The sequence below is a fragment of the Oryx dammah genome, unplaced genomic scaffold, assembly GCF_014754425.2.
Source record: "Oryx dammah isolate SB20612 unplaced genomic scaffold, SCBI_Odam_1.1 HiC_scaffold_18, whole genome shotgun sequence".
Lineage (NCBI taxonomy): Eukaryota > Metazoa > Chordata > Mammalia > Artiodactyla > Bovidae > Oryx > Oryx dammah.
In genome coordinates, this window is record NW_024070202.1 from 35456837 (window position 1) to 35528925 (window position 72089).

Genomic DNA, 72089 nt, shown 5'->3' on the forward strand with positions numbered 1-72089 from the left:
ATGAAGCAGAAGTAGATGTTTTTCTGGAATTCTCTTGCTTTTTCTATGATCCAGCTGATATTAGCAATTTGATCTCTGGTTCCTCTGCCTTTTCTAAATCCTGCTTCTACATCTGGAAGCCCTCGGTTCATGTTCTGTTGAAGCCTGGCTTGAAGGATTTTGAGCGTTACCCTCCTAGTATGTGAAATGAGTGCATTTATATGATAGTTTGAACATTCTTTGTCATCACCCTTCTTTGGGATTGAAATGAAAACTGATCTTTTCCAGTCCTCTGGCCATGCTAAGTCCAAATTTGCTGGCATATTGAATGCAGCATTTTAACGACATCATTTTTTAAGATTTGAAATAGCTCAGCTGTAATTCCATCACCTCCACTAACTTTGCTTGTGTTAATGCTTCTTAAGGTCCGCTTGACTTCATACTCCAGAATGTCTGGCTCTAGGTGAAAGACCATACCATTGTAATTATCTGGTCATAAGACCTTTTCTGTACAGTTCTTTTGTGTATTCTTGCCAGCTCTTCTTAATCTCTTCTGCTTCTGTTAGGTCCTTGCCTTTTCTGTCCTTTACTGCGTCCATCTTTGCATGAAATGTTTCCTTGATATCTCTAATTTTCTTGAAGAGATCTCTAGTCTTTCCCATTCTATTGTTTTCCTCTATTTCTTTGCATTGTTCATTTAAGAGGGCTTTCTTATCTCTCCTTGCTATTCTTTGGAACTCTACATTCAGTTCCCTTTCTCCTTTGCCTTTCACTTCTCTTATTTTCCCAGCTATTTGTAAGGCCTCCTCCATTTTGCCTTCTTGCATTTCTTTTTCTTTGAACAGTTTTGGTCACTGCCTCCTATACAATGTTACAAACCTCTGTCCATAGTTCTTTAGGAACTCTATCTATCAGATCTAATCCCTTGAATTTATTTGTCACTTCCACTGTATAATCAAAAGGGATTTTATTTAGGTCATACCAGAATGGTTTAGAGGTTTTACCTACTTTATTCAATATTTGCAGTAAGGAGTTCATACTCTGAGCCACAGTAAACTCCAGGTCATGTTTTTGTTGACTGTATGGAGCTTCTGCATCTTCAGCTGCAAAGAACATAATTAATCTAATTTTGGTATTGACCATCTGATGATGTCCATATGAAGAGTTGTCTCTTGTGTTGCTGGAACAAGGTGTTTGCTATAACCAGTGTCTTCTCCTAGCCAAACTCTATTAGCCTTTGTCCTGTTTCATTTTGTACTCCAAGGCCAAACTTGCCTGTTACTCCAGGTATTTTCTTGACTTCCTACTTTTGCATTCCAATTCCCTATGATGAAAAGGACATCCTTTTTTGGTGTTCGCCCTAGGTCTTGGAGGTCTTCATAGAACCATTTGACTTTGGCTTCTTTGGCATTAGTGGTTGGGGCATAGACTTGGGTTACTGAGATGTTGAATGCTTTGCATAGGAAATGAACTGAGGACATTCTATAATTTTTGAGATTGCACCCAAGTACTGCATTTCAGACTCTTTTGTTGACCATGAGGGCTACATCTGATTTAAATTCACCCATAACTGTCAATTTTAGTTCATTGATTTCTCAAATGTTGATGTTTAATCTTGCCATCTCCCATTTGACCACATGTGTTTTACTTTGATTCATGGACCTAACATTCCAGGTTCCTATGCAATATTGTTCTCTATAGCATCAGAATTTACTTTCATCACCAGACACATCTGCAACTGGGAGTTGTTTTCCTTTTGGGTCAGCCTCTTCATTTTTTTTTTTTTTTCCCTGGAGGTTGTCTCTGCTGTTCTCCAGTAGCTTATTGGACACCTACCAACCTGGAAGGGTCCATCTTCCAGTGTCATATCTTTTAGTCTTCTCATACAGTTCATGGGGTTCGCAAGGCAAGAATACTGAACTGATTTGCCATTCCCTTTTCCAGTGGACTACCTCTTGTCAAAACTCTCCACCATGAAGGTACTTAGAAACTCCGTAACTTCAATGATCTTGGGAGTCACTCTGTCCCCTGTCTTTCTCAGCTCTACTATTTTTCCTCTGTGTTGGTCATTTGGTTTTCCCATAGGTAAAATTTCTCCATGTTAGAGGATATAGTAATACTAGGTCCACACAAGGCCCTAGTCTTTTAACAAAGCTTAGTGATCCCAAAGGACTGTATTTCTCCACTCTAGCATCTACATGTTAAATCCCATCACTGGGTCAATGATTGTGATTAAAGTGATGGGCAATGTAAGCCAGACCTAGATCAGCCACTCCTCTGGCTACAGAGAGAAAAGAAAGATAGGAAGGCAGGCGTGACACTGGTCCCACCAGAATGACAAGCAGTAGATAAGACTTGATTCCCCCAAAAGGATGGAGTTGGCTGTTAATACATGAAATGTGGCTAAACAAGGGTATCAAAATTCTGTTCACCTCATTTCAACCTTTAGCTGCTCAGTTAGCGCACCTATAACCAATTCAATGAATGACTTCACCTATAACAGTGTAATTATTTCACTTAAAACATACTTATCCTCTCTCTAAAGGGCACAGCCCATAGAAATATTAAGTCATCCTGTTCCAAAGCTGGTATTTTTGGGTAAAATGCATTTTTCTAAATCAAGTCCAGATGTGAGTCTTCACAGTACCACAACACAATTCTAACTATAAATAGAACCATTTCCATCTTACTCAACAGACAATGTTAGGAAAAAGAGAAACAGTACAAAAAATACTCCTATTGGAAAAGCAAGAAAGGAACAATCACAAGCTCATTCTTGTCTGTTACTGGTGTAAATTAATTGCTTTGACCCTTTGTGGGGCTATCACTTGTCCATGTGTCTCCATTACCGTGCTCCTGAGGGCACAAGGGAACACACCGTGCCTTCATGCAAGGCTCTGCAACATAAACAGTACTTAAGAATGGTATTAGTCTTGGTCCTGCAGGCTTTGAGGGCAATCACAGGTGGCTAATTACAAAGCATGGGTTTTCCTAAGAATACAATTATCTTAAAATCCTAGTCATCGATCAGTTGTCATTCAGGGTAATTCTACTCATTAGTAATCAAAAATAAAATCTTGCCATGTTATGCTTCTTAAATCTGTACTATGCCCTTGCATTTTCTGTCTTTCACCAACACTATGGATTCTAGGCAAGACCCTATATTCAGTTTAATGGCTTTCTTCTTGGCATCCCTCTCAGGTCAGTATTAATCTGTATGCCAGAATGGAGGAGTGGAGACATATTAGTCCATTCACCTCCACACTTCTAGGCTGGAACCCTGGGGATGGTGAATGGGAGGATGGTACGTGCCATTATATAATATATATATATATATATATATTTACATATACACACACATATAATCAGGTAGAGGAGAGAATAACAAGTATTATTTCAGAGGATTCTGGATATTCCTTCAAATTCCTTCAGGGTTTCAAACTTGTTTTTGGATCTGTTTCTCATCGCCGTGATCTGTTCCCTTCTTAAGGGCTGACAAAAATATCCATTAGGTACATGATTGTCCTACTCCCAGTAGCCTTGGTATCAAAACTGAATTGTTTTGCAGATTAAGATTATAAGCTTTAAGACTCTAGGCTTAAAGAGTTTTCTCTTAAAAATTAAAAAAAGAAATTAAAGAAAATAGTGCTTCAAAGAGTTAATAGAGGCATATGGCAAAAAAAAGAAAAAAAAAGTTCAAATAATGCAGTGAGGGGTATTGTTTGTTTCTATTTTCTTGACTCTCAAATTCTAGTTCCTTGACCAGGGACAATCATTACAGTTCTACATATATTTCCAGAAATGGTCTATATAAGTAATAGCACATTCATGTCTGTCACAATGTGATACTGCTGGCTACTCAGCAGAGGAACTATAATGACAATAATTGAAAATTCCAAATGTGACAATAAAGTGAAGAAACAGTTTATTTATACACAAGTAAATGGGATGTAAATTAGTAGAGGTGCCTTGGAAAAATGGCTTGTCAGGATCAGCTAAAGTAAATCGATGTATACTCTTGTTGTTTGGTCACTAAATCATGCCCGACTCTCTTGCAACCCCCTGGACTGTAGCCCACCAGGCTCCTCTGTCCATGGGATTCCCAGGCAAGAATACTGGACTGGATGCCATTTCCTTCTCCAAGGTATCATTCTGACCCAGAGATTGAATGTATATCTCCTGCATTGGCAAGCAAATTCTTCACTATTGAGCCACCAGGGAAGCCCATAGATACTCTGTGAATCAACAATTCCACTTGGAGGTATAGAGAGCCAACAGAAATTTGTATACACAAACACCAAAAGACACAAACGATATTGCTCATAGCATTACTATTTGTAAAAAAAAAAAAAAAAAAAAAAAAAACCTTATAAAAAGTAGAATAAATTGTGTTATATTCTTACAATGTTATGTATGGCAATGAGAATGAAAAAACTGCCACTACTGAAAGAAATTTGGATAAAGATTACAACAGTAACATTGAATGAAAGAAACCAGACACATAAAAAGAATGTCCTCTGTGATTCTATTTACATAAACTACAAAAAGAAGCAAAGCATATCTGTGCTCTTAGAAGTTAGGAAAGTGGTTACTCCTGAGGATTGACTGGGGGCTGATCGGTATTTGTATTAAAACTCAAAATTTGCTAAAATCCATGCTGTTACTGCAAGTATTCTACATAAGCATATATAATCATATATTTAATCCACAAATAAAATTAATGAGGTAGAGTTCTACTTACTGACACAAATATAACACCAAAAATATAACACTTAAAAAGAAAATAGCAGAATAATATATTATCACAAAACATAGCTCTACTTTTATATATACGTATACGTTTGTAAAACTCAACTTGCAGAAAACTAAGATCATGGCATCTGGTCCCATCATTTTATGGCAGATAGATGGGGAAACAGTGGAAACAGTGGCTGACTTTATTTTTTGGTTTTCTAAAATCACTGCAGATGGTGATTGCAGCCATGAAATTAAAAGATGCTTATTTCTTGGAAGGAAAGTTATGACCAACCTAGAGAGCATATTCAAAAGCAGAGACATTACTTTGCCACAAAGGTCTGTCTAGTCAAGGTTATGGTTTTTCCAGTCGTCATGTATGGATGTGAGAGTTGGACTGTGAAGAAAGCTGAGTGCCGAAGAATTGATGCTTTTGAACTGTGGTGTTGGAGAAGACTCTTGAGAGTCCTTTGGACTGCAAGGAGATCCAATCAGTCCATCCTAAAGGTGATCAGTCCTATGTGTTCATTGGAAGGACTGATGCTGAAGCTGAAATTCCAATGCTTTGGCCACCTCATGTGAAGAGTTGCCTCTTTGGAAAGGAAGCTGATGCTGGGAGGGATTGGGGGCAGGAGGAGAAGGGGACGACAGAGGATGAGATGGCTGGATGGCATCACCGGCTCAATGGCCATGACTTTGAGTGAACTCCAGGAGTTGGTGATGGACAGGGAGGCCTGGCGTGCTGTGATTAATGGGGTCACCAAGAATTGGACAGACTGAGAGACTGAAATGAACTGAACTGAACTGATCTGGTGGTAAATTTCATGATAATGTGTTTTCTACCACAATAGAAATTGTAATTAAATAAACTAACAGAAGAAGACAATGGCAAAAATTATACATTAATTCTAAACTTTGCTCTAATCCCTTAACAACATGTTTTAATTCACTTTAATTTATATAGAGTTGCCTCAATTTTTCAAATGGCTGCAACACTTTCCATTGTATAGAAGTATGACTATGTCAACTCTTATACTGATGAACAGACTTACAAGCATGATTAACAGCTGGGTAAATAGGGAAAAAAATGCAATAGAAAACAAGTTTTTACTCTGTATCTAAATTTTTTAGAAATTTTATTTTCTCAGACCCAGTTATTCCATTTCCATGAATGTATGCTACAACACATCTCCACACATGTGTTAAGATGTCCGTTCAAGGAAATTGACTGCAGCTTCTTTATAATAGCAAGTTTTGCTTCCAAGTAAAAGGAGGACCATGAACATTGAATTCAACTGCAGAAACTAGTAACCTGACCGTATTTCTTATTGTAGAATGAATTCCTTAAAGGGTATTATTCCGCTTTACCTTCCAACTCACAATCTTCAGTTTCCTTGATGGGATAGCCATTTTCTACATATTTTTTTTCAGTTAACATTGGTTCTTCCACTCTAAGGACAGAGGACAATGGCTACGTTCTACTTACGGGAACTCTAGGTTGAATATTTGCTTTGTGCTTTGGTACTTGGTGATATAGCATACACCATGGAATCAAGATTGCCGGGAGAAATATCAATAGCCTCAGATATGCAGACACACCACCCTTATGGCAGAAACAAAGAGGGACTAAAGAACCTATCAATGAAAGTAAAAGAGGAGAGTGAAAAAGCTGGCTTAAAACTCAACATTCAAAAGATGAAGATCATGGCATCCGGTCCCATCAATTCATGGCAAATAGATGGGAAAACAATGGAAACAGTGACAGACTTTATTTTCTCAGGCTCCCAAATCACTGCAGATGGTGACTGCAGCCATGAAATTAAAATATGCTTGCTCCTTGGAAGAAAAGCTATGACTAACCTAGACAGCATATTAGAAAGCAGAGACATCACTTTACCAACAAAAGTCCATCTAGTAAAAGCTATGATTTTTCCAGTAGTCACGTATGGATGTGAGAGTTGGATCATAAAGACAAAGTGCCGAAGAATTGATGCTTTTGAACTGTGGTGCTTGAGAAAACTCTTGAGAGTCCCTTGGACTGCAAGGAGATCAAACCAGTCAATTCTAAAGGAAATCAACCCTGAATATTCATTGAAAGGACTGATGCTGAAGCTGAAATTCCAGTACTTTGGCCACCTGACACTAAGAGCCAACTTATTGGAAAAGAGCCTGATGCTGGGAAAGATTGAAGGCAGGAGGAGAAGGGGATGACAGAGGATGAAATGGTTGGGTGGCATCACTGACTCAATGGAGATGAGTGAGCTCTGGGAGATGGTGAAGGACAGGGCAGCCTGGTGTACTGCAGTCCATGGAGTCACAAAGTGTTGGACACAACTGAGTGACTGAACAACAACAAAAAGATTTATACATTTAAATATATATATATCAAGCTATTTCCTACTTCACTTCATTTCCATAGGCCTCAAATGCTCATCTGCAAGATAAAGAAATTACTTTTAACTAATTCAAGAGATCTGCCCACCAGTTCTAGGGCCATAACTTCTGTAGAGGGTCCTAACTAAATTTCTTTTCAATAGCAATGAAAACTGACTTGAAGAAAGAGGCTGGAAGGTTGTATTTATCTTGTATTTTTTATAACTCTGTTGTCAAACAAGTGGATACAGCAGACACTTAATATGTCTTTATTGTTGGGGGTGATGACAGTATTTTTACTGCTGTCTTTGCTATAAGACAAGTGGAAAATGAGTTCAGTATCAGAATAACTATAAAAATACTTTACTAAAAGTACAACAGTATTAGTAAAAATGGCAATAACAATTAAAAAAATTTTTTCTATACCAGAGACAGTTTGGCCTTTTACATAAAAGGTCATATATCTCTAAACATATAAATAGACATCATAGGATAGGGCCCATATACTTAAATAATGAAATTAGGATTCATAGAATTAAAGTGAGTTATCTAAGAACACACAACTATAGAGAGTAGCTGAGATACAAGTCCAGATTCCTCTGGCTTTGGTGTCTCTCACCACTGTGTCATTACATCATGCTGCTTCAGAAGAAGATAAGGCTCTGTACTTTCTAATTATATGTTAAGTAATATCTAATTTTGAAGTAAACTTCTGATGGTTTTGTATGCTAATAAGAGAAAAATCCATCGACATACTGGACAAGTCTTCCTATTAGTCAATGTCCAGCAATTTAATAAGAAAATCTAAAATACTAACTTAAAAATTTAAAACATATTTAGAATTCTTAGTTGAAACTATACATTAGAAACCAAATGACCCAACCTCCGGTCACAGGGATCATGTAAAGTTGAACTTTGAGTCAAGCATGTTTGCTTACCCAATTTGGTATATGTTAAGTGGCATGTAGCATCCATAAATATAGAGAACACCAAAGGTCTTCACCACATCAGAGTGTGGGTAACACTTCATTTCACCAAACACAAATATAATATAACTTCTCTATTCTATATTTATGGGGCAGGTGTTGACCATATAATAGCAAGTTTACTGAAGAATGTCAACTGGCAAAGTATACCCCGTGAATGATATTGGTAAATACAGTAGGTTCATAAGGAAAATGTACTGCTTATTTCTGTTTTCCAACCAAGAGAGAAGGTTACAGCACATAGCAATTACCTTGAGGCTCTTTGCTTCATGAAAGGTGGCTTCCAATTTCATGACCACAAGTCTGGAGAATGCAATCAGTGTGGTCGTGGTCTAAGCAGGACCACCTTTCAACTCAGCATTGCCAATAGGAGCAGAGCACTCTATTTGGGAAGTGTAGTAGATCCCATGCTGCAGCTTTCAGAAAAGGAAAAAACTAGCAATCTCACTGAGGCCACTGTGAAAACATGGCCTTAGCATGGTAGCATTAAGCTGTTATTGATGCCCCTTAGCTGAAAAAAATAAATAAGCTTTATAAAATAGAACTTTTAACTTAAATGGAATTAACTGAGATATTTTTACTCAAAGTACATCAATCTGAACTGAATATTTATTTTGTATAATATGTACAAGCTGCTGCTCTACTGTTTTAGGGTAATGTATAATATCACCATTTAATTTTTGAGTATCTTGTCTTAAAGTCTGCTTAATAAGTTAACAGTAAGCAAACTATTCAATACAATGGAATAAAATTCTGTACTCTGAACTCTATTATTAATGTCTTAATTATATCCTTGCACTCTTCTGCAACATTGTGCTGAATAAAATTTAACACGATTTAGAAGACTGATTGTTGCTCATTTATTTATCTAATTGCTATTAAGCACCAAACAAAGTCCTATGTATGTAATGTGTGACTACTATATTAATTAGATTTCTCCAGAGAGATGGAAGCAATGAGGGATGGATCTGTACATATATCCCAAACATAAAGTTTTATTTCATTCTCTATGATTTCAAAATTATTTCATTTTATCTTTCTTAAAAATATAATAATTTAGTTTATGAAAGTAATGTATAAAAACATCATATATTTTAGAGTATCTTTACAGAAGGACAGTAAATCAACTAAAACTCCAAAACCTACTTTTCTTAACACCTGCACTAAAAGAAAAAAAAAAAACACACAAAACACTTCACTGGACAGGGGTCACATTCCCAGGGGAAAGGAAATTAAATGAAGTCAATAAAGATATCTGATGGTTGTTTTTCCATCTTATGTGTTCATAAGGCTAAACAATTTATGGTAACAGCTGTGAGTAGGCGTTTAAAGAATACTTCTTTCCTGTTCATTTTGGTGACATGAGTCACTTTGACTTTTTCTTTTGGATATTGACACAAAGGAAATTTTTGTTTAATTCAAATACTTCATGCTACCTGAAAAAATGCACTATTTTGCACATAGTTCATTTTTAGAGATAAAACTTTAACAAAAGAAGTCATAAATTTCAAATGTGTATACATTGTGTATCAATGTGTATATATTGGTATAATATTATGATGAATACTTTGGGTCTTGAATCATCTAAGAATGTCCAAAGATCAGTATTAGCTCAGCTCAGTCACTCAGTCGGGTCCAACTCTTTGCGACCCCATGAATCGCTGCATGCCAGCTCTCCCTGTCCATCACCAACTTCCAGAGTTCACTCAAATTCATGTCCATCGAGTCGGTGATGCCATCCAGCCATCTCATTCTCTGTCGTCCCCTTCTCCTCCTGCCCCCAATCCCTCCCAGCATCAGAATCTTTTCCAATGAGTCAATTCTTCACATGAGGTGTCCAAAGTATTAGAGTTTCAGTTTCAGCATCAGTGCTTCCAATGAACACCCAGGACTGATCTCCTTTAGGATGGACTAGTTGGATCTCCTTGCAGTCCAAAGGACTCTCAAGAGTCTTCTCCAACACCACAGTTCAAAAGCATCAATTCTTTGGTGTTCAGCTTTCTACACAGTCCAACTCTCATATCCATACATGACCACAGGAAAAACCATAGCCTTGACTAGACAGACCTTTGTTGACAAAGTAATGTCTCTGCTTTTGAATATGCTATCTAGCTTGGTCATAACTTTTCTTCCAAGAAGTAAGCGTTTTTTAATTTCATGGCTGCAATCACCATCTGCAGTGATTTTGGAGCCCCCCAAAATAAAGTCTGACACTGTTTCCACTGTTTCCCCATCTATTTCCCTTGAAGTGATGGGACCAGATGCCATGATCTTTGTTTTCTGAATGTTGAGCTTTAAGCCAACTTTTTCACTCTCCTCTTTCACTTTCATCAAGAGGCTTTTTAGTTCCTCTTCACTTTCTGCCATAAGGGTGGTGTCATCTGCATATCTGAGGTTATTGATATTTCTCTTGGCAATCTTGATTCCAGCTTGTGCTTCTTCCAGTCCAGCATTTCTCATGATGTATTCTGCATAGAAGTTAAATAAGCAGAGTGACAATATACAGCCTTGATGGACGCCTTTCCCTATTTGGAACAAGTCTGTTGTTCCATGTCCAGTTCTAACTATTGCTTCCTGACCTGCATATAGGTTTCTCAAGACACAAGTCAGGTGGTCTGGTATTCCTATCTCTTTCAGAATTTTCCACAGTTTATTGTGATCCACACAGTCAAAGGCTTTGGCATAGTCAATAAAGCAGAAATAGATGTTTTTCTGGAACTCTCTTGCCTTTTTCATGATGCAGCAGATGTTGGCAACTTGATCTCTGGTTCCTCTGCCTTTTCTAAAACCAGCTTGAACATCTGGAAGTTCACGGTTCACGTATTGCTGAAGCCTGGCTTGGAGAATTTTGAACACTACTTTACTAGCTTGTGAGATAAGTGCAATTGTGTGGTAGTTTGAGCATTCTTTGGCATTGCCTTTCTTTGGGATTCAAATGAAAACTGACCTTTTCCAGTCTTGTAGGCCACTACAGAGTTTTCCAAATTTGCTGGCATACTGAGTGCAGCACTTTCCCAGCATCATCTTTCAGGATTTGAAATAGCTCAACTGGAATTCCATCTAGGTTTCCACTAGCTTTGTCCATAGTGATGCTTTCTTTCTTTTTTTCTTTTCTTTCTTTTTTTTTTTTTTTTGAACTTTACAATACTGTATTGGTTTTGCCATACATCAACATGAATCTGCCACGGGTGTACATAAGTTCCCACTCCTGAACCCCCCTTCCCCTTCCTTCTCCATACCATCCCTCTGGGTTATCCCAGTGCATCAGCCCCAAGCATCCTTTATCCTGCATCAAACCTAGACTGGCGATTCATTTCTTATATGATATTATACATATTTCAATGCCATTCTCCCAAATCATCCCACCCTCTCCCTCTCCCACAGAGTCTAAAAGTCTGTTCTGTACATCTACGTCTCTTTTGCTGTCTCACATACAAGGTTATCGTTACCATCTTTCTAAATTCCATATATATGTGTTAGTATACTGTATTGGTGTTTTTCTTTCTGGCTTACTTCACTCTGTATAATCAGCTCCAGTTTCATCCACCTCATTAGAACTGATGGAAATGTATTCTTTTTGATGGCTGAGTAATACTCCATTGTGTATATGTACCACAGCTTTCTTATCCATTCCTCTGCTGATGGACATCTAGGTTGCTTACTCAGCGGCTCCTTCCACTACAAAGTAATTAAATTACTCTCTTGTAGTGATGCTTTCTAAGGCCCACTTGACTTCACATTCCAGGATGTCTGGCTCTAGGTGAGTGATCACACCATCGTGATTATCTGGGTCATGAAGGTCTTTTTTGTACAATTCTTCTGTCTGTTCTTGCCACCTCTTCTTAATATCTTCTGCTTCTGTTAGGTCCATACCATTTCTGTCCTTTATCGAACCCATGTTTGCATGAAATGTTCCCTTGGTATCTCTAATTTTCTTGAAGAGATCTCTAGTCCTTCCCGTTCGGTTGTTTTCCTCTATTTCTTTGCATTGATCACTGAGGAAGGATTTCTTATCTCCCCTTGCTATTCTTTGGAACTCTGCATTCAGATGCTTACATCTTTCCTTTTCTCCTTTGCTTTTTGCTTCTCTTCTTTTCACAGCTATTTGTAAGGCCTCCCCAGACAGCCATTGTGCTTTTTTGCATTTCTTTTCCATGGGGATGGTCTTGATCCCTGTCTCCTGTATAGTGTCACGAACCTCCATCCATAGTTCATCAGGCGCTCTATCTATCAGATCTAGGCCCTTAAATCTGTTTCTCACTTCCACTGTATAATCATAACGGATTTGATTTAGGTCATACCTGAATGGTCTAGTGGTTTTCCCTACTTTCTTCAATTTAAGTCTGAATTTGGTAATAAGGAGTTCATGATCTGAGCCACAGTCAGTTCCCAGTCTTGTTTTTGCTGACTGTACAGAGCTTCTCCATCTTTGGCTGCAAAGTATATAATCAGTCTGATTTCGATGTTGACCATCTGGTCTTGTCCATGTGTAGAGTCTTCTCTTGTGTTGTTGGAAGAGGATGTTTCCTATGACCAGTGAGTTCTCTTGGCAAAACTCTATTAGCCTTTGCCCTGCTTGATACCATATTCCAAGGCCAAATTTGCCTGTTACTTCAGGTGTTTCTTGACTTCCGACTTTTGCATTCCAGTCCCCTATAATGAAAAGGACATCTTTTTTAGATGTTAGTTCTAAAAGTTCTTGTAGGTCTTCACAGACCCATTCAACTTCAGCTTCTTCAGCGTTACTGGTTGGGGCATAGGCTTGGATCCGTGATATTGAATGGTTTGCCTTGGAAATGAACAGAGATCATTCTGTCGTTTTTGAGATTGCATCCAAGTACTGCATTTCAGACTCTCTTGTTGACCATGATGGCTACTCCTTTTCTTCTAAGGGATTCCTGCCTGCAGTAGTAGATATAATGGTCATCTGGGTTAAATTCAGCCATTCCAGTCCATTTTAGTTTGCTGATTCCTACAATGTCGACGTTCACTCTTGCCATCTCCTGTTTGACCACTTCCAATTTGCCTTGATTAATAGACCTGAGATTCCAGGTTCCTATGCAATACTGCTCTTTACAGCATTAGACCCTGCTTCTATCAACAGTCACATCCACAACTGGGTATTGTTTTTGCTTTGGCTCCATCCCTTCTTTCTTTCTGGAGTTATATCTCCACTGATCTCCAGTAGCATATTGGGCACCTACTGACCTGGGGATTTCCTCTTTCAGTATCCTATCATTTTGCCTTTTCATACTGTTCATGGGGTTCTTATGGCAAGAATACTGAAGTGGTTTTCTTCAACTCCACCTTGACTCCATATTATTCTATGGCCATGGTTTTCAACTTAGCTATGCTAGTTTTCGAGATGATTAGAAAATAAGATTTTTGAATCATTCAGATTTTAAATAGAACTTATTCTACTATTCTATTTAGTAGTTTACAGATAATAAAAAGATAATAAATTTGAAAGTAGTCCAAGGTATCATATAGATGGTGATAGTGATATATGCTCAGTCACTCGTTGCATCCAACTCTTTGCAACCCTATGGACTGCAGTCCACAAGGCTCTTCTTTCTGTCCATGGAATTATCCATAGTGTTATACCTTTTACTAAAACTATGGGCTTCCCTGGTGGCTCAGAGGGTAAAGCATCTGCCTGCAATGTGGGAGACCTGAGTTCGATCCCTGGGTCCAGAAGATCCCCTGGAGTAGGAAATGGCAACCCGCTCCAGTATTCTTGCCTGGAGAATCCCATGGATGGAGAAACCTGGTAGGCTACAGTCCACAGGGTTGCAAAGAATTGGACACTACTGAGTGACTTCACTCACTCACTCATTATTGAAAATATAGGTGAGTTATAGCTATCCTTTGGTTTAACAATGACATTAATAAATCTTGAGACCCTTTCATGGGAGGCACAGTATTTGTGGGAGCTTTTAGGTCTGTTATACGATATAACTTAATGTAAAATAATATAATATAAATGATAGTGTATATCATTTTCCCTCATCTCCTGTAACCACTGAAGCTGATGGGGTGGGTTTTTCATGGGTTATGATATTTAGAAACAGCAGAATGCATAGTCTGTTGTCAAGTTTTCACTTGGACCAAAATCAAAATCTGTGGGAACAGACATTCCTGGTTAGACAAGATGCCGAGTCAGCCAAACCAAATCATGATGACATATCCTTTAATTTTCCACCTATGACATTTCCACTCATGACATTTTTCTAGGAATAAAATAAAATCTATCTAGGCAAGCTATGTTTACAGGTAGAATAATTGTTTCAAGTAAGTTTCTCCCTATAACAAACAGTTTGAATGCATGCTTATAATAAACATTCATTTAGTAGTTTATCTGAACTGTCAGAGGATTCAGTAAAGTCTTATTGAGCATAAGGATTGCGTTTTCCCTTCTCACATATTTAAGAAATGTTTTGAGTTCAAGGAGGGGGAAACAACTCACATAAGATTACTCTAGTAAATTTTTCCAATAGTGTTTATTCTGAGAAGACAGCGGAAGGTACTTGAATAAAGTAAGTCTGGCAAGACTTGAATGCTTCAGTAGTGGGCAATGGGAGTTGTTTTTAGAGCAGTGAAAGCATACAGACAGATGACTCTTTATTTTCTGAGTTAACTCACTTTCAGTGACATGAAAGGAAACTGTGGGATGGTGACTAACACCAGTGGGAAGAGTGGAAAGGCTCTAGAAAACCGAAATAGAGATTGTGTTTAGGGCACTTCCTTAACTGTCGCTTCTTGAGTTAACACCCTCTCTATTTTCCATCACATTTCTTTGCATTGCCTTGAATTTAGCCTTCAAAATATTTGCTACATCAATGATGATTTTATATGTAGCACACACTATTTTGGAAGGTATGGTTTTAGGGGTCTTTAATGTTTTTAATTTAATGTGGATTATTTACTATAACATCAATTGGAACTATTAAAGCAAGGATACATTGGAAACCAAACCTAATAGTGTGTTAGCAGAATATAAAATCAGAAGCATAAATATTTTCAGACCTTTCAAATAAGTGAATATTCACTGAAAGAGTTACTTTTGTGATAGACTTCTGTGACCTACTCAGTTATCTCTTTAGTGCAGCAAGTAAAAAATGATCAGGGAGGCTGAGAAGTTAAGAACACTCCTGATTATCTTCCTTCCCGAGGTTCCCTTGTTATCATATTTTCCTGGACTCCTTTGCTGGTTGCTTATTTTTACTTAATCATTCTTTCACACTTTTTTTCTAACCAATAAATACTGGGCTTCTTCAGATTTTACTTCTTGGCCCTTCTCAATAGTTTTTCTACCAATTATGTCCCACAAAAATTTCTATAATAATGGAAATTTTCTATAAGCTTCACTGTCCATGTGCCAAGCTTGACTAGTGATTAGTCAATTGAAATGTAGCCAAGAGAATATTAAAGAATATAATGGAAATGTTCTCCTCTAATTATGCTACCCAATGTCACCAGCAACTCTTTTATCTATTCCTTTACTCTTTCTCCTTGTCTTTTCCTGTTTTCCTCTTTGATTTATTTTCTGTTCTCTCAATTAACCTCCTTTGAAGGTCTCCTTCATATACAAAGATTGATCTATTATTGCTATTGATCTCCAAGTTTCCAGGTTACCTATACATCTACTGACTTATTCATCATATATTCATCAGGCAATTAGTAGGTTCTAGGCACCATCAGATGTAATTCAAGAGAGAAGACTACCTTTGAAGAAAGAATTACAACTGTGATGAGGTGAATATTGCAGGAGGTGAATATCTATCTAAAGGAAATTTTTGCAATGACATCTTCCAACCTTAGGTAATGTAGCACGTTCATATATGGGAGTCATTTAAGGATTTTAGGTAATGGTAATGTTCCTAAATTTGGAAAATATGATCTCAATTTTTTTAAGGTTCCTTTATTCTGGGGGAAAAAAAAAAAAACCACATGAATGCGCAAAAATAACAGCAACAGAAATAATGAAATTGTCTTACCCTGAAACTAGAATTAAGTATCATGGTGTGTTAATGTAAATTTTGTGAATTGTTTAGCTGGATTTCTTTCTTATAGAGACAGTGTGGGGGAAGTTAGGAACAACGATAAATAGCTCTTGGCCCTCTTAAAGGAGAGGGCAATGTGCAAAACTCATCTGCTTTTAGGGTGCAGTGGTGTGGCTGTTGTTGTCCTAGCTTGATTGCTTAATGAGGGAGTTTTGGTGCAGTTTGTGGCGAACAGGAATATTGCTTGCAGAACATGACTTGAAAAAAGTAAAAATAGAAGAAATTGCTTTACCCACCCCTACCAACTTTGTTTTTTAAAATTTCTATTTTATAGAGAACTGAACAAAAGTACCACAATGAATAACTGTAAACCCTTCACTTAGAGTCACCAAGTGTTTATATCTTCTGTCATTGCTTTATCTCTCTATATATTTATACACGTACTTTAACCATTTGAAAAGTAGACTGAAAGTATAAAGATTCTCCATTAATATGTCAGCATACACTTTCTAAAAATAAAGACATTCTACATAATCAAAATATAATTATCAGATCTAAAATTATTATTTCATGTGTTAGTCGCTCAGTTGAGCCACTCTTTGTGACCCTATGGACTATATATAGCCCACCAGCCTCCTCTTTCCATGAAATTCTCCAGGCAAAAATACTAGAGTAGGTTGCCATTTATTTCCTCCTCCAGGAAATCTTCCTAACCCAAGGACTCAAACCTAGGTCTTCTGCATTGCAGGCAGATTCATTATCTTCTAAGCCACAAATAATTGTAATTGTCTATATATTCCCAATTGTTTCAGAAGTCATAAGTTTCTGGCTCCTTTAAAGAAAAAAAAAGCATTATCTTTTTGCACAAATGAAAGCATATTAACCTATTAAAATGTTTGTGCCTTGCTTTTTTTTTTTAATCCATAAAAATAGGTGCTGGATATCACCTATCAATTTATACAAAATTTTCTCATTCTTTCTAATTACTACTTAGCACTTCTTTTTACAGATATGCTATAGCTTATTTAACCAGTCTCTTATGGATGGCATTTGGGTTCCCAAATTTTGCTCATAACTAGTAACCTTTTGCATATATTGTTTTGTACTTTGGAAGGCCTATCTGCAGGGTGATTTCCCAAAAGTGAGATTTTCAGGTCAAAGGGAAAAATGTATACAAGGATTTTTATTGAATACTGCCAAAATTTCCTCCAAAGAGCTTGATAATTTTGCAAAAAGTCAAAGTGCCCTATTCCCAAAAGCTCCAGGTGCAGAGTATGTTATCAAGTTTTTGAAGTTTTCCAGTCTAAAAAGTGAGAAATGGTAATCTCAGGATAGCTTTAGTTTGCATTTTATTGACTAAAATAATGCATAATTTCAGATGTTTTATGAATATTTCCCTGTGTTAAATTCTATTCATGTGCTTTGCCTGCTTTCTATATGCTTTTTATCTTTTATTTCTTAATATTTAAAGTATATTTCTAAATACTTAAATATGTTAATATTAGAGAGATAAGCCAATATGTACTTCTGTGAAACACCATGTAGAGTTTTTGCTGTTTCTGACCCAAGTGATACAGAAGTTCTTGCTTTTTGCTGGTTCCACTACAGAACAACTAATCACCTTTTCAGATTTAACATGAGATCAGTGTCCTGGATGGAGAAGGCAATAGCAACCCACTCCAGTACTCTTGGAACCCCGAAAAATCCCATGGATGGAATAGCCTGGAAGGCTGCTGTCCGTGGGGTCGCTGAGGGTCGGACACGACTGAGCGACTTCACTTTCACTTTTCACTTTCCTGCATTGGAGAAGGAAATGGCAACCCACTCCAGTGTTCTTGCCTGGAGAATCCCAGGGACGGGGGAGCCTGGTGGGCTGCCGTCTCTGGGGTCGCACAGAGTCGGACACGACTGAAGTGACTTAGCAGCAGCAATGTGCTGGATGAAGTAAGTCTTTCTGAAATTATTCCTCCCTGCTTTTCCCCTGAGACATGAACAGCATTTCCTTCCCTCCATCAGTTGGGAACAAAAGAAGAAAAATTGAGACAGAGTACTGGGGAAGATTTGGAGATGCAGATCTCTCTGATAAAATGTACAATTAGAGTGAAATGTTGTGGAGGAAATGACTGACATATAAGAAAGAGAAAAGTGGATGAAGATTCATCAGCACCATCCTAATCATTTTTCATATGGTTATGGAATCTGGCTAATGGCCTTTGCACCTCCTATACAACTGGAATACATTGCTGAATGGCCTTCAAGACTACATTCTTCGCACCAAAGTCCATTTCTAAACCTGTCTTAAACAAGGTAACAGAGAGGAAATGACAAGTTGAAAAACTGTGTAGAGGTAACAATTTTAGGATATGATGATTGATTGCTTTGGACAAGGATTTGTAAAAATGCAGGAAATTATGTCTCAACCATGGTACACAGCAGAAAACCTCAGAGGGCTTTTTCCATTCCTAATGAATCAGAAGCTTTGTGACTGTGCGTAAGGCTGCTGGCATATATATACACTTGGGGAAAGATGAGGATGTTGAGGATGAGGTGTGAAATGAGACCTCTACATGTTCTGATAATAAGCAACTTTCATATAGGTTTACTGACCATTTAAGCTTACTCATTTTTTCTGTTATATTTTTAAAATTTATTATTGCCTTTTATAAAGGATTTTTTTGGATATCCTGATGATAATCCTTCATCAGCTATACATATGACATAACTTTCTCAGGTTACAGCTTATCTTTGCATTTTGATTAAAGCATCTTTGAACTTAAAGTAGCATTTAAAAAATAATATAGATAATGCATTAATCTTTTTTGTTTATTCTAGATATCTTCTTCAAAACATATTTTCCTGATCTGAAGTCAAAATCTCTACTGTTTTCTAAAAGTTTTTAAAACTTTTAGTTTGCCTTTCACACTTCAGTCTTGAATCCACTTAGAACCATTTATTTAACAGTGTGAAGTGTTAAACAATGTGAAGTAGAAAGTTCATTTTACTATTTTATGTGTGTGAGTGCATATATATGGGGCTTCCCTGATGGCTTAGTGATAAGGAATCTGCCTACAAACTAAGACACAGGAGACATGGGTTCAATTATTGGGTCAGAAAGATTGCCTGGAGGAGGGCATGGCAACCCACTTCAGTATTCTTGCCTGGAGAATCCCATGGACAGAAGAGCCTGGCAAACTACAACCCATAGGGTCACAAAGAGTCAGACACGACTGAAGTGACTCGGTATATACCCACACACATATATATATATACAGAAACACACACATAGTTTTCCCAGGACTATTTGTTAGCAGTCAGACTGCTCTTTCACAAGTCTGTCTAGGAAACAGAGACACTAGTGAACGCAGTGGAGGCAGTTGCGGAGGGACTAAAAACCTTCAGTAGACAGAGGAAAACTTGTATGGATAAGGATGGCTTCGTGTGCTGTACAGCTGCAGAGGCCCATGTCTAGAAGGGCCTGATTTCTTTTTGTAACTTATATTTATATTCAGGTGGCAGTGGTTTATGAGCTTCCCAGGTGGTGCTAGTGGCAAAGAACTTGCCTGCCAATGCAGGAGATATAAGAGACACAGGCTCCCTGGGTCGGGAAGATCCCCTGGAGGAGGGCATGGCAACCCACTCCAGTATTCTTGCCTGGAGAATCCCACGGACAGAGGAGCCTGGCCAGCTACAGTCCACAGGGATACGCAGAGTCAGACACAACTGAAGCGACTTAGTAAGCATGCGCATGTGACATTGGCTTATAATAGTATATAAGGCTCATAACAGTATATAAGGTTCATGGGTACAACATTATGTTTTTATACTGTATACCCTACAATATGTTCACCACTGAAAATTTAGTTTCCATCTGTCACCGTACACGTTGATCCCTTTTACTCATTTCTCCCTCCTCCCCACCCTTTCCTACCTGGTAACCACTCCTCTGTTCTCTGTATCCACATATTCATTTCTGTTTCATTCCACATGTAAGTTTATTTATTTTTGTGTACTTGATTGCTGGTTTTATATTCCACATATAAGAGACATCATACAGTATTTGTTTTTCTCCATCTGATTTATTTCACTTAGCATAATACACTCAAGAGTCATCATATTGTCACAAATGGCAAGCAGTTTCACTAATGGGCATAAGTCTGGAAAAAACAGAAACACTAATTTGACAAGACTCAGGCACCCCAATGTTCATAGCAGCATTATTTACAACTGTCAAGACACAGAAGCAACCAAAGTGTTCATCAACAGACAAATGGATTAAGAAGATGTGGCACACACACACACACACACACACACACACACAATGGAAAGCAATTCAGTCATGAAAAAAAGAATGGAATTCTGTCATTTTCAGTAACATGGATGGATTTAGAGGACATTGTGATAAGTGAACTAAATCAGAGAAAGACAAATACTCTATCACTTTGATGAAAATCTAATAAACAGCAAACTAGTTAATGTTAAAAAAAAGAAGGCTCACAGACACAGGAAAAAAAAAACTGGTAGTTACAAGTAGGGTGAGGAAAGAGGGGAGGGCAAGATAGAGGTAGTAAATTAAAGGTACACACTATTAGATATAAAATAGTTCAGTTCAGTTGCTCAGTCATGTCCAACTCTTTGTGACCCCATGGACTGCAGCATGCCAGGCTACCCTGTCCATCAACAACTCCTGGAGCTTGGTCAAACTCATTTCCATCGAGCCGGTGATGCCATCCAACCATCTCATCCTCTGTCATCCCATTTTTTGCCTACTTTCAATCTTTCCCAGCATCAGGGTCTTTTCCTATGAGTCAGTTCTTTGAATCAGGTGGCCAAGGTAATGGAGTTTCAACTTCAATATCAATCCTTCAGTGAAAATTCAAGACTGATTTCCTTTAGGATAGACTGGTTTGATCTCCTTGCCCTCTAAGGGACTCTCAAGAGTCCTCTCCAACACCACAGTTCAAAAGCATCAGGTCTTCAGTGCTCAGCTTTCTTTATGGTCCAACTCTTACATCCATAAATGACTACTGGAAAAACCATAGCTTTGACTACAAGGACATTTGTCAGCATACAAAATAACATTTGATCTCTCACTCCTCTGCTTTTTCTCTGCTTTTTAACATGCTGTCTAGATTTGTCATAGCCTTTCTTCCAAGGAACAAGTGTCTTTTAATTTCACGGCTGCAGTCACCATCTTCAGTGATTTTGGAGGCCAAGAAAATAAAGTCTATCACTGTTTCCATTGTTTCTCCTCTACCAATCTGGAACCAGTCCATTGTTCCATGTCTGGCTCTTATTGTTGCTTCTTGATCTGCATACAGCTTTCTCAGGAGTCAGGTAAGGTGGTCTGGTATTCCCATCACTTTAAGAATTTTCCACAGTTTGTTGTGATCCACAAACTCGAAGGCTTTAGTGTAGTCAATGAAGAAAAAGTAGATGTTTTTCTGGAACTCTATTGCTTTTTCTATAATGCAATGGATGTTGGTAATTTGATCTCTCACTCCTCTACTTTTTTGAAATCCAGCTTGAACATCTGGAAGTTCTTGGCTCGTGTACTATAGAGGCCTAGCTTGGAGAATTTTGAGCATTACTTTGCTAGCATGTGAGATGAGTGCAATTGTGCGGTAGTTTGAACATTCTTTGGCATTGCCATTTTGGGGATTGGAATGAAAACTGATTTTTTCCAGTCTTGTGGCCACTGCTGAGTTTTCCACATTTGCTGGCATATTGAGTGCAGCACTTTCACAGCATCATCTTTCAGGATTTGAGATAGCTCAACTGGAATTCCATCACCTCCACTAGCTTTGTTCGTAGTGATGTTTCCTAAGGCCCACTTGACTTTGCATTCCAGGATGTCTGGCTCTAGCTGAGTGATCACACCATTGTGGTTATTGGGGTCATTAAGATCTTTTTTGTATTGTTCTATGTATTCTTGCCACCTCTTCTTAATATCTTCTGCTTCTGTTAAGTCCATATCATTTCTGTCAGTTATTATGCCTTTTTGCATGAAATGTTCCCTTTGTTTCTCTAATTACTTTGAAGAGATTCCTAGTCTTTCCCATTGCATTGTTTTCATTTATCCTTTGTATTGATCTCTTAAGAAGGCTTTCTTATCTCTCCTTGCTCTTCTTTGGAACTCTGCATTCAAATGGGTCTATATTTCCTTTTCACCTTTGCCTTTTGTTTCTCTTCTCTTCTAAGTAATTTGTAAGGCCTCAGACAACCATTTATTTTGCCTTTTTGCATTTCTTCTTTTGGGAGATGGTTTTGAACACTGCCTCCTGTACAATTTTACAAACCTCTGTCCATAGTTCTTCAGGCACTTTATCTATCAGATCTAATTCCTTGAATCTGTTTGTCACTTCCACTGTATAATCATAAGGGATTTGATTTAGGTCATAACTGAATGGTCTGGTGGTTTTACCTACTTTCTTCAATTTAAGTCTGAATTTGGCAATAAGGAATTTGCAATCTGCGCCACAGTCAGCTCCCAATCTTGTTTTTGCTGACTGTATAGAGCTTCTATATCTTCAGCTGCAAAGAATATAATCAATCTGATTTCAGTATTGACCATCTGGTGATGTCCATTTGCAGAGTTGTTTTTTGTGTTGTTCGAAGAGGGTGTTTGCTATGACCAGTGCATTCTCTTGGAAAATCTCTGCTAACCTTTGCCCTGCTTCATTTTGTACTCCAAGGCCAAACTTGCCTGTTATTCCAGATATCTCTTGACTTCCTACTTTTGCATCCTTATTCCCTATGATGAAAAGGACATCTTTTTTTTGGTGTTAGTTCTAGAAGGTCTTATATGTCTTCAGAGAGCCATTCAACTTGAGCATCTTTGGCATTAGTGGTTGGGGCATAAACTTGGATTACTGTGATATTGAATGGTTTACCTTGGAAACAGAGGTTATTCTGTTGTTTTTGAGATTGCACCCAAGTACTGCATTTTAGACTCTTTTGTTGACTATGAGGGCTACTCCATTTCTTCTAAGGGGTTCTTGCCAACAGTATTTGATACAACGGTCATCTGAATTAAATTTGCCCATTCTGGTCCATTTTAGTTCACTGATTCCTAAAATGTCTATGTTCACTTTTGCCATCTTCTGTTTGATCACTTCCAATTTACCTTGATTCATGGACCTATCATTCCAGGTTCCTATGCTATATTGTTCTTTACAGCTGTCCATCACCAGTCACATATACAACTGGGTGCTGTATTTGCTTTGGCTCAGCCTTCTTCATTCTTTCCAGAGCTATTTCTCCACTTTGCTCCAGTAACATATCAGGCACCTATCAACCTGGGGAGTTCATCTTTCAGTGTCATATCATTTTGCCTTTTCATACTGTTCATGAGGTTTCCACAAGATGGCAGAGTAGAAAGACATATACTCATCTTCTCCTGTGAGCACTTCAGAATTGCATCTAACTGCTCAATAACCATTGACAGGAAAATGTTGGATCCCACCATAAAAGATATCCTATGTCCAAAGGCAAAGGAGAAGCTCCAACAAGATGGTAGGAGGGGCAAAATCACATTTAGAATCAAATCCCATACCCACCAGAGATCCTTGGAGGGCTCAAACAAAACTTTGTGCATACTAGGACCAGGGACCCCACAAGAGACTGAGCCAGGCCTGCCTTTGAGTTTTTGAGGGTCTTCTGTGAAGGTATCCACAACCATTGCACTAAGCGCAGGTGGCTGCCGTGACTGGTGCACTAAGCACGGCCAAGAGGAGCTATGCCACGTCCGAGGTCAGAGGCGGTGGCTGAGAGGAGCCACCCCACGCCCGAGGCCAGGAGTGGCGATCAGGAGGAGCCACCCCACCTCCAGGGTCACAGTCAGCTGCTGGGAGGAGCCACCTCACATCCGGGGTGAGGGGCAGCAGCCGGGAGGAGCCACCACGCGTCCAGGGTCAGGGACGACGGCCGAGAGGAGCCACCCCATGTCCGAGGCCAGGGGTGATGGCCGAGAGGAGCTACCCTGCGCCCGAGGCCAGGGGCAATGGCCAGGAGGAGCAACCCAATGTCCAAGGAGCTGTGGCTGCGTGGGCGCAGGAGGGCCTAGAGGAGCTATCCCACGGTGAATGTCAGGAAGGGCGGTGGTGAGGAGATACCCCACATCCAAGGTAAGGAGCAGCGGCTGTGCTTTGCTGGAGCAGCTGTGAAGAGATACCCCATGCCCAAGGTAAGAGAAACCCAAGTAAGATGGTAGGTGTTGCAAGAGGGCATCAGAGGGCAGACACACTGAAACCATACTCACAGAAAACTAGTCATTCTAATCACACTAGGACCACAGCCCTGTCTAACTCAATGAAACTAAGCCATGCCTGTGGGGCAACCCAAGACAGGTGGGTCATGGTGGAGAGGTCTGACAGAATGTGGTCCACTGGAGAAGGGAATGGCAAACCACTTCAGTATTCTTGCCTTGAGAACCCCATGAGCAGTATGAAAAGGCAAAATGATAGGATACTGAAAGAGGAACTCCCCAGGTCAGTAGGTGCCCAATATACTACTGGAGATCAGTGGAGAAATAACTCCAGAAAGAATGAAGGGATGGAGCCAAAGCAAAAACAATACCCAGTTGTGGATGTGACTGGTGATAGAAGCAAGGTCTGATGCTGTAAAGAGCAATACTGCATAAGAACACGGAATGTCAGGGCCATGAATCAAGGCAAATTGGAAGTGGTCAAACAGGAGATGGCAAGATTGAATGTTGACATTCTAGGAATCAGCAAACTGGACTGCTACTGCTAAGTCACTTCAGTCGTGTCCGACTCTGTGCGACCCCATAGACGGCATCCCACCAGACTCCCCCATCCCTGGGATTCTCCAGGCAAGAACACTGGAGTAGGTTGCCATTTCCTTCTCCAATGCATGAAAGTGAAAAGTGAAAGTGAAGTCACTGAGTCATGTCCAACTCTCAGGGACCCCATGGACTGCAGCCTTCCAGGCTCCTCTGTCCATGGGATTTTCCAGGCAAGAGTACTGGAGTGGGGTGCCACTGCCTTCTCCAAAATGGACTGGAATGGGTGAGTTTAACTCAGATGACCATTATATACCTACTAGTGCAGGCAGGAATCCCTCAGAAGAAATGGAGTAGCCATCGTGGTCAACAAAAGAGTCCGAAATGCAGTACTTGGATGCAGTCTTAAAAACGACAGAATGATCTCTGTTAATTTCCAAGGCAAACCATTCAATATCACAGTAATCCAAGTCTATGTCCCAACCAGTATCGCTTAAGAAGCTGAAGTTGAATGGTTCTATGAAGACCTACAAGACCTTCTAGAACTAACACCCAAAAAAGCTGTCCTTTTCATTATAGGGGACTGGAATGCAAATGTAGAAAGTCAAGAAACACCTGGAGTAACAGGCAAATTTGGCCTTGGAATGTGGAATGAAGCAGGGCAAAGACTAATAGAGTTTTGCCAGGAAAATGCACTGATTATAGCAAACACCCTCTTCCAACAACACAAGAAAAGACTACACATGGACATCACCAGATGGTCAACTCCAAAATCAGATTGATTATATTCTTTGCAGCCAAAGATGGAGAAGCTCTATACAGTCAACAAAAACAAGACCAGGAGCTGACCGTGGGTCAGATCATGAACTCCTTATTACCAAATTCAGACTTTAAATTGAAGAAAGTAGGGAAAACCGCTAAAACATTCAGGTATGACCTAAATCAAATCCTTTATGATTATACAGTGGAAGTGAGAAATAGATTTAAGGGCCTAGATCTGATAGATAGAGTGCCTGATGAACTATGGAATGAGATTCATTACATTGTACAGGAGATAAGGATCAAGACCATCCCCAAAGAAAAGAAATGCAAAAAAGCACAATGGCTGTCTGGGGAGGCCTCACAAATAGCTGTGAAAAGAAGAGAAGCAAAAAGCAAAGTAGAAAAGGAAAGATATAAGAATGTGAATGCAGAGTTCCAAAGAATAGCAAGAAGAGATAAGAAAGCATTCTTCAGTGATCAATGCAAAGAAATAGAGGAAAAGAACAGAATAGGAAAGACTAGAGATCTCTTCAAGAAAATTAGAGATACCAAGGGAACATTTCAGGCAAAGATGGGCTCGATATAGGACAGAAATGGTATGGACCTAACAGAAGCAGAAGATATTAAGAAGAGGTGGCAAGAATACACAGAAGAACTGTACAAAAAAAGGTCTTCATGACCTGGATAATCACGATGGTGTGATCACTCATCTAGAGCCAGACATCCTGGAATGTGAAGTAAAGTGGGCCTTAGAAAGCATCACTACAAACAAAGCTAGTGGAGGTGATGGAATTCCAATTGAACTATTTCAAATCCTGAAAGATGATGCTGTGAAAGTGCTGCACTCAATTTGCCAGCAAATGTGAAAAACTCAGCAGTGGCCACGGGACCGGAAAAGGTCAGTTTTTATTCCAATCTCAAAGAAAGGCAATGCCAAATAATGCTCAAACTACCGTACAATTGCACTCATCTCACATACTAGTAAAGTAATGCTCAAAATTCTCCAAGCCAGGCTTCAGCAATACATAAACCATGAACTTCCTGATATTCAAGCTGGTTTTAGAAAAGGCAGAGGAACTGGAGATCAAATTGCCAACATCCGCTGGATCATGGGAAAAGCAAGAGAGTTCCAGAAGAACATCTATTTCTGCTTTATTGACTATGCCAAAGCCTTTGACTGTGTGGATCAAAAGAAACTGTGGAAAATTCTGAAGGAGATGGGAAATACAAGACCACCTGACCTACCTCTTGAGAAATCTGTATGCAGGTCAGGAAGCAATAGTTAGAACTGGACATGGAACAACAGACTTGTTCCAAATAGGAAAAGGAGTACATCAAGGCTGTATATTGTCACCCTGCTTATTTAACTAATATGCAGAGTACATCATGAGAAACGCTGGACTGGAAGAAACACAAGCTGCAATCACGATTGCCAGAAATATCAATAAGCTCAGATATGCAGATGACACCACCCTTATGGCAGAAAGTGAAAAGGAACTCAAAAGCCTCTTAATGAAAGTAAAAGAGGAGAGTGAAAAAGTTGGCTTAAAGCTCAACATACAGAAAATGAAGATCATGACATCTGGTGCCATCACTTCATTGCAAATAGATGGGGAAACAGTGGAAACATTGTCAGACTTTATTTTGGGGGGCTCCAAAATCACTGCAGATGGTGACTGTAGCCATGAAATTAAAAGACGCTTACTCCTTGGAAGAAAAGTTATGACCAACCTAGATAGCATATTCAAAAGCAGAGACATTACTTTGCCGACTAAGGTCCATCTAGTCGAAGCTATGGTTTTTCCTGTGGTCATGTATGGATGTGAGAGTTGGACTGTGAAGAAGGCTGAGCGCCGAAGAATTGATGCTTTTGAACTGTGGTGTTGGAGAAGACTCTTGAGAATCTCTTGGACAGCAAGGAGATCCAACCAGTCCATTCTGAAGGAGATCAGCCCTGGTATTTCTTTGGAAGGAATGATGCTAAAGCTGAAACTCCAGTACTTTGACCACCTCATGCGAACAGTTGACTCATTAGGAAAGACTTTGATGCTGGGAGGGATTAGGGGCAGGAGGAGAATGGACGACAGAGGATGAGATGGCTGGATGGCATCACTGACTCGATAGGCATGAGTCTGAGTAACTCCGGGAGATGGTGATGGACAGGGAGGCCTGGCATGCTGCGATTCATGAGGTCACAAAGAGTCGGACACGACTGAGCGACTGAACTGAACTGTGAAGGTATGAGTCAGCACTGGCCTGCAGAGGGCCAGGAGATCCAGTGGGGCCAGGGGCTCTGGCTGAAGCAGACCTGGGAGGCGTGGCATGTGAGTCCCACCATAGAGCCACAAAACAAACAACCACAAATTGGAAAATAATTTTATACCAAATAAGTTCTCACACTGTTGTGAAAGTTCTAGGGCTCACAACATATTTCACACCCTGAGGATCTGACAAAGGGACTGAGAACCCCCAGGGAATTTGACTTTGATGGGCAGTGGGATTTGATTACAGAACTTCCACAGGACTGGGGAAACAGACTCTTGAAGGGCATGAACAAGACCTTGTGTGCACCAGAATGCAGGAGAAAAGAGAAGTGACCCTACAATAGACTGAATCAGACCTGCCTATGAGTATCCAGGAGTCTCTGGCAGAGGTGTTGGTCCACAGTGGCCTGCTGTAGGATCAGGGGCATTGAATAAAGCAGTCCTGGCATAAGTCTTTTTGAAAGAGGTCACCTCAGGCCAAACTACAGGGATGGAACAAAGCCCCATCCATGAACAGAAAATTGGACTAAAGATTTATTGAGCATGGCCCCACCCATCAGCTAAAGATCCAGATTCCCCCACAGCCAGTCCTTTCCATCAGGAAGCTCCCACAAGCCTCTCATCCTTATCCATCCTTATGCAAGAGAGCAGACAGAAAGGAAATCACAACTCCCAGAGTTCAGCCAAACTCATGTGCATCGAGTCGGTGATGGCATCCAGGCATCTCATCCTCCGTCGTCCCCTTCTCCTCCGGTCCCCAATCCCTCCCAGCATCAGGGTCTTTTCCAATGAGTCAACTCTTTCTATGAAGTGGCCAAAGTATTGGAGTTTCAGCTTCAGCATCAGTCCTTCCAATGAACACCCAGGACTGATCTCCTTTAGGATGGACTGGTTGGATCTCCTTGCAGTCCAAGGGACTCTCAAGTCTTCCCTAACACCACATTTCAAAAGCATCAATTCTTCAGCACTCAGCTTTCTTCACAGTCCAACTCTCACATCCATACATGACTACTGGAAAAACCATAGCCTTGACTAGACAGACCTTTGTTGACAAAGTAATGTCTCTGCTTTTGAATATGCTATCTAGCTTGGTCATAACTTTCCTTCCAAGGAGTAAGCATCTTTTATTCCATGGCTGCAGTCACCATCTGCAGTGATTTTGGAGCCCCCCAAAATAAAGTCTGACACTGTTTCCACTGTTTCCCCATCTATTCCTATGAAGTGATGGCACCAGATGCCATGATCTTCGTTTCCTGAATGTTGAGCTTTAAGCCAACTTTTTCACTCTCCTCTTTTACTTTCAAGAGGCTTTTTAGTTCCTCTTCACTTTCTGCCATAAGGGTGGTGTCATCTGCATATCTGAGTTTATTGATACTTCTCCCAGAAATCTTGATTCCAGCTTATGTTTCTTCCAGCGCAGAGTTTCTCATGATGTACTCTGCATAGAAGTTAAATAAGCAGAGTGACAATATACAGCCTTGACGTACTCCTTTTCCTATCTGGATCCAGTTTGTTGTTCCATGTCTAATCTAATTGTTGCTTCCTTACCTGCATACAGGTTTTTCAAGAGGCAGGTCAGGTGGTCTGATATTCCCTTCTCTTTCAGAATTTTCCACAGTTTCTTTTGATCCACACAGTCAAAGGCTTTGGCATAGTCAATAAAGCAGAAATAGATGTTTTTCTGGAACTCTCTTGCTTTTTCCATGATCCAGCAGATGTTGGCAATTTGATCTCTGGTTCCTCTGCCTTTTCTAAAACCAGCTTGAACATCTGGAAGTTCATGGTTCACATATTGCTGAAGCCTGGCTTGGAGAATTTTGAGCATTACTTTACTAGTGTGTGAGATGAGTGCAACTGTGTGGTAGTTTGAGCATTCTTTGGCATTGCCTTTCTTTGGGATTGGAATGAAAACTGACCTTTTCCAGGCCTATGGCCACTGCTGAGTTTTGTGCATTTGCTGGCATATAGAGTCCAGCACTTTCACAGCATCATCATTCAGGATTTGAAATAGTTCAACTGGAATTCCATCACCTCCACTAGCTTTGTTCATGTGATGTTTTCTAATGCCCATTTGACTTCACATTCCAGGATGTCTGGCTGTAGGTGAGTGATCACACCATCGTGATTATCTGGGTCGTGAAGATCTTTTTTGTACAGTTTTTCTGTGTATTCTTGCCACCTCTTCTTAATATCTTCTGCTTCTGTTAGGTCCATACCATTTCTGTCCTTTAACGAACCCATGTTTGCATGAAATGTTCCCTTAGTATCTGTAATTTTCTTGGAATCTCTAGTCTTTCCCATTCTGTTCTTTTCCTCTATTTCTTTGCATTGATCGCTGAGGAAGGCTTTCTTATCTCTCCTTGCTATTCTTTGGAACTCTGCATTCAGATGCTTATATCTTTCCTTTTCTCCTTTGCTTTTCACTTCTCTTCTTTTATAGCTGTTTGTAAGGCCTCCTTAGGCAGCCATTGTGCTTTTTTGCATTTCTTTTCTTTGGGGATGGTCTTGATCCCTGTCTCCTGTACAATGTCATGAACCTCCGTCCATAGTTCATCAGGCACTCTATCTATCAAGTCTCGTCCCTTAAATCTATTTCTGACTTCCACTGTATAATCATATGGGATTTGATTTAGGTCATACATGAATGGTCTAGTGGTTTCCCCCATTTTCTTCAGTTTAAGTCTGAATTTGCCAGTGAAGAGTTCATGATTTGAGCCACAGGGAAATCCTTGTCTTATTTTTGCTGACTGTATAGATCTTCTCCAACTTTGGCTGCAAAGAATATAATCAGTCTGATTTTGGTGTTGACCATACGTAGAGTCTTCTCTTATATAAGACTTATATAGTATTATACATCAATTATACTGCAAATAAAAAAATGGATAAGGGACCAGAATATCACTATATTATATACCTGTAACTGAAACTCCAGTACTTTGCCACCTCATGCGAAGAGTTAACTCATTGGAAAAGACTTTGATTCTGGGTGGGATTGGGGGCAGGAGGAAAGGGGGACGACAGAAGATAAGATGGCTGGATGGCATCACCAACTCAATGAACAAGAGTCTGAGTGAACTCCGGGAGATGATGATGGACCGGGAGGCCTGGCGTGCTGGGATTCATGGGGTCGCAGAGTCGGACATGACTAAGCGACTGAACTGAACTGAACATATATAGTATTATACATCAACTATACTTCAAATAAAACAATGGATATAGGACCAGAATACACATTTTTCAAAGAAGGCAAACAGATGGCCAACAGGCACATGAAAAAAAGTCCAACATCACTAATTATTAGGAAATGTAAGTCAAAACTACAATGAGATATCTCCTCACATCTGTTAGAATGACTGTTATAAAAAAGGCAAGAAATAATGTGTTGGCAAAGATGGGAAAAAAAAGAGGACCCTAGTACACTGTTGACAAGAACGTAATTTGGTGCAGGAAATGGAAAACAGTACAGAAATTCCTGAAAATCTTAAGAGTAGAACTATCAGACAATCTAGTTGTCCCACTTCTGGGTGTTTATCCAAAGACTATGAAAATGTTAATTCAAAGATTTATGCAGTTTATGTTCATAGCAGCATTATTTATGATAGCCAAGGCATAGAAACAATCTAAGTGTTCATCGATAGAAAAATGGACAAGAAAATGTGGGATACATACATTGTTATTGCTTTTAGTTGTTAAGTTGTGCCTGACTCTTTTGTGACCCCATGGACTTCAGACCACCAGGCTCCCCTGTCAATGGGATTTCCCAAGCAAGAATATCAGAGTGGGTTGCCATTTTCTTCTCCAGGGGATCTTCCTGACCCAAGGATCGAACTTGCATCTCCTGCATTGGCAGGTGAAATCTTTATTAGAAGTCTTTCCCTGAGTCACCAGGGAAGCCATATACACACATAGACACACACACACACACACACACATATAAATATATGAATAATAGGGAGAAGGCAATGGCACCCCACTCCAGTACTCTCGCCTGGAAAATCCCATGGATGGAGGAGTCCGGTAGGCTGCAGTCCGTGGGGTTGCTAGGAGTTGGACACAACTGAGCGACTTCACTTTTACTTTTCACTTTCATGCATTGGAGAAGGAAATGGCAACCCACTCCAGTGTTCTTGCCTGGAGAATCCCAGGGATGGGGGAGCCTGGTGGGCTGCCGTCTATGGGGTTGCACAGAGTCGGACACGACTGAAATGACTTAGTAGTAGTAGTAGTAGTAGTATGAATAATAGAAGTGTGTGAACTTAATTTAATGCTCTCCTATTGCCATATTGAAATTTCAAATACTTTGTAAACATGGACCCTCTCTTTAACTTTGCACTGGGTGTACTGGTCCTTACAAATCATGTCTAAAAAACGTTATCTGGCAACATTTCTATTTAGATTGCTTTTGTCATCTTCAATGTCTATTTCCATTGGTTGAGATCTTACAGACTTAAGAATATTCAGTTACTCTTCTATTTAAGAGCAGATTATACTTTCTGCTTCCCCCCCCCACATTAAAATTTTCAGCTAGTTCCCCGGATAAGAAGATTAAAACACACACACACACACACACAAAGACACTCATATATTAGTGAGAAATAACAGATTACCAAGTGATTTATTCTGCTATAAAACAAAGTGATAAGAAAAATCAAAGCTCAATCAGCCAAACAAAATGGTAATATAGAGAGAACATGTGGTGACTATCAAATGTCAAGTAAGATTATTGTCCTTCACACATTTTTCCAGAACAGGTTGGATTCCTTGCCTCCCCATTGAAATACACCAATTAGAAATATAGGTAACTATATACTCCTCTAAGACCTCCAACAGAGATCTTTGACTCTGTACTTTGCTTCCTATGCACACGTAGTTGAGATAAACATACACTGAGCACCTGGAAGTTCAGGCTGTGAGGAGGAAAAGAAAAAGTAATGGGAGATAATTTGGGTTCTCAGAGAAGGACAGAGACAGATCAAATACCCCAGTGATGGCCTTCGTGTAGTATGAATATATCCCTATCTTACAACTAGTTCTGTAAGTCATGGTGGAAAGCACCTGTTCAGTTCAATTCAGTCGCTCAGTCATGTCCGACTCTGTGACTCCATGAATCGCAGCACACCAGGCCTCCTTGTCTATCACCAACTCCGGAGTTCACCCAAACTCATGGGCATCAAGTCGGTGATGCCATCCAGCCATCTCATCTTCTGTCGTCCTCTTCTCCTCCTGCCCCCAGTCAATCCCTCCCAGCACTAGAGTCTTTTCCAATGAGTCAACTCTTCGCTTGAGGTGGCCAAAATATTGGAGTTTCAGCTTCAGCATCTGTCCTTCCAATGAACACCCAGGACTTATCTCTTTTAGGATGGACTGGTTGGATCTCCTTGCAGTCCAAGGGACTCTCAAGAATCTTCTCCAACACCACAGTTCAAAAGCATCAATTCTTCGGTGGTCAGCTTTCTTCACAGTCCAACTCTCACATCCATACATGACCACTGGAAAAACCATAGCCTTGACTAGACAGACCTTTGTTGACAAAGTAATGTCTCTGCTTTTGAATATGCTATCTAGCTTGGTCATAACTTTTCTTCCAAGGAGTAAGCGTCTTTTAATTTCATGGCTGCAGTCACCATCTGCAGTGATTTTGGAGCCCCCCCAAATAAAGTCAGCCACTGTTTCCCCTGTTTCCCCATCTATTTCTCATGAAGTGATGGGACCGGATGCCATGATCTTTGTTTTCTGAATGTTGAGCTTTAAGCCAACTTTTTCACACTCCAGTTTCACTTTCAACAAGATGATTTTTAGTTCCTTTTCACTTTCTGCTGTAAGAGTGGTGTCATCTGCATATCTGAGGTTATTGAGATTTCTCCCGGCAATCTTGATTCCAGCTTGTGCTTCTACCAGTACCCTACTTTAAATTAATGTGTCTGGGAAGGATTGTTAATTTTTGGTTTGAAAGTATCAGTAATCAGTCTTCATGAAGTTGTGGAAGAGAGAAGTGAGGGGAACGGTTAACTGAAAAATCTGGGGTGAGAAACACAACAGAGAGTAGACGCTAGGAAAGTTCATAACCATAAGTGTGTCTAAGTGAGCAGACACTAGAAGCAAAAAGAGCTGCCCTTTACAGCCATGGTTCTGGGAAGCATGGGTGAGTGGTCTCCAGGTTAAATATGAAAATAATGACTTGCTTCTCAATGAGGAAATGTTCTCAAACTTTAAGTTATTTACTTGAAGTGAAAATGAAACATAATTGTCCAATATTTATCTAAAAGTGATAAAACCATTTAAGGGCAGAAGTTAGTTAATAAAATCTTCATTATTTTCTTAGACCAGTAGAGGGACCCATTTCTCATGCCTTTTTTTTTTTTTTTTTTTAACTTCTTCCTCTTTGCAAGTCATTTTTGCTGTTCTTACAAGATCCCAGGAATTCTAATAATTGCTTTTAGAATTTGGGGCCCCACAAAATTACAGTGATAAGGTCTTTGATCATGAGGAGTCATGTCCAAGAGCAAGTGAATGAGGCAGGGTCATCTGAAACAGAAAAATGAATCTAGGAAAGAAAACTGAAAAATAGGTGGAAAAATGATGCATGTTATTAGGGGAGTTAAGGAATGACAGAGATAGTACTTTGGAAAAGATGAAACAACCTGTAAATCAATTCAGAAGTCAAAAGTGATAAACATGAAATCAAAGAAAAGAAGATCTAGGACAGAAGACTTAGGGGATGCCTCTGGTCATGGTCTGCAGAGACAGAAACTCCTTTGGCTCGAGGAGGGGTTAGAAGAGAGTTCTGCTTTGCAAGGAGAAAGCAGAGAAAAATGAGAAGAGAGAATTACAACAATAATGGGCATTGTAAACTGTAAAATATTTTCTCCCTTCTAGTTTAGAATGGAGTTTTCCCATTAGTAGGTTAAAAGTCAAGTGTAAAAGGTGAAATTAATTTAGTAAGCAGTGACCAAGATAAAAAAAAAAGAAAATCAAAACATGAAGAGACCATAGTAGAAGAGAATGGAAATGAAGTAAAATAGAATTGAACGTATAGGTATATTAAGAATAAATAATTTAAGAAATTTGCTTTAAGTTTATATGTCTATAGATGAACATACATTTACATGTATGTCTAACTCTTAATAGGAATAAAATATATTCAAAACAAAGATTCTAGATTACTTCAAATTTTCTTCCAGCTCTAACATAATATCTTAAATATATTAATATAGTTAATGTATATATTTGACATGTAAATATCTTAAAAATCATTGGAATCTTGGGGCTGGGGAGATCTTCAGGAGACTAGGAGAAGGGAAAAATAGAAAAATACATGATTTTAAAATCTAACTTACATATACAAGGTATCAAAATAGTGTTATATAGAATTTTATATGTCTTTAAAAAAAAAAAAACTTTTGAAGCACTTTTTTTACTTAATCTGGTCAAGTTATACACTTATTTCAATATAGTATTAAAGATGCTTTTTAGATTCATTTGTTAAGGCAGCAGTTGGAAAGGAGGATACTGGGAAGTTGGAAAAAATAAAGTAAAATTTGAAAGTTGTTTTCTTCAATTATAGCACAGAGCAGCTATCTATTATATTCACTCACCAAGGGGCGGGGGTGGGAGGGGGGAGGAGAAACCCTTCACTTTTCTTATTGCATTTCCACCATCCATCACATTGGACTTCTAAGGCAATAAGAAAAGGCTGCTTGCTAAAGCAAAAATTTGTGAAAGTGGTAAAACTAAATAAGCTTTTGCTAAAATATTATATACAATTCATGAGCATTTATGTTTCATTATACAAATGTTAATCCTTAACTCACACACTGTTTCACCAAATGAGGGGATACTGAAGCTTGTTAAAACCCAGACAGAGCAGCTGAACCAGGGAAATGGGGTAAAGTATAAACAAACCAAATGCTTAACCTTGCAATGAAGACATGTCAACATAAACATAACTGTACTTCTCATTTTCCTCAAATACGGTATTGGCAACACAATGAAAACTAGCTTTCCACTGGGAACACAGCAGTGACATTCTTTGTGTTTCTGAACAGAGCCATTAGATTCTTTCCTAGAATAACAGAATAGTGTGAATATTTTTACATTCCCGGATATTTTCTTCATACCAGGAAGTACTAGCCAGGTTTTCTATAAGATCTATATCTACAACAGCCAAAGGACACTAAGTAATATACCTAGTAGTGTTTGTAGTATAACAAGCTACCCTAAAATTTTTAGGCTTAAAACAGTAAGCATTTATTACTTCTCACAGTTCTTTGTATTGCTTAGGTAGTTCTTCCTCTCTAGGCATATTTAAGCAAAGCTTGAGGATTTAGAACAGTCTCACTCACATGTCTGACAGTTATGAACTTGCTTGATCTACCGAGTCCTCATTCAGGGAAGACTTGGGCTACCTTCAGCTTCTGGCACGTGGTGGTACCAGGATTCCAGAGAACAACAAGAGAGCAAGATCCAGTGCCTAAATAGTTTCCAAGTTTTTATTTGCATCACATTTGCTAATATCACATTGCTCAAAGCAAGTCATATGAACAAAGCAAGAATCAAAGGATGGAAAACTGACTCCCTTAATGGAAGAACTGCAAGTTAGGAGAGATTTAACATTGCATTTTGAGTTGATTTTTATGGTGTAAAGTAAGGTCCAATTTCATTTTTTTGCATGTGGATCCATTTTTTCCAATATCTTTTGTTGAGCAGACGACCCTGTCACCCTTTTTGAAGATCAGTTGACGGAATATATATGAATTTATTCCTGGACTTTCTATTTTGTTTCATTTTTCTGTATGTCTGTCTTTATGTCTGTACCACTCTGCTTTGATTACTGTGGCTTTATAATAGATTTTGAAACCATTGTCATTAGTTAAAGCATTCTCAAGATTGCTTTAATTATTTGGAATCTTTTGTGGTTTCATATTAACTTTAGGATTGTTTCCTATTTCTATAAAAAATACCATCAGGGTTTTGATAGGGAGAGCATTGAATTTAAATATCACTTTGGCTAATATACACATTTTAACAATATGAAGTATTATGATCTAATATATTTTTCTATTTATTTGTCTTCTTTATTTCTTTTTTTTTAAATTTTTTATTTTACTTTACAATTCTGTATTGGTTTTGCCATACATTGACATGAATCCACCACAGGTGTACATGTGTTCCCAAACATGAACCCCCCTCCCACCCCCCTCCCCATAACATCTCTCTGGGTCATCCCCAATCAATGGTTTATAGTGTTAAGTGTACAAGTCTATCACCCCTCCTGACACTGTAAAAGTCTTGGAAGAAAATACAAGGGAAAAGCTTTTTGATGCAGATCTTGGCAATGATATCTTGGCTACCACACAGAAGCACAGGCCTCAAACCCAACAACAGACACTGGACTACATCTTACTAAAAAGCTTCCACACAGCAAAGGAAACCACAGAATGAAAAAACAAATTAGAATGGGAGAAAATATTTGCAAGTCCTAAATTTGATGGAAGGTTAATCTCCAAAATATATAAAGAACACCTGCAATTTAATAATAATAAAATAACAACAACAACAAGATATTAAAATGGGCAAAGGAATTTAACAGACATATCTCAAAAGATGACAGAAAAAAAAGCCAACAGAAGTAGGAAAAGGTGCCCAATATCAAATATCATCTTACACTTGTTAGAATGGTTACTATCAAAAAAGCACAAAACAGGTCAATATAGGTGAAGTGTGTGGAGAAATTAAATGTTTGTATGCTTCCGGTGAGAATGCAAATTGGTACACTAATTATGTACCAAACTGATCACATGGAACATAGCCTTGTCTAACCCAATGAAACTATAGGACATGCCCTGTAAGGCCACCCAGGATGGACGGGACATAGTGGAGAGTTCTGACAGAACATGGCCCACTGAGGAAGAGAATGGCATACCACTTCACGATTCTTGCCTTGAGAACGCCATGAACAGTAAAAAGGCAAAATGATATGACACTGAAAGATGAACTCCCCAGGTTGGTAGGTGCCCAATATGCTACTAGAGAAGAGAGGAGAAATAGCTCAGGAAAGAATGAAGGTGTTCAGCCTAAGTAAAAACAAAAATCAGTTATGTATGTGACTGGTGATGGAAGTAAAGTCCAATACTGTAAAGAGCAATATTGCATAAGAACCTGGAATGTTAGGTCCATGTATCAAGGTAAATTGGAAGTGGTCAAACAGAAGATGGCAACAATGAACATTGACATTTTAGGAAGCAGTGAACTAAAATGGACTGGAATGGGCAAATTTAATTCAGATGCCATTGTATCTACTACTGTGGGCAAGAACCCCTTAGAAGAAATGGAGTAGCCCTCATAGTCAACACAAGAGTCTAAAATACAGTTCTTGGGTGAAATCTCGAAAACAATAGAATGATCTTTGTTTGAAGTCGCTCAGTCGTGTCCGACTCTTTGCTACCCGTGGACTGTAGCCCACCAAGCTCCTCCGTCCAAGGGATTCTCCAGGCAAGAATACTGGAGTGGGTTGCCATTTCCTTCTCCAGGGGATCTTCCCGACCCAGGGATAAAACCCAGGTCTCCCACATTGCAGGCAGATGCTTTAACCTCTGCGCCACCAGGGAAGCCCTAGAAAAAATGCAGTAGCCCTCATAGTCAACACAAGAGTCTAAAATGCAGTACTTGGGTGAGATCTCAAAAACAATAGAATGATCTTTGTTTCCAAGGCTAACCATTCAATATAATAGTAATCCAAGTCTATGCCCCAACCACTAATGCCAAAGAAACTGAAGTTGAACAGCTCTATGAAGACATACAAGACTTTCTAGAACTAACACCAAATAAAAGAAGTCCTTTTCATCATAGGGGACTGGAATGAAAAAGTAGAAAGTCAAGAGATATCTGGAATAGCAGGTAAGTTTGATCTTGGAGTACAAAAAGAAGCAGGGCAAAGGCTAACAGAATTTTCCCAAGAGAACACACTGGCCATAGCAAATACCATCTTCAAACAACGCAAGAGATGACTTTACATATGGACATCACCAGGTGGTCAATATCAAAATCAGATTGATTATATTCTTTACAGCTGAAGATGGAGAAGCTCTATACAGTTAGCAAAAACAAGACAGGGAGCTGACTGTGGCTCAACTCATGAATCCCTTATTGCAAAATTCAGACTTAAATTGAAGAAAGTAGGAAAAACCATGTGACCATTCAGGTATGATCTAAATCAAATCCCTTATGATTATACAGTGGAAATGACAAATATATTCAAGGGATTAGATCTGATAGAGTACCTGAAGAACTATGGATGGAAGTTCATAACATTGTATAGGAGGCTGTGATCCAAACCATCCCCAAGAAAAAGAAATGCAAAAAGGCAAAATGGTGTCTAAGGAGGCCTTACAAGTAGCTGAGAAAAGAAACAAAAGGCAAAGGAAAGATATACCAATCGGAATGCTGAGTTCCAAAGGAGAGCTAAGAAAGTCTTCCCAAGTGATCAATGGGAAAGACTAGGGAGCCATTCAAGGAAATGAGAGAAAAAAAAGGAATAAGTGAAGTGAAGTCGCTCAGTCGTGTCCAATTCTTTGCGACCCCACGGACAGCAGGCTCCTCTGTCCATGGGATTTTCTAGGCAAGAGTACTGGAGTAGGTTCAATAAAGGATAGAAATAGTATGAACCTAACGGAAGCAGAAGAGATTAAGAAGAGGTGTCAATAATACACCGAAGAACCATACTAAAAAGATCTAATGACCCGGATGACCATGATGGTGTGATCACTCATCTGAAGCCAGACATCCTGGAGTGCAAAGTCAAGTGTGTTTTAGAAAGCATCACTATGAGCAAAGCTAGTGGAGATGATGGAATTCCAGTTAAACTGGAATTTCAAATGCTAAATATTTCAAATGCTAAAAGATGATGCTGTGAAAGTGCTGCACTCAATATGCCAGCAAATTTGGAAAACTCAGCAGTTGCCACCAGACTGGAAAAGTTCAGTTATCATTCCAATCCCATAGAAAGGCAACGCCAAAAATGTTCAAACTACTGCACAATTGCACTCATCTCACATGCTAGTAAAGTAACACCCAAAACTCTCCAAGCTAGTCTTCAACAGTATGTGAACGAAAAACTTCCAAATGTTCAAGCTTGATTTTGAAAAGGCAGACAAACCAGTGTGCAAATTGCTAACATCCATTGGATCATACAAAAAGCAAGAGGATTCCAGAAAAATATCTACTTTTTCTTCATTGACTACACTAAAACTTTTGATCATGTGGATCACAAAAAACTGTAAAATTCTTAAAGTGATGGGAATACCAGACCACCTTACCTGCCTCTTGAGAAACCTGTGTGCAGGTCAAGAAACAACAGTTAGAACCAGACATAGAACAACAGACTGGTTCAAAATTTGGAAAGTAATACATCAAGGTTGTATATTATCACCCTGCTTGTTTGTCTTATATGCACAGTACATCATGTGAAATGCCAGACTGGATGAAGCACAAGCTGGAATCAAAACTGCCACAAGAAATACCAATAACCTCAGATATGCATATGACACCACGCTTATGGAAGAAAGTGAAGAGAAACTCAAGAGCCTCTTGATGAAAATTAAAGAGGAGAGTGAAAAACCTGGCTTAAAACTCAACATTCAGGAAACTAAGATCACGGCATCTGGTCCCATCATTTCGTGGCAAATAGATGGGGAAACAGAGGAAACAGTAACAGACTTTATTTTCTTAGGTTCCAAAATCACTGCAGATGGTGACTGTAGCCAGGCTTGCTCCTTGGAAGAAAAGCTATGACCAACCCAGACAGGATATTAAAAAGCAAAGACATTACTTTGCCAACAAAGTTCCATCTAGTCAAAGTTTTGGTTTTTCCAGTAGTCATGTATGGATGTGACAGTTGGACCATAAAGAAAGCTGAGTGCCAAATAATTGATACTTTGCAACTGTGGTGTTGGAGAAGACTCTTGAGAGTCCCTTGGACAGCAAGAACCAGTCAATCCCAAAGGAAATCAGTCCTGAATATTCATTGGAAGGACTGATGCTGAAGCTGAAGCTCCAATACTTTGGCCACCTGATGCAAAGAGCTGACTCATTAGAAAATACCCTGATGCTGGGAAAAGTTGAAGGCAGAAGTAGGGGACAACAGAGGACAAGATGGTTGGATGGCATCACCAACTCAGTGGAGATGAGCTTGAGCAAACTCCTGGAAATAGTGAAGGGCAGGGAAGCCCTGCATGCTGCAGTCCATGGGGCCAAAAAGAGTTGGACACAACTGAACTGACTAAATGGAAAAGACCCTGATGCTGGGGAAGATTGAAGGCAGGAGGAGAAGGGGATGACAGAGGATAAGATTGTTGGATGGCATCACTGACTTGATAGACATGAATTTGAGCAAGCTCTGGGAGTTGGTGATGGACAGGGAAGCCTGGTGTGCTGCAGTCCATGGATTCACAAAGAGTTAGACATGACTGAGAGACTGAACTGACTGACAGTCATTGTAAAAAACAGTATGGGAGTTCTTCAAAAATTTAAAGCTGATATACAACTGAGCAATCCCACTTTTGAGTATATATCCAAAAGAATTAAAATGAAGGTTTAAAAGATTAATTTCCACTACCATCTTTATTACAACATTATTCACAATATTTAAGATATGTATACAACCTAAATGCCCAATGACAGATGAATAAACAATATTTGGTATATAAAACATGTTTATTTTGGGGGGGCTCCAAAACCACTGCAGATGGTGATTGCAGCCATGAAATTAAAAGATGCTTACTCCTTGAAAGGAAAGTTATGACCAACCTAGATAGCATATTCAAAAGCAGAGACATTACTTTGCCAACAAAAGTCTATCTAGTCAAGGCTATGGTTTTTCCTGTGGTCATGTATGGATGTGAAAGTTGGACTGTGAAGAAAGCTGAGCGCCGAAGAATTGATGCTTTTGAGCTGTGATGTTGGAGAAGACTCTTGAGAGTCCCTTGGACTGCAAGGAGATCCAACCAGTCCATCCTAAAGGAGATCAGTCCTAGGTGTTCACTGGGGGGACTGATGCTGAAGCTGAAACTCCAGTACTTTGGCCACCTCATGCGAAGAGTTGACTCACTGAAAAAAACTCTGATGCTGGGAGGGATTGTGGGCAGGAGGAGAAGGAGACGACAGAGGATGAGATGGCTGGATGGCATCACTGACTCGATGGACATGAGTTTGGGTGAACCCTGGGAGTTGGTGATGGACAGGGAAGCCTGGCGTGCTGCAGTTCACGGGGTTGCAAAGAGTCGGACCTGACTGAGCAGCTGAACTGAACTGAACTGAACAGCATATTCAGTAGAATATCTTTCAGTCTTAAATTAAAGGAAATCGTGTCATATGTAACAACGTGGATGAACCTAGAGGACATAAGTGAAATAAGCCAGTCACAGAAGGACAAGTACATGATTGTACTTACATGAGATATTTAAGAGTCAAACTGAAAGAAGCAGGAATTAGTGGTACTTGCCAGGGTCTGGAAGAAGGGGGAATGAGATACTGTGTTTCAACTCACATAAAGTTTCAGTTTTGCAAGACAAATGTGTTTTGGAAATCTGATGTACAGCATAGTGCCTATAGCTAACAACACAATATTGTATACTTAAAACTTTTCTTAAAAAGGTAGATATCATGTTAAATGTTCTTATTACAATTTAAGAAAATGTGATATTGAAAAATAAGTATATACAGAGAGTAAAAACTGTGGCTTCTTTTGTAATTTACCATAGGAATTACTTGGATATGTTATTGGAATGGAGGCAAAATAAGAGTAGAGAATTTATAATAACAGTATTAAAAATACATATTTTTTTTACTTTTCCTGAGAATTTAAACCAAAAAATTAATGTAGGACATTGAATATGATTCTTAAAATTTTATGCAGATGGTCAGACTAGATTTTTAATGTTCATCGAGCTCATTATGAGATTCTAAAATGATATTGATGAAAGAATATAATTTTTGAAAGGAATATAGTAGTTTTATTTTCTCCTTTGTTATAAACTTTATTTAGTGAATGACAGTCCTCTCCCATACTCTGTGGATAGGGCTAGAGAGAGAACCAATTCAAGTTCCAAACCGACAGCCTTCTCCATCTATTGACATTTTCCCCACTGAGGATTTGTCCATGTTTAGTACATCCTGGTAGTTCATATTTTCATGAGAGGGTACAGCATTTGATAATGGGGGATAGGGAGTTTGAAGAGGGAATGAAGGTGCAGAATCTCTCTCTTGGAACCTCTGAAATAAATTTTATATATAAGAATTTACTTATTTTTTTTCCCATGGGTAAGACCCATTTAAAATAGTCTCATGAGTATTTGGAAACAAACTATGAACTATTTACCAAGTGGAAACTAAATATCTCAATATGTGAAGCCTTGCACATCACCGAGCTCTCTGTTAGTAATAATGTAACATATGCAAATCTCCCCAGTTTATTGGAAATACCCTCCTAAAATAAGCCTTTTACTTTTTAGGACAGTCTTAGCAAGCACAAAGGAAAGAGGCCATAATGTAGAAAAAGAGATCTCATATATTTTCCACTGGAGTGTTTTTGTTTTTGACTGAGCATAAATTGCAAATATAATTGTGAGATTGGATCTCTTAATATAGAAATATTATTCAATATATAGAATTCAAAATCTGAAGTCATCACATTTGACTTTGAATTCTATTTTTGCTACCAGCAAAATGGGTCACCCTGGACAACTAATTGTTTGATTACTGTAAGCCTAAACTTTCTAATCAGTAAAATTGTAGTAATAATAATAATCATGATGATGGAAAAAATCAGCATGTTTTTTGAAAGATTAATATCATAAAATAGCATATATTATCAGTTATTATTCATGATTATTAATTTTACTGTGAAAGACAAAGGGACAGTTATCCTAATCTCTCACTGAACAAAAATAACCACAATAACAGCTAAAATACAGAGACTGAGCTGAGGCTCAAAGCCAGATGTATTTTCACAGCACTAAAAAAAATCAAAAATATATGCAAAGTTAAAGGAATTCATAAGATTAATTTCAAAGAGGAGATCTCCAAATTCTCCCTAACTCTCTAAGTGCTTTGACTTTTAATCATAATTATCTGGTAGCTTTTCAGGTATATGGTTTAAAGATTGGTAAATGATCGTATTCTTTCTAATGTAAAATTAGTTAATCAAACCATAGTCTGCAGGCGCATCTTCCATAAAGTCATTCCAAGTATTAAAGCAGGAAAAGAAGCAAAAGCATATATACATGGGTAATCTGGAAATAAATTTAAGTATTTTATAAGTTGCCATACTTCCCATTTATTGTCTCAAATAATTGACCAGGTGTTCATGGAAGCCAACTTTGAGGTTTCTAAATTCTTTCAATCTTCTCTAAACCCTTCCGGCAATACTCACCTCAGTGAAAGATCAAATTTCCTCAGAGCACAGGAAGAGAGCTGTTTTATAAGCAGTTAGAACCAAACACATTACTAGAAAAACAGCCAAGATTATTGCACCCTACTCCACGTGAAAACTTCAGACTTTTTCTGCCTTTTCTTTTGAAGTTGTTGTTGGAGTTTATCTGAGTGCATTTAAAGAAGACTATAATGTAATACTGAACATCTTACATAAATATAAACATCGCAGTAAATAAGAGCCATCTTTTTAAGATTAGCTACCTATTATAGCTAGGTAAATAAACAAAGATCAAAATTTTGCAGTACTGCTGTATATTGTCACCCTGCTTATTTAACTTATATGAAGAGTACATCATGAGCCCTGCTGGGCTGGAAGAAGCACAAGCTGGAATCAAGATTGCCAGGAGAAATATCAATTACCTCAGATATGCAGGTGACACCACCTTTATGGCAGAAATTGAAGAGGAACTAAAAAGCCTCTTGATAAAAGTAAAAGAGAAGAGTGAAAAAGTTGGCTTAAAGCTCAACATTCAGAAAATGAAGATCATGGCATCTGGTCCCATCACTTCAAGGGAAATAGATGGGGAAACAGTGGAAATAGTGTCAGACTATATTTTGGGGGGCTCCAAAATCACCACAGATGGTGATTGCAGCCATGAAATTAAAAGACACTTACTCCTTGGAAGGAAAGTTATGACCAACCCAGACAGCATATTCAAAAGCAGAGATATTATTTTGCCAACAAAGGTCCATCTAGTCAAGGCTATGGTTTTTCCAGTGGTCATGTATGGATGTGAGAGTTGGACTGTGAAGAAAGCTGAGCATTGAAGGATTGATGCTTTTGATCTGTGGTGTTGGTGAAGACTCTTGAGAGTCCCTTGGACTTCAAGGAAATCTAACCAGTCCATCCTAAAGGAGATCAGTCCTGGGTGTTCATTGGAAGGACTGATGCTGAAACTGAAACCCCAATACTTTGGCCACCTCATGAGAAGAATTGACTCATTGGAAAAGACCCTGATGCTGGGAGGAATTGGGGGCAGGAGGAGAAGGGGACAACAGAGGATGAGATGGCTGGATGGCATCACTGACTCGATGCACATGAGTTTGGGTGAACTCTGGGAGTTGGTGATGGACAGGGAGGCCTGATGTGCTGCGATTCATGGGGTCGCAAAGAGTTGGACACGACTGAGCGACTGAACTGAACTGAACTGCACTTTCAAAAACAGCACATTAGCCAAGACTTGCAATCAGCCAAGTGTTAGATGTTCACCTTGCACATCACATTACCAATATACATGGTCAGGAAAAAACATTTTGAAATAGTGTTAATCCTATGCTAACAAAAAAATTTGAGAGCCAAAGTTGAAGAATCTGTTTGCAAATGCTAATTTTTGTAAATGGATAAAGGACAAGAAAATTTGATATACAGGAACATTCAGTTTTAACTAACCTTGCATTGATTTCCCTGCTAGCTCAGTCAGTAAAGAATCTGCTTGCAGTGCAGAAGACCCAGGTTCCATCCCTGGGTGGGAGATGGAAACCACTCCAGAATCCTTGCCTGGAAAATCCCATAGACAAAGGAGCCTGGTGGGCTACAGCCTATGGGATCCTATAGTTGGCATGACTGAATGACTAACACTTTCACTTTTGCTTGTATATAGATATTCAAGTTTTCAACAATAGCAGTTATCAATTTTAATACTATCTCTTATTATGTCAATTGATATAAAAGAGATCAGTAAGTCCTCAAAAACTCTGTTGAGACCATCACCCCTATTAAAACTTACTGACCTATACAGCATTTAATTAATTTCATGTAATTTCTTTCAGTGTTTCTTACCATTTAGCTTTGATGATATGGTGATTTTCACATTATCAAAATGAGATTAATTCTTTTTCTGTTAAGGTAGAATTGTCTTGTGATTATAAGAGAAAGGACTTAAAGTTTACTTTTATTTACAAAAGAATAAAAATATTAAAAACCTCCCCCACAGTATATTTTATATGAATAAAATTTACTTAACTTAAAACTAAAAACTTTTTTAAAGAGGGAGCAGGTTTATATCAATAACATTGTAAGGTAAGCTCACTTTTAAACATAAAATTATCTAGAATATTGTAAAGAATTAAGCTTTCTTTTTAAAAAGTTATCTTTTTATACAATAGAAAGTAAATTTCAGAAATTCATCTTCTTACTGTGCTTTGATATTTTAAATTATATCTATACTGAAAACTATATTTCAAGAGGTAAATATAAATGTTTTTACAGAAGTCTTTCATAAGGGTTCTAATGAATAAACAACACAAATTTTAGAAAGATGGCAGAAATTTCATTTCATACACAAAAGAAGGCACATGATTTCTACCATACAAATCTTTTCAATTACAATCTAATTGACTATGTCAAAAAAAATAAAAAAGACTGAGGAAACTGATTTCTTAGTAGTTGCCAGATGTTCAAGCTGATTTTAGAAAAGGCAGCGGAATCAGAGATCAAATTGCCAACATCCGCTGGATCATTGAAAAAGCAAGAGAGTTCCAGAAAAACATCGATTTCTGCTTTATTGACTATGCCAAAGTCTTTGACTGTCTGGATAACAACAAACTGTGGAAAATTCTGAAAGAAATGGGAAGATTAGTCCTGGGTGTTCACTGGAAGGACTGATGCTAAAGCTGAAACTCCAATACTTTGGCCACCTCATGCGAAGAGTTGACTGGGAGGGATTGGGGGAAGGAGGAGAAGGGGATGACCAAGGATGAGATGGCTGGATGGCATCACTGACTCGATGGACATGATTTTTAGTGAATTCCAGCAGTTGGTGATGCACACGGAGGCCTGGCGTGCTGCGGTTCATGGGATTCCCAAAGAGTTGGGCGTGACTGAGTGACTGAAATGAACTGAATCTTATCCATATACAAAATAAATGAAATTTATAAAATACATATAAACATATATCAGAGAAATCATTTTCCATATCTTCTGATATATTGTTGTAATAGGTATACAATTTGTTCTTGTTCAGTTGCTCAGTCATGACCAACTCTTTGTGTCCCCATGGACTGCAGCATGCAGGGATTCCCTGCCCTTCACTATTTCCAGCAGTTTGCTCAAACTCATCTCCACTGAGTTGGTGATGCCATCCAACCATCTTGTCTTCTATTGTCCCTTACTTCTGCCTTCCACATTTCCCAGCATCAGGGTATTTTCTAATGAGTCGGCTCTTTGCATCAGGTGGCCAAAGTATTGGAGTTTCAGCTTCAGCATCAGTCCTTCCAATGAATATTCAGGACTGATTTCCATTGGGATTGACTGGTTTGATCTTCTTGCTGTCCAAGGGACTCTCAAGAGTCTTCTCAGCACCACAGTTCGAAGGCATCAATTCTTCAGTGCTCAGGCTTTTTTGTTGTCCAGCTCTCACATCTGTACATGACTACTGGAAGAAACTTAGCTTTGACTATACAGACCCTGGTTGTCAAAGTAATATGTTTGCTTTTTAATATGCTGTCTACATTTGTCATAGCTTTTGTTCCAAGGAGCAAACATCTTTTAATTTCATGGCTACAGTCACCATCTGCAGTGATTTTGGAGCCCAAGAAAATAGTCTGTCACTGTTTCCATTGTTATCCCATCTATTTGCCATGAAGTGATGGGACCAGATGCCATGATCTTTGTTTTTAAAATGTTGAGTTTAAGCCAACTTTTTCATTCTCTTCTTTCATCTTCATCAAGAGGCTCATTAATACCTCTTTGTTTTGTGCTGTTAGGGTGGTGCCATCTGTATATTTGAGGTTATTGATTTTTCCCCCAGCAATCTTGATTACAGCTTGTAAATCATCCAGCCTGGTATAAACAGGGTGACAATATACAGCCTTGACATACTCCTTTCCCAATTTGGAACCAGTCCATTGTTTCATGTCCAGTTCTAATTGTTGCTTCTTGACCTGCTTACAGGTTTCACAGGAGGCAGATAAGGTAGTCTGGAATTCCCATTCCTTGAAGAATTTTCCAGTTTGTTGTGATCCACATAGTCAAAGTCTTTTATCATAGTCAATGAAGCAGAAGTACATGATTTTCTGGAATTCTCTTGCTTTTTTTCTGATCCAGCAGATGTTGGTAATTTGATCTCTGGTTCCTCTGTCTTTTCTAAATCCAGCTTGAACATCTGGAAGTTCTCAGTTCACATACTGTTGAAGCCTAGCTTGAAGGCTTTTGAGCATTACCTTCCTAGCATGTGAAATGAGTGCAAGTGTATGGTATTTTGAACATTCTTTGCCATTTCCCTTCTTTGGGATTAGAATGAAAACTGACCTCTTCCAGTCCTGTGGTCACTGCTGAGTTTTCCAAATTTGCTGGCATATTGAGTGCAGCACTTTCACAGCATCATCTTTTAGGATTTGAAATAGTTTAGCTGGAATTCTATCACCTCCACTAGCTTCGTTCGAGGTGATGCTTCCTAAAGCTGACTTGACTTTCCATTTCAGGATATCTGGCTCTAGGTCATTGATCACAGCATCATGGTTTTCCAGGTAATAAAGATCTTTTTTATACAGTTCTTCTGTGTATTCTTGCCACCTCAGCTTAATATCTTCTGCTATTGGACCTACCCTGTTCAGTTCAGTTCAGTCGCTCAGTCGTGTGCGACTCTTTGTGATCCCATGAAACGCAGCACACCAGGCCTCCCTGTCCATCAGCAACTCCTGGAGTTCACTCAGACTCATGTCCATCGAGTCAGTGATGCCATCCAGCCATCTCATCCTCTGTCGTCCCCTTCTCTTCCTGCCCCCAATCCCTCCCAGCATCAGGGTCTTTTCCAATGAGTCAATTCTTCACATCAGGTGGCCAAAGTATTGGAGATTCAGCTTCAGCATCAGTCCTTCCAATGAACACCCAGGACTGATCTCCTTTAGAATGGACTGGTTGGATCTCCTTGCAGTCCAAGGGACTCTCAAGAGTTTTCTCCAACACCACATTTCAAAAGCATCAACTTTTCAGTGCTCAGGTTTCTTTATAGTCCAACTCTCACATCCATACATGACCACTAACCATAGCCTTGACTAGACGGACTTTTGTTGGCAAAGTAATATTTCTGCTTTTGAATATGCTATCTAGGTTGGTCATAACTTTCCTTCCAAGGAGTAAGTGTCTTTTAATTTCATGGCTGCAGTCACCATCTGCTCACCTAGAGTCAAATAGAGAATATCAAAGCCTGTCCTAGATTCCTTTATGACAACTTGACAGATACTGAGAAATATTTTTCAATGACTCCCATAGCTATCTATTTTAACTATGTGTAAGCAAATCATCCATCAGACCACAATTAAACATCTACTCGTTCAAAGCTACTTCTCCAGTGAAGAATGATTATTTCTTAACCAGGATGTCAAGGGGGGGTGGTGGTTGGTTAAACAGAAGAAATGGTATGTATTGTGTTCTCTTTACCTTTAAATCATTCTCTTGGGTGGAAATTGTAAAACAAAAAATTACCAAAGGAAAATAAGAGAAATTTAAATCACAAGTATTTTCTTTTCTTTTTAAAACAAGAAATACATAGCACATAGCTTTCTGTGATGGTGTGAACATAAATATTTATTTAACATCTTGCTCTGTGATAAGTATAGAAAAGTATAACACAAAAGTTTATCCTCAAGGATTGTCATAATTTCATAGAGACCATTTACCCTTTGGATACTACACTGGTTCTGCAGGTAAAATTGGCCCTAGAATGTGTGGAAGTCATCCTATCACAACCACGTGGGCCGTGAAACTAAAGATGGCCCCCTAGACTTCACTGGGGAATGTGGATAGGACTTAGAATCATGGGCTCTGAGACTTCCCTGGTGGTGCAGTGAATAGGAATTTGCCTGCCAACGCAGGGGACACGGCTTCAGTCCCTGGTCTGGGAAGATCCCACATGTCTTGGAGCAACTAAGCCCATGCACTGAAACTACTGAGCCCATGTGAGGCAACTACTGAAGCCTGTGCTCTAGAGCCTGTGCTCCTCAACAAGATATGCCACCGCAATGAGAAGCCCATGGACTACAACAAAGAGTAGGTCCCACTTGCTGCCCAAATGGCAAGGAAAAGAGAAAATGCCTATGCAAAGCAAGGAAGATCCAGAGAAGCTAAAAATAAATAAATAAAATTATTTAAAAAAAAAATAAGAATCATGGACTCCATCTGGAGGGAACTCTAGGGACCTCTTTTTCAACTTTTCTTCTTTACAGGTAAGGAGATTGGTACCACTGCAATATGAAAGTAAAGTAAAAAGAACAGCAACCCAAAGACCAACTTTATCAATAAAAAGTCAGAAAAAAGGTGATAGAATAATTAGCTTCATGACAAATTAAGCAAATGAGTAAACTGCAAAACAACCTGTGTTCACAGAAGTTGTGTGTGTGTGTGTGTCCTTTTAGATATCTATATAATATATAATGTGGATGATTAAAAAAAACTTCGATGTACACACTGATATCTTAACAGGGCTCAGTATAGAGGCATTCAATTTTCTTCTCTTTGCCTCTTTCCACTATTATTTTCTACAATGAAAAAGATATTTTGAAAACAAAGATAATAACGCAAAAGACAAGCTATGAGTGACAATGAACAACATTAAACAAAGTTCACATTTCATGATTTTCAATTGACATCTGCAGATAAATATTTACTCTCTTGGGGATACATACAGATTCTTAAATGATCATGGGAAGCATTTCAGTCAACTTAAACATCTGAGTTGCTTCTTGTCTCTGCAATAAGCTGAAAGTAAAAATTTCTGAGAAAGTAAATTTTGCATAAAATTTTCATAACGTACAGTTCTAAAATTTTACCAATAAAATACATTCATTCTACTAAAATGAATGAACTAACCCACAAATACTGTGCTGATAGTTCCTCAATATTATGCAACCAAATCAAGTCATATTTTTTCACCCATTCTTATTTCTTTCCTTTCTGTAAAGTTTCTTTTTCATAAGCTTAAAGGTTTTTGCTATCCTTTTGTAATACTAGATCAAAAGCCTTCTAGTTAGTGTTTATTCTCTAAAGTAATCTCCATTTAAGAAACCTCTGTTTAAGGAAAAGAAAGAAATCCCTTTGACAGATTCTAAAACTATAACTTCAGCTTATTAGTTATAGTTGAACTATATTTTAAGACCACTGAACTTTAGGAAACAATCTTTCTGTCTCAGATATCTCAGATATTTTCTGATACTTGCTTTTTTTTTTTTTTTTCAATCTGGAAAAGAGCACATAACATAAAATTTACCCTTTAACCATCTTAAAGTGTAAAGTTCACTAGAGCTGAACAAGTATTCACATTGTAAAACAGATATACAAAACTATTTCATGTTGAAAATTTGAAACTCTATGCCACTAAACAACTCCTCTTTCTCTCTCTCCCTCACAGTCCCTGTAACCACGATTATGTGTGTGCACTCTAAGTCACTTCAGTCGTGTACTTTCTATGAATTTGACTACATTAGATAACTGCGTGTAAGTGAAATGATATAATGTCTTTTTTGGCTGGCTTATTTCACTTAGCATAATGTTCTTACTATTCACCAATGTTGCAGAATGTGATTTCCTTCCTTTTGAATGCTAATATTCCATTGTATGTAGTATCACTTTTTGTTAAACCATTAATCCCTCAATGGTCATTTGAGTTGTTGCTACCTCTTGGCTATTATAAATAAGTGATACAGTTAGCATTGCTCTCAAAACATCATTTCAAAATTCTGCTTTCAATTCTTTTGGTTGCATACCCAGAAGTGAGATTACTACATCATATGGTCGCCATCTTTTTAATACTTTGAGGAGCTGCCTCCGTCCACATTGTTTTCTGTAGCAATTGCTATGTGCTTTTGATATACCAATATAGCAATCCCACTGTTGGGCATACACACAGAGGAAACCAGAATTGAAAGAAACACATGTACCCCAATGTTCATCGCAGCACTGTTTATAATAGCTAGGACATGGAAACAACCTAGATGTCCATCAGTAGATGAATGGATAAGAAAGCTGTGGTACATATACACAATGGAGTATTACTCAGCCATTAAAAAGAATACATTTGAATCAGTTCTGATGAGATGGATGAAACTGGAGCCGATTATACAGAGTGAAGTGAGCCAGAAAGAAAAACACCAATACAGTATACTAACACATATATATGGAATATAGGAAGATGGCAATGATGACCCTGTATGCAGGACAGCAAAAGAGACACAGATGTGTATAGCGGACTTTTGGACTCAGAGGGAGAGGGAGAGGGTGTGATGATTTGGGAGAATGGCATTGAAACATGTATAATAACATGTAAGAATCGAAATACCAGTCTATGTCTGATGCAGGATATGACACGCTTGGGGCTGACGCGCGGGGATGACCCAGAGAGATGTTGTGGGGAGGGGGGTGGGAGGGGGGTTCATGTTTGGGAACGCATGTACACCTGTGGTGGATTCATGTCAATCTATGCCAAAACCAATACAGAATTGTAAAGTAAAAATTAAAAATAAATAAATAAATTAAAAAAAAAATAAAAATAAAAAATTAAAAAAATAAAAAATAAAATAAAAAAGAGACAAGTATAAAGGAAAAAAATCATACTTTTACTTCTTTAAAACATGGAGAAGTAAAACTTCACATATAAACTTGAAAAAACATACATGTGTCTAATTTGTGATTGTCAAAATACTTCCATTGGTATTTAGAAAAAGAGCAATGAATCAAATATTTTCCTGCTGATTCATTCTTTACCATTTACTTACACTATACTATAACAACATAGTGTTGATATTCCTTGGTAGCAAGCATTTAAATGCCTTATCAGTACATGGAGAGAAGCCACAAAAATCTGACAATCTGAGAACATTTTATAAATCAGTCCCTGCCTTTGGATAAACATTTTTTTAAAAGTCACACTCAGAGTATAAAGACTGATTAGAAAAATTTGGAAGATGAAAGTTCATATGTCAGAGCTAAACAGACATAAAAATAAATATTTCAAAATATATATTCTATATAATATCATATTAACTTATACAAATGGATTTTAAATAAATGAACTCATGTTCACGCAAGTTACATTTTTTAAAATGTCCAGTTTTTGAAAATGCCTCAATGATGCAAGAAACTCCTTGTGTCTCTTAGAACAATGTTACTGAATTTAGGACCTATCTAGATAATCCTCAACAATCCTCCTGTAAGGCTTCTCATGTTCTGAGTTTCTGTATCAGTGAGCTAATCGTATATATACAGACTGCTGCTGCTGCTTCTGCTAAGTCGCTTCAGTCGTGTCCGACTCTGTGTGACCCCATAGACGGCAGCCCACCAGGCTCCCCCGTCCCTGGGATTCTCCAGGCAAGAACACTGGAGTGGATTGCCATTTCCTTCTCCAATGCATGTAAGTGAAAAGTGAAAGGGAAATCGCTTAGTCGTGTCTGACTCTTCGCGACCCCATGGCCTGCAGCCTACCAGGCTCCTCCATCCACGGGATTTTCCAGGCAAGAGTACTGGAGTGGGTTACCATTGCCTTCTCTGTATATATAGACTACTTTATTATATTTTGGTCACAGAACCAAATCAAAATATTAAGCACTAAAAGGAAGAATATAGTTAGGTAATTTTTAAAAGGAAAAAAAATGAATTTTGAGACAATAGGTATGTATAGCACCAGGCTTGAAATTATATTGCTCTTTTCAAAAGAAAAGTTTTAACATCAGTTTAAATGTATGATTTTTCAGGGAAAACTTAATAAACATAACAACTTACAATCAGCTGAAAATTTTCAGTTTAATTTACATTCACAAATTACATTCACAATTTTTTTTAACACCTAGTGAATTAATTTGCTAAGGTAACGGCACATTTAATTAACTGAAAGCATTTAATTTTTCATGTTGGTTCAGTTAGGGAAGCTTCCTTGCACGATTCCAGATCTATTTAAACTTGAAAGAGGGAAATGTATAACTGGAATTTCTATTTCTATTTTTTTATTTAGCATAAGTCAGATAGTTTGGATTTGGGAAGAAGAAAACAGACCTGCATAGTCAGCACCATTCATTACTTGTATATTTGTTTATACTTCTGTGTAGCCCATTTGATTTTCAGAGACTCAAATTCCCTGTCTTAGCATTCATATTGAAAAGAAAATGAAAGCATCTTTTTGGAGTATTTGAATTCCATTATCTGCTTTTTCTCAGTCCATCTAATATAATAATTTAGAACACAGACCCTAGAGTCCAGTTGCCTGAGTCACAAATTGCAGGTCTATCATCTTTGTATGGAATCGTTAGCTAGTCTGTGTTACAGCTAGTACTTGATGTTTTTAGGTTGTTGTAAGAATTAAATTAATATTTGAATGCACTTCAAGCTGCTTGCTATAATACATGCACAGTATAGAATGAATGTTAACACCATTATTTATCTAATGAAAAATGCCTCATGATGAATAGAAGCTTTAATTTCTAATATGTAATACTGAAGGTACATGAACATTAATTTTTATATATTTTTAAAGCATTTAAATTATGTAATATATATGGCTACCTTCTGTGTTAGTTTCCTATGACTACTGAAGCAAATTACTGAAAACTGGGTGACTTAAAACAACAGAAAGTATTTGAAGTATTTTCTCAGTTCTGGAGTCCAGAGTCCGCAGTCAAGGAGTGGTCAGTGCAGTGCTCTCTGAAAGCCCTATGTTGTTGATGGCCATGATCTAGACTATAATAATAACCAGATCCTTGTGATTCATACAGATTCTTTTAATGCAAACACTAACCAATGGACACTTTGTAATTTCAGCCTAATGACTGGCCAAAATGAATTGGAGTTGCTGTCTACAATGAGAGAATATATTTAGTTGCTGGTACTAGATTTGGACAAATGAGCCTCTGACTTGTATCCAGGTACTGAAAGTAAGGAGAAAAGGCAAAGAAGTACCCTTGTGGCCTACATTCCATTTTCCTTTCAAAATGGCATAGTAGCATGCTTTCTTCCAGCTGTGTATTTCACGTCTTAACTTTCAGACTCTTCAGTTGCGTTAACACAGTAATGACATCATCTAAAAAGCCAAATTTCTCTTAATAACCACTGTAAATGAGAGGGGAAAAAAGCCTGACTTTTGGATACTGGGGCATGAAAAGACTCGGCACTCAATCCTTCCTTGTCTTGTTTCTTTGGTCTTATGTTCAGTTAAACATTGGTAACAGTGGATAATTATCTAAAATGTATTTTTGAAAACTTTTGTCACCCTTCTCAGTGTGTGACAGCATACAAGACGATACAATACATATGAGTTTAAAAAAATTTCTTGTTTCTATCTGGCTTCCGGTTTTTCTATGTGTTTCTTGGAACGTAACGCCAGCCTGCCTCTGTCTTCACATGCATGGCCTTCTGTTTCTTTTCTTCTTTTGTCTTTTGTAAGGACAATTGTCATTGGGTCAAGGATAACCTCATCTTGAGATACTTAATTACATCTAAGACCCTTTTTGATAAATAATGTCACAATTAGAGGCTCCAAAAGTTATGACATGGACATGTCATTTTAGAGAACACCATCTGACACACTATACCTTTCTCCTCTAATATTTGATTTTTATTTAACAAATTCCTTCTCTTTAATATAGAATTAATATTATTATATGATAGAAATCATTATTTTACATTTTAATAATTAATGCTTAATACATTTTAACAGCTACTACTTGTTTAACAATATTCAACCTACATGTTAGTTTTAGTATTCTTCAGAAAACTGTGATCTACCTGGTTTTATTTGATGAAGAGAAACTCATTACATATAGGTTTTGTTTTCTTTCAAATCTTTGAACTAAGGATATACTAAAACTTGCAGAGCCAATTTCCTAATTATACACAGTTGAGTGTTTCCACAATTTGTCTTTCAACTTCATAATTGTATTATCAGCTTCTTTAGTTACACACTGCAAAAATGTTAGTTCTTGTTGAGATTGTCACCAGGTCCTGTTCACACCCTCCTATATATAATGTACAGTCAAGTACCAGATGGAAAGGCAGACACTAAGCAATCAAAACATGCAATTAAAAGCTTCCCGTCTCTAGGGAATGTTTTGGCCAAAAATGCTGAAGGTTTGGAGGGAAAGCGGACAACTTTTATTAAATTCAGTCATATCTTTGGCTTCTGATCAAGAGTTAATGCTATTTTAATCATGAAGGGGAAGGCAGAATACAATTTGGGCAGAAAAGTATAATGGGGAAGCTTAACAGCTTCAGCTCCAGTTTCAACTGAGCCTGGGGCCATTCTGCAACTTTATTACTTAGAATGAAATGTTTACAGATGAACACTTTTACCATTACTATAAAAATTAAAAAAATGTGTTAGTTGTAATGTGACTGATTACTGGAAATTAACCATTAGTAATATTTTCTAATTAATGTATTGCCTAACAGGAAATGTATTTACAAACTAAGAGGATAATAATTCTTACCTTGAGGCTAGATATGGTACAACTTTTACTTTTGTCTGATCAAGTAAGAAGAATGGATTATATTCCTGTCAATATAAGGAAAAGTTCCATAAAGCTTTAGGAATCATTTAGGATTTGATGGGATGCTATTCAAAAAATGTAAATCTGTTTTTAACAAAAGGGAAAAAAGCTTAAAAGGCAAAATTTTTTCAGAGACATTTTGACTTTATAAAGTAACATGTGGAAGATAGATTTTCTCTCTATAAATTAGGAAAACAGGTATACTAGAATATGCATTTCATTTGTCCATGAAATAATAGTTAAAATTATAGCAAATTTTCACCATGCATGACTATATTTAAGTGCAATTTTATTAAATTAATTAGTTCTACATGTCTTAAGGATTTTAAAAATTAAATCAACTTTCTGACAATTTATTTCAGCCCTCTCCTTTTTCTCCTCTCCATCTCATTTTCATTGTTACTTAACTATACATCTAACTAAAATAATTTAATAATTATTCATTATATTTTACTATTATTTATTATATTTATTTACTTGTCATAAAAATCTAATTCAAGATTTTATTTGATTTTTTGTCTTCAAAAGATATTAACAGGAAAGACTGTTCTCTATCCATTATATTAGATATATTTGTACAATAACAAACAAAACACAACAAACAAATGTAAAAAATAAGGATCTGAGAATTTTCTAACGTCTCAAGTGCTAGCATTTCTTAAAAATACTTAGATATGGTGCAGTTTAATTTACTTTCTTACCAACTATAGCTTAATAGTCTTACTTTGTTCATATTTTAAAGTAAGTGGGAAATATGTTTATATTTTAAAGTAAATGGGTATTACTCTAGAGGAAAAAAATAGAAAGGAGAAATAGAAAGCAAACAGTTCTTCCAAAGTTGTGATCTTTTAAAAAAACTAATTTAACTATTCACTTTAAAATAATCATGGTAGACACAAAGGACATAATTGGTCTGGCATGTGTTCCAGTGAAGAGTTCATCTTCACATTCTTGGCAATAATCATGTAGGTTGCAGTTAACAGTAAGGGAATTGGCCGAGGTTTTTCCAAGTTTTTTTTTTAATCAAATACTCAAAACTGTAGCAACATCTAAGTTTCAAGCACCACCAAACCCCAAAATTAAGAACAACTGGGGAAAACTTTTATTTTATTCTTATATTTAGTCTCCTTGCATATAGTCAAAGCTACGGTTTTTCCAGTAGTTATGAGAGCTGGATCATAAAGAAGTTTGAGTGATGAAGAACTGATGCTTTTGAACTGTGGTGCTGAAGATGACTCTTGTGAGTTTCTTGGACAGCAAGGAGATCAAATCTGTCAATCCTAAAGGAAATCAGTCCTGAATATTCTTTGGAAGGACTGATGCTGAAGCTAAAGCTTCAATAATTTGGCCACCTGATGCGAAGAGCTGACTCATTGGAAAAGACCCTGATTCTGTGAAAGACTGAGGGCAGAAGAAGAGGGTGACAGAGGATGAGATGGTTAGATGGCATCATCAACTCAATGGACATGAGTTTGAGCAAGCTCCACAAAATAGGGAAGGACAGGGAGAGCTGCTGTCCATAGGGTCACAAAGAGTCTGACACGACTGAGTGGCTGAACAACGACTCGAAGCCAGAGCAATAGATGACATCTTTGTATGATATGTTAATTTATTAAAAATATTTTTTGAGTTTTTTGTATTCAAAAAGCCAATAGATCTTTGGTTATGTGTATTTGAAAGTTTAAGTATGTCTTCTTAGAATTGGAAGTCAAGCTGTTTTAGCTTGTGATCTCTAAAGTTGATGATGAGACAAGGACTCAGGTGCATGCAGTTTATTTGGAAAGTGATCTTAGGAAACAGGAGTGATGAAGGGAAAAATAGGTGATACTGAAAAGGAAGAAATGCCATGAATGGGCTTCTGATTTGGACAACTGATGCTCCGCTCCATCAACTTCCATCTGAGAAGTGGGGTGGTTACCTTGAATTGTCATCCACCAATTTTAATGTGCCAAATCTTCCAATGGTTAAAGGTTGGCCCTGGGAATGTGAAGTCTAGTGCACTTCATTGTTTGGGGGCTAGAATAACCCTCAAAGACAGAAGCAGATAGATGCAGGTATTTGCAATGGGGTTTTGTCACAAGTCTGAAAATAGTTTACCTGAGCTGCAAAGGAATATGGAGGAGAGATCCAAGAATCTTTTATAAAGGTTTAGCTGCAAATTTGATCCTGTTATGTATGTGGATGATATGAAGACAAGCACACAAGTTTAGAAAACATCCAGTTGACTCTTTTTTTTTTTTGAATTTTATTTTATTTTTTATTTATTTTTTTTTACTTTACAATTCTGTATTGGTTTTGGCATACATTGAAATGAATCCACCATGGCGGTTGACTCTTAAAGATCAAAAAGTTGATCCCAGTTCAGAGAAGGAAAGAGATTACAGAGCTATTCTGAGTATTTTCTAGAGATCTTATATTTATATTTTTAGTAATTTTCTGGTAGAAGGAAACTGCACAATAATATGACTTGGTTTGTTAAAAAATATACATTTATGTTTAGATCAAAACATAGAGTCCATGAAATTTTAGATAATACTGAATATGAACAAGGATCCACATTATCTGCTGGAAAATAATTCCTGCAAAAATGGTATTTTTCTGAATGTTTCTCAACAATCCATTCTATTGCCCATGAATTTAGTCAGTATCTCTCAAACTCAACTTTTCTTATTTTCATTTATTATCAAACTAAATAAAGAAATTTGGTAAGTCTTTAAAAGTATCTTTAATTGAAATTCTGAGAGTAAATCACACTGAATTATAAGTTACTATCAGCTATAAGATGTTTCAACAATGTTTAAAAAAATATTTTAAGGAGAAAACTGAAACTAAATTTATTTTAAAACAAATCACTACTTCAAGGGAAATATATATGTGTGTGTGTGTGTGTGTCTCATATTTATGGCTCATAAAACATTAATAGTTAGGTCATTGACTTGAATTGCTTACAGCATGTTAAATTTCATTTTCTTTTGTACCAGCTCTAGAATAGTAGTTATAAGTCAGGTATTTAATTTGGCAGATCTAACTGATATAATATGACCAGAAGAAAAGAAAAAGAAGAAGAATCTTAGACACTTCTTGGGAAATCTGGGCTGTGGCCTGAGAAAAAAGGCAGAAACTATTAATACCTACAACAGTAGATTCATTTGGTCATGGTCATTTAGCATATCTACTTTAAAATGAAAAAAATAACCGTATCTCAATATCTTCATCTACCTTTTCTTTTTTTGTTTGTTTGGGCCTGTTCTTTTCTCTTTTGAAAATTTTGTGCAGCAGTTACATGTATCTATTTATGGTCATTTGACTCATTCTATTTATACTCTTTGGTAGTATTATCTAGTATATATACATTGAATGTTTATAATGTATAGTCCAAAATATCACAAGTTTAGAATAACTGCATCTCTTTTATTTAGCAATCCTTTGCTTAACCAATGGAAGTGTATTTTTGTGAATGGATTTTGCAATTTGGGCCAATATTTTGGAAACAAGTCTAGCCATTGTGTCTCTAAGACTGCTTGTTAATATGCTTGAACAGTTTATTAGTAAACACAGCTGAATAACTACAATTCAAAGCCAATTCTTGAGCAAACAAATGTGACCTTAGTTATCATGACACTATGTTCACCCTTCAGTGGATCTGTTTTCCTTTACTCCCAGCAAGCTGAGCAACAGTGTATTTTATTAATGTCTTTCTTACGTACAACTGTACCTGCAGAGAAAACTACTGACTCCTGATTAACTTTTGACCTCTGGAAACCTCCTAATTTTGGCTTCTTTTTCAATGCTTCAAATACTAAGGCGAAGCATTCAATTAATATTTTCAAGCTACATGATATAGAAAAAACATTTTGTTGACTCAGAGTTAAATTATGTCGAAAAAACCAGCAGGAAATTGTTACAGACCAATCTGGACTTTCTCAACTCTTACTTCCTGGTAGCAAATTCACTATTTTTTTTTTTTAATGTATACACTGAATGTAGTTGGCAAATCAATTGCATTTATGACTACTGGGTGGGAAATTTGTCTTTTTTAACTTATTTCCTTCATATTCTCTTCTGCTCTATTTCATGCTCAAGTAATAATTCACTGGCACAAGTGGATAAAAACAGCTATTCTAAAAAGGGAGTAATAGTAGGAGCTGTTTAAGAATCAAAACATTTTTAAAAAGTACAGCTGTACTGATATTGTTATCAGGCCAGCTATTTCTGATGGCTAGGTGATGGTAAGAGGCAGAACAAACTCTCAGTGCAACTATTTTGCTGACTTGTTTCCGCTATGTGGTATGCATTTATCTTTCAAAGTGATATAGCCCATATGTACACACTGTAAAGATGCCAATAAAATGTACATGCTCTTCAAAAGATATAAGTACATGAATGCAGTTATTGGTACTTCCTATGCACGGGGAGGAGACTGAATATCATGCAAGTGTCTTCATTCAGGAAGTTAATTCTGCATTTCATATAGAATAGCTTATATTTGTCTCCAAAAGCATTCAAAACTAGTGGTGTAACTCATACAAAGTCTCAGGAACATACAGGCTCCAGGCCCCATAACTGCGAAGCCATTTGCTCCTCTCCTCCACCTTATAAGCCATACCTGCCACCCAGAAACTCAGATCTGAGACTTCCGACTCTGAATTGTTCTTCTTGAAGTGAATTTGGCATCATGAAGCATTCGTACTCCAGAAGGCATACAGGTAGAGACTAAGAACATGAACTCAGAAGCGAACCCACCTTGTGAAGTGGGTGACTCACTTCACTTCTCTGTTTTCTCCCGTACTGTTTCTTCACCTGTAAGATGCGTTGTTATAATAGGGTTTGTTGGTAGAATTACATGAGTGAATTAAGAATAGAGCCTGTCTGTAGTATGTGTTCCATAAATTTGTCATTGATACAAAACATTTCCCTTGCTTATCTTTTAACCACTGCTGACTTCACATGTAGATATGCTTATCTCTTATCTACTTAGTGTAAAGTAAAGGGCTAATGTGAAAGGCTACTTTACCAACAAAACATTTCCTCACTTTTATAGTATTAAACATTAATAATAATAATCAGAGACATGACCCTTAGGGAAGGCAGTGTAAATTACATAAATCCACTGTTAAAATCTATGTATATATCTGCTTCTAGTCTTTCACACTTGAAAATAAATTAATTGATTAAATCATAGCTAACGAAAAGCAACCTAGCCCAACTTAATTTTTTTCTTTAGCTCTCCACTGTCCTACTAATTCTTCTATTATATTTGTTTCTACATTCTCTCGTAGTTACCAACAACTCCTAGAGTACAGAGTTGTGTCTATATCATCTTTGAATAATTATACAGTAAAACACCTATTTGATAAGTATTTATTGAATTAAAAATAAGGCAAGTCATATGTTAAAGGAGAAACATAACGAGGAAATATAAAACTGTAGGACACAGGTATTATAGGATGGCAGAAACAGCTCTAAGTTCCTGGAGAAGGGAGGGACCAGGGCAGAGAAATAATACATGGGGACAATGGATACTTAACGTTCTGGAAATATAAGTGCTGACAGGAAAGAGTTAGGAGCTGAGAGATGTGGATAAATATATTTACTTCCTCTATGGGAGTGCTGGACTTAATGTTTTACATTTTTTCATGAGAGTTAAGATGATAGTGTTTATAAACATCTAAAACCACAAGGACAAGGGGGTGGGTGGGTAGTGGTTTACTATTTTAACATGATTGAGTTGCCTGCAATGAAACACTAACAGAAGAAATGTCATGAAAAAGAACTAATGACTGTGAGCCATCTGTCAATTAGCAAAGAAATGGAGGATGTTTTCTTACCATGTTTTTCAGATAACAACTGTTCTTTTGCTAGAGAGTGGCACTAGTAGTAAAGCACCCACTTGCCAATGCAGGGGACATAAAAGCTGTGGGTTCCATCTCTAGGTCAAGAAGATCCCCTAGAGAAGGAAATGGCACCTCACTCCAGGATACTTGCTGGGAAAGTCTCATGGACAGAGAAGCCTGTCAGGCTACAGTCCATAGGGTCACAAAGAGTTGGACAAGAAAGAGCGTATAAGCACACATACACAAGGAAGATTTTAACTCAGGCAGAAGTGCACTCAAAAAATATACAAATCCTCAAGTTCAATATGAGTTCTTCTCAGGTTCATGGCCAAAACTGCTTTGAATCCTAAACTATTCCCCATATAATTGTGACAAAATATCATCTCTCTTCAAAAGTGATAGGGAATTATGGGTTAACTTCCAGAAAATTTGTGGATTTACCTATACTCCTGATGTGAAATAAATTGTGTAAGGTTATAAGAACAGTAAGTATGTGAAGTATATGAAGCCAACCCGAGAACTCAGAACTCTGGACTCACTGTCCAGGTTCACCCACTGTAACGCACTACAAAGACTGGGAAGAAGGGAAAAAAACAGAAGACACTGAGAATGAAAAAATAGGTATTAGTCCTGCAGACGCTAAATGAAGCAGTAGAGCTAAAAAAAAAAAAAAAGAAGAAGACAGGCATTAGTCCTGTAGATACTAAATGAAACAGAGCTAACATGATTTGTTTAACTAAGCATAACAAGTTAAAGGAGATATGCCAGTCAGAATTATCATGGCTCTAGTGGATAAAATCTTGGGAAGAAATTTTAATTAATTAAAAAAAAGGATTAACTGAAAATTAATGAAAGGAAAATTTGTATATTTAAACCCAAATTAAGTTATTTATATTGGTTTTGTGTGTATTGTACAGTAGTTAGCTACACATCTGAAGCATCTCTGAAGTTTAGTGGATGACATGAGAAGAGAAAGCTACTACAAAATATGGTAGTAAGAATGAAGAAAAAGACTAAGTTTCAAGAACCTGGGTTTACTCGTAGTGATAGTGCCATAAAGCCATCATAAGGCATGTTTCAATTTCCCCATTATGTCAGATGTCTCTTGGAGGGGTAACATTGCACAGATCAGTATAGTAAATAATATTATGTACGATCATTCAGGCCAGGCCAGAACACAGTCTATTTAACTATATAGAGAAGAGTCATCTGGTAACTGTATCTTAATCAGCAGGTTTGGGTTCAAGGAAATGAAAACTGTCTCTGGGTGGATGATAGGAAAAAGAGAGAATTTATTCATAAGATATTTGTGAATGAACACATACTATGTTTCAGGTAGTAGTATTATCAAGAAGAGTTAAGGCATCAATCCTAAAAGAACAATGAGAAAAGAAAGACTCTTAAGACATGAACTTAGGCATGCTGAGCCCAACTTGTGCCTCATAATCAAAACCATGGCAGAGGCTCCCACTGGTACCAATGCTGATGTACAGAGCACTAAGGCCACATGGCCTGCTTGCCATGTTCCTGGGCTATAATTCCCACCTCTTTATCATTTTTTGAATTCTCAGTTTCACATAAAAAGTACTATAAATGATTGACCATGTTTGATACTTTCAACCATTTGTTATTGGTTTCTCATAGGTGTATCTTATCTCAATGGAAATATTATAAGACCAAGGAACAAATGCTGTATGCAGAGCTAAAAACATCTGGATTAAGCCAAAGCTCTGTCATTTATTAGCTCTTTGGTCTTAGAAAAGTCTCTAAACTTTCTGAGCCTCAACTGCCTTCACCCTACAAATGGTTATAATAATAGAGAAGAATATAATAACAGAGAATTCCCACCTCCTATGTGTTAGCAAAGAATAGAATGATCCAATAAAAATGAAAGTATATTAGAAAACTAAACATGGGACTGGTGTTTTTCTTTTTCTAAAAGGAGGCAACCGGAAAAATTTCCCCAGATGAAATTGCTAGTAGAATCCCCAGTAACAAAAATAATAATAGTCAAATATATTTTATAAATCATTTCCTGAGTTAAAATATATAATATTCACTTATTAAAAGTTTTTAAACAAGAACATTTACATTTCAGGCTGCAATTTACTTTATATTGGTTGCATGGAATCAAGAATATTTGGGTTCCTACAGTGAAGTAGTTGAAAAAGACATTTAAAAAAAAAATCTTAATTATAACAATTACTTCATTTTACTATACAATTAATTTAAAAGCTTACAGATGGAACATAGTAAATTTTTAAAACAATAACCAAGCTGTAAAAGAATATGTAACAGAATACAACTAAAAAGCAAATTAAGCTTTCCTCCTACCCAAAATTGAGAACCACTTACATAGAATAGCCCTGTAAACAGTTTCTTATGTATCATGCAAAAATAGTCTGTGTATTTAGAGCATTGTAACCAGATAGGGTTTGAGATCTCTTCTTAATATTACAATAATCACTGATATAGAAACTTTAAAGTGAAATAATAAATTCCACATGTAAATTTAATACTCTACACCCTTAAAATAAATATCAAGATAATATAAGAAATACACAATATTTAGGATTTCCACATGTTAAAATGGTGCAATAATATCAGAATTCAGTGTGTTATATGTTCACTTTTTTACTGAAAAACTATTACCCCATGATGAGAGTGTGCTCAAAGCTCACATGGCTGCAAATTGCTGGTCATTTAATGGAAGATGGCTTATGTGTGTTTTGGTTGGATACTCAGCATACATTTTATATGGGTGTCCATGTATATCTGTGAATTCAAGGGAAGGACAATAATGAATTGTAAGAAGTTAAATGTGGGAATTCCCTGGTGGTACAGTGTATAAGAATCTGCCTGCCAAGGCAAGGGATACAAGTTTGATCTCTGGTCTGGGAAGATCCACATGCCATGGAGCAACAAAGCCCATGTGTCACAAATACTGTCCTGCGTGTCACGACTACGGAAGCCCATGTACCCTAGAGCCTGCACTCTACAACAAGAGAAGCTAGAGTATTGAAGAGCCAGTGTACCGTGGCAAAAAGCAGCCCATGCTCACCATAACCAGAGAAAGCCCGCATGTAGCAATGAAGACCCAAGCAACCAAAACTATAACTAAATAAATAACAATTTTAAAAGAAGTTCATATGTTTCTTTCGTGTGGTTTTAGTAGAGGAGAGTGGTTTTAGTAGGGGAACACAGAAATGAGTCCAAGTGCTTAAGCTGGTAATTCCAGTCAGTTCAGTTGCTCAGTTGTGTCCAACCCTTTGTGACCCCCTAGACTGCAGGAGATCAGGCTTCCCTGTCCATCACCAACTCCCGGAGCTTACTCAAACTCATGTCCATCGAGGCGGTGATGCCATACAACCATCTCATCTTCTGTCATCCCCTTCTCCTCCTGCCTTCAATCTTTCCCATCATCAGGGTCTTTTCCTATGAGTCAGTTCTTCGCATCAGGTGGCCAAAATATTGGAGTTTCAGCTTCAGCATCAGTCCTTCCAATGAATTTTCTGGACTGATTTCTTTTAGGATTGACTGGTTGGATCTCCTTGCAGTCCAAGGGACTCTCAAGAGTCTTCTCCAACACCACAGTTCAAAAGCATCAATTCTTCAGTGCTCAGCTTTCTTTACAGCCCAACTCTCACATCCATACATGACCACTGGAAAAACCATAGCTTTGACTAGACAGACCCTTGTTGGCAAAGCAATGTCTCTGCTTTTTAACATGCTGTCTAGGTTGGTCATAACTTTCCTTCCAAGGAGCAAGCGTCTTTTAATTTCATGGCTGCAATCACCATCTATAGTGATTTTGGAGCCCCAAAACATAAAGTCTGATACTGTTTCTCCATCTATTTCCCAAGAAGTGATGGGACCAGATGCCATGATCTTAGTTTTCTGAATGTGGAGTTTTAAGCCAACTTTTCCACTCTTCTCTTTCACTTTCATCAAGAAGCTCTTTAGTTCTTCGCTTTCTGCCATAAGGGTGGGGTCATCTGCTTCTCTGAGGTTATTGATATTTCTCCTGGCAGTCTTGATTCCAGCTTGTGCTTCATCCAGCCTGGCATTTTGCATGATGTACTCTGCATATAAGTTAAATAAGCAGGGTGACAATATACAGCCTTGCTGTACTCCTTTCCCAATTTGAAATCAATCTGTTGTTCCATGTCTGATTCTAACTGTTGCTTCTTGGCCTGCATACAGATTTCTCAGGAGGCAGATAAGGTGGTCTGGTACTTGTATCTTTTGAAGAATTTCCCACAGTTTGTTGTGATCTACTCAAAGGTTTTGGCATAGTCAATAAAGCGAAAGTAGATGTTTTTCTGGAACTCTCTTGCTTTTTTGATGATCCAATAGATGTTGGCAATTTGATCTCTAGTTCTTCTGCGTTTTCTAAATCCAGTTTGAACATCTGGAGTTCATGTACTTTTGAAACCTAGCTTGGAGAATTTTGAGCATTACATTGCTAGTGTGTGAGATGAGTGCAATTGTGCGGTAGTATGAACATTCTTTGGCATTGCCTTTCTTTGGCATTGGAATGAAAACTGACCTTTTCCAGTACTGTGGCCACTGCTGAGTTTTCCAAATTTGCTGGCATATTGAGTGCAGCACTTTCACAGCATCTTTTAGAATTTGAAATAGCTCAGCTGGAATTCCATCACCATACAGGTGATGTATTATAGAAGTAATACTTCATTATAGAAGTAATACACCATTATTTGCTAAGACTGGTGGTTTAGTCCTTAAGTCGTGTCTGACTCTTGTGACCCAGTGGACTGTAGAATACTGGAGTGGGTTGCCATTCCCTTCTCCAGCGGATCTTCTCAACCCAGGGATCAAACCCACGTCTCCACATTGCAGGCAGATACTTTATCATCTGAGCCACCTGGGAAGCTAGGAATTCTTGTATCAAAAGCCAATCTACTGGTATCCTCTTAATATACTTAAATTGAATAACTCACACATTTGAATGTTTTTAAAGCAATGTTAAAATATATTTAAAATATATGTGCTGTTAATCAAATCCAAAACTAAAGACTTCAAAATCTTTAAATTGCTCCTGGAAACCATAGTTTTCTAGTAATTTGGTTGGAAAACTGTTTGCTTCTCTAAATATAGTATTACATTTACCATCATTATCAAAGCTTCTACAGATTCTGTTGTTATATTTTTAATATCTCAAGTTCAGAGTAATTTTTAAAAAATACATTTTAAAAATTCTCCATGATTTTTTATCATACAGGTACTTTAAAATAAATGTTAATTACATGTGCTGTGTTCCGTCACTCAGTCTTGTCTGACACTTTGTAACTTTATGGACTGTAGCCCTCCAGGCTCCTCTGTCCATGGGGTTTCCAGGCAAGAATACTGGAGTGGATTGCCATTTCCTTCTCCAGGGGATCTTCCCGACCCAGAGATCAAATCTGCACGTTCTGCATGCCCTGCATTGTCAGGAAGATTAACACTGAGGCATCTGGGAGGCCATAAATCCCTAAATAAGCTTGAGAGCATATATAGTAGTAAAATAAGGAGGGTACAGTTTAGAATATTTTTTCTTGACCTGTGGAAAGTAATACATCACAGGGCTCAGTTGTCTGATGTGTATTCATTCCAGAGAATATTTGACACTTGAGTGGCCCAGCTCTTGGGAGATAACTTCTAAGCCCTTTAAACATTTGGACTAATAAGAGTGTTTTTAATTATCTGAGGCCTTGCAGTGTGTTAGCTAATTTATGCTAATAATTTGGCATACCAGGTGGTGCATGAGCCTTAGGTCTCTGTAACAGTAATTACTCTGTAGTAATAATTACTGTGTTAATCAGTTTTCTACCAAGTAATCTGATAGTCATATGACCTTATCTTTCCTTTTATTTCTAATAGTGTGGTCCAGTCTCTACAGCACATATCCAGTCTTAGCAAATATTGCCTCCCTGGTGGCTCGGTTTGTAAAGAATCTGTCTTCAGTGAAGGAGACCTGGGTTTGCTCCCTGAGTCAGGAAGATCCCCTGGAGAAGGAAACAGCAACCCACTCCAGTATTCTTGCCTGGGAAATCTCATGGACAGTGGTGCCTTGAAGGCTACAGTCCATGGGGTCACAAGAGTCAGACATGACTTAAGGATTAACCTCCAGTCTTAGCAAATAATGGTATATTACTTCTATAATGATCTCCTACACATTACAGTATTAAAAATATGCATAATCAGACAAATATGATGATTAAAATATTAAATAAATATATGTTTCCTTATCTTTACTCAATAGTTTCAGTTAAGGGATAACAAAATACTAATATAAGAATCAAAGGTAAATACTCATAACACTTAATGTAGTAATCTCTTTATGTAGCATTAGACAGTTATTGGAGAAGGCAATGGCAACCCACTCCAGTACTCTTGCCTGGAAAATCCCATGGACGGAGGAGCCTGGTGGGCTGCAGTCCACGGGGTCCCTAGGAGTCGGACACAACTGAGCGACTTCACTTTGACTTTTCACTTTCATGAATTGGAGAAGGAAATGGCAACCCACTCAGTGTTCTTGCCTGGAGAATCCCAGGGACGGGGGAGCCTGGTGGGCTGCCATCTATGGGGTCACACAGAGTCGGACACGACTGAAGTGACTTAGCAGACAGTTATTAGTAATTTGGCTTGAATCTTACTTGAAAGTAAACATTTGAAAAAGAGGCAATAAGATTTTAATAACAGCATGTCCTTCCTTGTGAAAATAAAAATTTAACCATACATGTAAGAAGTTAGACTGTTTATGGAGTCTTTCATATAAATTTTAAATGGAGAATCCAAGTGGTGGGTCCTTGAGCATCTATATACATGATGCTTTAAAAGTAAACCTTAAAAATATTGTCAAGGAATACGGAATTTTGGACAGCTGTAACTGACAATTGGTATAGTCTGGATTTAAGTGGTTCAAGATTCAGGAAAAAAAGAAAAACATGTCTATAAACATGTAAATCACAGTGGGAACAAATACACCCTATCTGCTAATGCAGTATTCCTTCTATGAACTGAGACAGATCTGTGAACTTAGCTTGTCACCTTCAGACCATTAGCTTTCTTTTTCTAACATTAATTTATTTTTCTTTCTTGTATACACTAGATTTCAAGATAATTAGATTCATATCTAGCTTCTTATAAAAACTCTTTTATTGATTTGGTTGAGACGTTTTAAAAATTGATGGAGAGGTAGAGATAACGAATAAAAAATGTGGGGAGGGAGGGAGAAGAGGGGAAGGAGGGGGGGAAAAGGAGGGAGAAAGAGCAAAACATAAAAAGAGAGAGAGGTGACAGAGACATCAAAACAGGGAAACAGCAACATGAGACCAAAAACACCGTTTGCGCCAGAGATCTTCTCACTCCCTCTGCATTTCCTCTACATCAGTAAACCAGTCAAGTCTCATTTGTCATAAACCAACTTACTTTAGATTTCTAGTACTTATGTTTAAGAGTCTGGGTTATTCTTGAGATTTTCTGAAGGATGTTAAGAAGGAGTTTAAAAACTCAGATGTCTGTTTAGAACAACCAGTTCTGCAGCAGGGAAGATGTTCAACTGGAAAGAGAAAAGATGTTTTTGCAAAAATCACAGTGAGTAATGTTATTGGCTAGACTAAGGCATTGTATTCAAGAAGATAAAAGTGACAATACTAAAAACACAATTGTTTGGGACTTAGAGGAGAGGGAGAAGAGGAAATCAAAAGAAACCCCCAGAATCTTGCCTTGATTTATAATAATACCGTTTGAGGAGATGAGAGGTAAAGGAGACATAATGGCTATGAACAGGGCTAATGATAATTTATTTGCAGAACATGTTGAGTTTGAGGTGTCCAAGCACTAGTCAGGGGGAGAATACAATAGACAGTTGAGATATCTGGAGCCAAGGAGAGAAAAAGTTGAAAGAAAAGAAAATACGTTAAGAAGACATCCAGAAGTGACATACACTGCACTGTGAAAAGTCAAAGACATCAGAAGAGAACACCAATATTGAAAGAATTTATAATGACAGATGACATAAAACTATATGCTACAATATTAAGCAAAACAAGATTATATTTTGGCTAAAATAATAAAAATGTCAAAAGTACATATATATAGAAAAGTCTGAATAAATACATAAAAAAGAAAATGTGAATTGCTGAGTATCAATGATTCTATTTTCTAAAAAAATGTTCTTCTTTTTCTACTATATTGTCATCTTTTTCTTAAAGTAAATTAAAAAAAAAATTTAATAGAAGCAACTTTCCAAGCTATCGTTTCTATGTAAATAACAACGTGTAACATATTAGCATCTATGAAATTACTTCTGTTAATTTCAGACATATTATGTCTTAGCTGTTCTTTCCAGATTGTGGAATTCTAATGACTTAAATGTATCTTTTATAAAGAAACCTTTCCAATCCTTTGAAGATTGTAATTGGGCCTTTAACAACTTTCTTCTCTATTATAGCTTCACTGAAGTATAATAACCAGTCATCATGCAACCCATGTTTGCTTCTCAGAAGGCAAAGCCAGGTCCCATAAGTCATTTAGTTTAGTTCAGTTCAGTTCAGTTCCGTCGCTCAGTCGTGTCTGACTCTTTGCGACACCATGAATCACAGCACGCCAGGCCTCCCTGTCCATCACCAGCTCCTGGAGTTCACTCAGACTCACGTCCATCGAGTCCGTGATACCATCCAGCCATCTCATCCTCGGTCGTCCCCTTCTTCTCCTGCCCCCACAGATAATAGCAGAGTGCCTGCCACTAACCATTGTTCAATAAATATTGATTCAATAAATAAGTGCTTAATTTGGAATAGAATTCCTGATTATGCCAGCCCATGATGGCCTTTTAGATCTCATTTTCTTATATTGGGTTAATATTGTCAGGAAACTATCCAGAAATAGATAATTATTTTTACCATATACCAAGGTTGACAAACTAGTCCCTAAGCTAAGTGTGGCCATTTTTCTGTTTTTGTAAGTAATGTTTTATTGAAAAATTGCTCTAATTAGACGTCTCTCCAGAGAAGAAATACAGATGACCAACAAGTGCACAAAAAGATGCTCAACATCACAAATCATCAGATAGATGTAAATAAAAACTACATTAAGGTATCCCCTCATGCCAATCAAAATGACTGTTATCAAAAAAGTCTACAGTCAAACTGCTGTAGACAGTATGGAGAAAAATGAACCCTCCTACAGTGTTGGTGGGAATATAAATTGGTGTGGCTACTATGGAAAGTGATGTGCGAGTCTCTTAAAAACTTAAAAATAGAGTTACCATATGATGCTGTGATTCTACTCCTGGGAAAATATCCAAAAAAAGAAAAATATTCTAATTTAAAAAGATACATTCACCCCAATGTTCATAAAAGCAACTATCTACAATACTCAAGATGTGGAAGCAATCCAAATGCCCATCAATAGATGAATGGATTAATAAGATGTGCCACACCCACACGCTTACA